Source organism: Cebus imitator, unplaced genomic scaffold (assembly GCF_001604975.1).
Source record: "Cebus imitator isolate Cc_AM_T3 unplaced genomic scaffold, Cebus_imitator-1.0 Scaffold14, whole genome shotgun sequence".
In the NCBI taxonomy this organism is placed as follows: Eukaryota; Metazoa; Chordata; class Mammalia; order Primates; family Cebidae; genus Cebus; species Cebus imitator.
This window is the reverse complement of record NW_016107329.1, coordinates 3,075,818-3,147,906: the sequence shown is the minus strand read 5'-3', so window position 1 is coordinate 3,147,906 and position 72,089 is coordinate 3,075,818.

Here is a 72,089-nt window from a genome sequence, read left to right as displayed (position 1 = left end):
AAACCATATCTCTACTAAAAATACAAAAATTAGCCAGGTGTAGTGCTGTGCACCTGCAGTCTCAGCTACTTAGGAGGCTGAGGCAGGAGACTCCCTGGAACCTAGAGGCAGAGGTTGCAATGAACCAAGATGGCACTACTACACTCCAGCATAAGCAACAGAGGGAAATTTGTCTCACAAAATTAAAAAAAAAAGAATATGTTGCTATAGAAATTATTTCATGTATGTATAAGAAGAAATGCTTCAAATATATTAAATATTAAAAGTTTGTCATAGAGTGCACAGTCTTACTTTTTTCTTTTCTGTTACAAAGTTTGAACTAATTTTCTTCCATATTATTTTATTTTGTCTGAATGGTTGAATTAGAGGTAATTATAGTTTTCATTTCCCAAATATAAATATTTTATGTGTAAGTAAAAATAAAGAAAACCTAAAAATTTTAAAAATTATAACTAGCTATATACATATGAAGAAAATGCCAGTTTACAGCCCCCATCCCCACCCAAACACAAACATAAAACAAGAAAAAGAAATAAATCCACAAATCTATCCCCTCAGTGGGACTTGAGGACAGGCGAGCAATCTCTCCTGCCCTGGTTCAATGTGCAAGCTAGCATAGGCCTATAAAAATGGCGGCAAAGAAAGAAGAGGCCAGCAATGGATGTAAGACAGATATAAAAGCATAAACCTATACCACTATGAAAATCCTAGAAGAGTGTCCTGAGAAATCACAGAACAGTTTAGAAGTAGTGGACTTAAGACCATGCCGTTTAAAATGGTAACCTTCATAATCTATATCTTAGGGGAGAAAAGCCAAAAAAAGAAGCATGAGTCACCCTTTCACAAAAGATTAAAGATAAAAGAAGAAAAAAGTAGAACTATGCAGCCCTGAGAGACAATAGAGAACCAAAAATTAGAAATTTTATACCCTTATCTACCCATCCTCCCCCCAAAACACTAAGAATCAGAATTTTGCTACACTGACAAGAGTGTTATTGAATGAGAAGTTTTATGGACCACACCAATAATGCAGAAATGAACAGAAAAATACATTAGTGAATCTATACAGGTTTATATAAAGAATCAGAAATTTATATCAGCAAAACAAGCACTTATGAAGCAGAAGAAAACTGTAAGGCCACAATCCAAACTATATTAAATGTAGTCAACCAAGCATTCAGGAATATAAAAAAAAACCTTGAATTGGACATTCAATATTAAAAGAAAGTAGGACTGACAAAAAAAATGAAGAAAAAAGTTTATTGAACTCAGAGAAGAAATGGACAAAAAGAAAAAAAAATCTCAGAACGAATTAAATTGCAAGGTGCTCAGGAGATAACATATTCAAAAGACAATTTATAAATGATCATTGACAAATGTGGGGAAACTACCTACAGGATAAGAATACTATAAAGAAAAAGCAATTAAAAGGTTTATGGAGAAAACAATCAAAATAGAAGACATCCAAAGAATCCCATTCTTTTAATCAGTATCCCTGAGAAATAAGAACAAAACTATGAAACAGAACTAATATTCAAAATCATAATCTAAGAAAACTTATAGAAATTAAAAAATGAAGACAAACTACCAATATATTGAAAGGGCCAACAAGACGCATTGCGAGTTTCACTCTACTCCAGCAACCTCAGTACAAGTCCTCATAAACCACTAGAATAATCTGCAAATAAAGAAAAAAATCCTCAAGGATATTTAAGATAAAGATTTTAGGTTAAAATTGCATGGCAAATAAAAAAGGCTTGAGAGAAGAATAATAGCCACAAACACGAACTCATTTTTCTTCCACTTGTAAAGCCATGTTCCCTCTCTAGACCTTTAATGCCTGCTCAGTTTGTCAAACTTCAGTGCAGAGAGAACAATGACATCTTCAAAATGCTATTCAACCAACATTTCTATGCTAATCAACTTTAAATGTTCTGTTCAATTCTTACACATTGCTTCTTGTTTCATGGAAGAAACAACTACAACTGATTTAATGATTGTATTAATGAATATCGAAAGGGTAAAAATAATAATTCTATGGCTGGATGCCATAATGAGCTCACTCACACCTGTAATCCCAGCACTTTGGGAGACCGAGGCAGGTGGATCATGAGGTCAGGAGTTCAAGAACAGCCTGGTCAATGTAGTGATACCCCATTTCTACTAAAGAAAAATACAAAAAATTAGCCAGGTGTGGTGGCAGGCGCCTATAATCCCAGCTACTCAGGAGGCTAAGGCAGAAGGATCTCTTGAACCCAGGAGGAGGAGTCTGCAGTGTAGGGAGATTGTGCCACTACACCCCAGCCTGGGCAATAGTGCAAAATTCCATCTCGAAAATAATAATAATAATAATAATAATTCTACATACACATCTAGTTACCATTTTCAATTCCTCTATCTCAATTTGTAGCATTGTGTGAAGCACAAAATTCACAGGCGTTTAAGATCTAAAGTATTAAAGAAGAACCTCTAGATAGAATTTGTGACATTAATGCTACCTATTTTTTAAGTAAGATAATATTCCTGCTTATCACTGCCTACAAAGGTATGGGGAGGGAGCAGTTATATAAGAAATTATAATGAGACTAGGAGACTAAAAAAGTTAGGAGACCCCTAGGATAGTTTTCCAATATACCTTTTTTCTTAGAGTATACATTCATCATTTTCTCAAAAAGCAAACCATCTTCCAATATTGTTTATAAATCTAATATTGAAAATAAAATCACTTGTATTAAGCTATTTGTTTTTAATATTAATTATAATTAATAATGTGGAGAAAATATTTTAGAATACATAATAACAGCCAATCTTTCATGTATCAACTAGATTACAATTAGCCTTCACAAAGCAAGAACCAGAGAAAGTGTAAATTAAACAACGCTAATTTAGACTTTAAACATTTGGAATCTCATTGCAGTTTCTGTACAATATTTAATTTTCTCATTACATTATAAGGTACATAATTTGAATTAACTTAGAAAAACAAGTCAGTGTTTCTTAAGAATTGTTTAAATGTACTGTATGTGATATTATTTTAAAGTCACAAGATAGGTAGTTTACATTATCACAGTGGTCCCCAACCTTTCTGGCAGCAGTGACCAGTTTCACGGAAGACAATTTTTCCACTACAAAGTGGGAGCGGGGGATGGTCTCAGGATGAAACTGTTCCACCTCAGATCATCAGGCATTAGATTCTGACAAGGAGCACGCACCCTAGATCCCTCCCATGTGCAGTTCACAGTAGGGCTCACCCTTCCAGGAGAATCTAATGCACCCTGATCTGACAGAAGGTAGAGCTCAGGGGGTAATGCTTGCTCGCCTGTTGCTCACCTTCTCTGTGGCCCAGTTCCTAACAGGCCACAGACTGCTACCAGTCTATAGCCCGGGGACTGGGGACCCCTAAATTATCCCACATTTTTCTGGCCAATATTTCTACAAAATCCGTATTACTTTTCTGCCTGCCTACTTACCTGTCTACCATGCTATATATGTATATACCATGATATGCACACACAGATATATTTAATTCCAAAATATTGGCATTGTCTGGGATGTTACTTTGCATTGTAATGAAAAATTCACAGAGGGTGTATCACAGGAAAATGTGATTCCCCATAAACAACTTTGTAATTAACTCAGCTGACCTGGTCCTTAGACTAATGTGGTTTCATACTAACTGCTTTTTAATTGTTAGGTGCACCAATTATTTTAATATATTAAATAAAAACACAGTAAAAATTTTAAGCAATATTTTCTTTTTTTTTTTTTTGAGACACGCTCTTGCTCTATCACCCAGGCTGGTGTCCGTGCAGTGGCGTGATAATGGCTTGCTGCAGCCTCTACCTCTTGAGTCCAAGCAATCTTCCTGCCTCAGTCTCCCAAGTTGCTGAGACCACAGGCATGTGCCATCATGCTCTACTATTTATTTTTTATTTTAATTTTTGTAGAGACAAGGTCTCCCTATGTTGCCCAAGCTGGTCTCAAATTCCTGGACTCAAAAGATCCTCCCAACTTGGTCTCCAAAAGTGCTGGGATTACAGGCATGAGCCACTGTGCTGGGGCGTAAATCATATTTTCAGCCTGGTTTTAAGTTAAGACCAAAACACCAAAAGCATTGACAACAAAAGCCAAAAGAGACAAATGGGACCTAATCAAGCTCCACAGCTTCTGCACAGCAAAAGAAACAGTCATTAGAGCGAATCGGCAACCAACAGAATGGGAAAAAATTTTTGCAGTTTACCCATCTGACAAAGGGCTGATATCCAGAATTTACAAAGAACTTCATCACTGGTCATCAGAGAAATGCAAATCAAAGCTACATTGAGATACCATCTCACGCCAGTTAGAATGGCGATCATTAAAAAATCTGGAGACAACAGATGCTGGAGAGGATGTGGAGAAATAGGAACACTTTTGCACTGTTGGTGGGAGTGTAAATTAGTTCAACCATTGTGGAAGACAGTGTGGCGATTCTCAAGGACCTAGAAATAGAAATTCCATTTGACCCAGCAATCCTATTACTGGGTATATATCCAAAGGATTACAAATCATTCTACTATAAGGACACGTGAACACGAATGTTCATTGCAGCACTATTTACAATAGCAAAGACCTGGAGCCAACCCAAATGCCCATCGATGATAGACTGGACAGGGAAAATGTGGCACATATACACCATGGAATATTATGCAGCCATCAAAAACGATGAGTTTGTGTCCTTTGCAGGGACATGCATGAACCTGGAAACCATCATTCTCAGCAAACTGACAGAAGAGCAGAAGATCAAACACCGCATGGTCTCACTCATTGGCGGGTGTTGAACAATGAGAACACATGGACACAGGGAGGGGAGCACTACACACTGGGGTCAGTTGGGGGGAAATAGGGGAGGGATGGTGGGGGGTGAGGAGCTGGGGAGAGATAGCAAGGGGATAGATGCCAGATGTAGGTGAAGGGGAGGAAGGCAGCAAATCACACTGCCACGTGTGTGCCTATGCAACAATCTTGCATGTTCTTCACAGGTACCCCAAAACCTTAAATGCAATAAAATAAATGGGGGAAAAAAAAAGACTCACGTGAAATTCTCTGAGTTCTTATCCAAAATCATATGCATAACTGGAGTTTATTAAGCTTCTCTAGTCAGCACATGAACATATTATCAAGGTTATGAAGTTCAGGCATTTTCCCTGTGACCTCAGATAGCACCAAGAGATGAGAAGCTAGAAATAAACATGGCGACTACAGCTTCCACTCTATTAAAATCCACCTGCTAAAATGTGCAAGCCCAATTCCAATCTACATCAAAAAATGATTTATAAACAATAAAATATTAATGAGATTCTACTTATGATGAACATTCTAAATTTAAAAAAGTAAATGTAAAGAAATAAATTAAAAAAAAAAAAAGAAGTATGACTACTGATTTGCCTATTGATCAAAGGGTCTAAAAAATACTTCCAAGCTGAATTAGCACACAGTTCTGTACCCTTACTTCTCTTGTAACAAAATTATTTATTATTGGTAAGTATCAACTTCTCAGATCTTAAAAACTGTAATATGATAGTTAATAATTCACTGTATTAAATTAACACAAGAGAAAGCGTTCTCTACCTGACTCTAAGCCCTGTAATGGCATTGACTATTTATGGTCTTCCCTAATTATTATGTCTGTGGCTCTTAATATGTTGCTTAAAATATAATAGAAGCACCATAAATATTAGTTGAATGAATGAACTGTTTCCTTCCTTTTTATCATAGGCATACATATTAACATTTGTTTTTAAAATGTAATAAAATTACCTAACCAGATAAGAACTGCAAAATGTTTAATCTTTACTTTGTTATCAAAATAAAATAGTACTATCTATACTAAAGCTATATACTTTTAATGTCATACTTAAAACCAAGCATATTTATTTGACCTTGGCCTTTAAAATACACTGAGCTATTAATAATATTCATTCATGGTCATTGTTGTTCTTTACTTTAAAACAATTTTATGGTAGCAATCACAGGTAATAGCATAACTAACTGATGGGAGATGCTTTTCTAAAAAATGCTGTCATGAAATTCATTTGATTGGAGTAATTATCCTCATTTTCCTCGACCACTTTCATGTTAATTCTCACTTGACTGTAATGGTGATTACTGGTGAGAGAGGAACAGTTTAGCAGTGGAATCTTGTGCCAGACTCAGCCAGCAGACTGCTAGAGATTTCAGCAGATGGTTCAGTTTGCTTCACCAATGAAATCTGTATGAGCAACCACTCCCTTGCTTTTAATAATATGGTACACAAAAATCAGGAGAAGGTTTCCACATGATACCTAGGGAAAAGTGCTAACAGATTTCAGTTCCCCTGCTTAACTTTGTGCAGAACTGATGAAGAAGAGCAGCCAGCAGGACAATGCAAAGAATCAATGACTTCAGCTAAATGTGTAACTATCTGGCATTCCTCACGTCTCATCCTTAACATTTGCTTCTTGACCTCACCTCGGCACAGTCCAAAGCTGAGGTTCTGGGCAGTTCAGTAGTTCAGTGGGTCAGCTCTCTTCAAGGGTCCCACGGGATCCCGCTGGGAGAGGCGTTCACTCAAGGGTTCTGAGCACAAGAGCCTTTTCATAACCTCAGTTACTGCAGGGTCAAAATGCAACTGTGCATTTTCTGGTGGTACTTGGATGGCCTGGCAAGCAGCCGTGGCCCGAGAGCCGCTCTTAAACCAAGTTAAACTGTCATCAGTGTCTGTCTCTTAATGACAGCAGCAACAGAGGATATTTTCTGATAATTGGCTTTTTGAGCAACCAGACCCAGGGTTTGCCACTTGAACAAATAAAGCCTTGTCAGAATTAAACCCCCATTAGTAATTCATAAGAAATTTCTGTCAAGTTTGCATGTGTGGTTTTGATACAACAAAAGAAATTTAATTTCCTGGCTAAAAGACCTCATCTGCTTTAACTTTATTCACATATCTTACTTTTAAAAAAGGGTATATATTTTCAATAAATAAATGTATGGTGCCACGAGATGTATGCCTAGAAATCAGAAATTAACATGAAGCTGATGCCATTCTGTCAATTGACTGAGAATGTCTCAATGTCTTCAGTGCTTATGTATTCAGTGAGATTTTGCTGTAGATCAAAATATGGTATACAAAGAGCATTACTATGAAATGAATCAAGTGGTCTGGTTAGATTTAAAACAACATTCAGTTTGGCAAAACCCAAGTTAAAGTGTTTCGAATCAAAAGTAAAAACTACAACAAATGGTTTAACCTAAAGGCTGCTATACAGCATATTAAGGAACTAAATGTATTGTAGTTACAACCATTTGAACGTCTGACATATTACAAACATACGTATTTTATGCATTGTGATAACTCTCTTTGATCTCTCCTAAGAACCACAAGACTATACTAACAGTTGCTTTAGTTTGACAGTTTTTTGTTTGTTTGTTTTTGTTTTTTTTTTTGGAGAAAGTCCATGAAGACACACACAGATTCACATGCAATCATTTTGAGATAATTTATTCTGATAAAAAAAGAGTTTTGCCTAAGATAGTTAAAGAATTTAGAGACTATTTCTAATGCTAGTGTGGCTAATAATTATGGGTCTCAAATTATTAAAAATATTTAGCAATACCTAATTGCTAAATATTTAAGCTTTATAAGTACACAAATAAAATGATTTATTCTAGATTTTAGTATGTTGACTTTTACACACTGTAATCTTTAAGTACTTCTTCATTTATAAAAATTCTTAGGTTTTTTCATCTTTGTTTGCAATCGCCTTTGTAAATTGTACCTTGTTCTCTCAATTATTTCTTGAAATTGAAGAATTTTATGTAGACTAGGTTTATACCCATATGCTGTATCGCTAGCCCCACCTTATGCCAGGCCATGACCCTAGGGACTAGAATAGTGCCTGGCGCATACAAACATTCAAACAACATTTGTTAAGTGATTGAAGAGCTAACCTTTGGGATACAAAAATTTAAAAATAAAATAATGACAATACTGCTGGTTAATATAGATGGCAACTAAAATCCTGAGGTGTTACTGGGAATATTTGGAAAATGTATAATCATAAAATTACCTTAATAATCCCATTGGATTCACAGTACAGGAGTCAATGATTTTTCCAGGCTTATGTTGATCTAATCACATTTATGAAAAATATTTCTGAGAATAGGAATATTTGTGTATGCACAGATCATTTCATAATTTTAGTCAAATGTTCAGGCTTTTCAGATGTATAAATGTAATTTGGAAAAACATATCTGTGAATGAGTTTGAATACTAGTTCATTTCATATCAATGAACTTTGGTCTTAATGGTAGATTATAGTAGAATATTTATCTGGATCCAACACAAATCCCAGAACAGGACCTTGCTGTGAAAGAACCTCAATGGCTATCTTTTAATTCATTGATCCCACCAGTAAGCATATATCATGTAGATATTTAAGGGAAAAAATTGTTTAATTTTCTGTGTCCTAGTTACGTCATGTGAATTACTTAGCTTAATCTCCTCAACTATAGGTGATGGATGAAATGAGAAGAAATTTACTTGTATTGATCACATTATAAGGGCTAATCACAGGGCTCTAGAAATTAGATGGATGCAGAGAGAGAGGGTGATAGAAAGATGATAAAGATATAGATTATTAGTAGATAAAGATGGGAGATAAGAGATGATGAATGATGGATGATTGATCAACAGATGATAGACATCTGATAGATGATACATAGATGATAGATGGAGGATAAATAATAGATGGATGATAAAGAACAAAGGGATAATAGATGATAAATAGATAAATGCATATTAAAATAGAATATAAATGAAAGATAAATAGAATATAGATGAATAATAGATATATGGATGACAGATGTGTAACTATTGGGGACAGATGAGTGATCCATGGGTGACTGATGATAGTATATAGAAACAGAAATGAAATACAGATGGAGTGAGCAATCTAGTAGAGAAGAGGGATACAGAACTTGAAGCATGTTTCCTCACTGACTTCATGTCTGTTTGAGGATTAGAATCAAAGGAACAGAAAGTGACCTCGACCTCTTTTGGGAAGTGATGTAAGATATGACGGTGAGGATAAAGTGATTAATTCAGGTGATATATCACAGCAGTTATGGGTACAGCAGCTCAGAACGTCAAAGAGTTGCTTCTGTTAGCCAATGGTGGTGTAAAAGGTAGAACAGGGACTGTCTCATCCTGAGCAAGTAGAGCTCTGGGGGTCCCTCATTAACTGACTTGCAATAATTTTGTAAGATAGTTCGCATAGTCTTTGTTTTGTAGATAAGAGAACTAAAGCTGCATGAGATTAAAACCATGGCTAGTCCATGACTCAACTTAAAAACAAACCCTAAATAAATCTGATGATAAAGTCTGAGGCCTTGAGGAGCATGAGCTAATGGAGGCTCATATCACTTGTAATATATGTGTGTGTGTGTGTGTGTGTGTGTGTGTGTGTGTGTGTGTGTGTGTAGATCATTTCTGTAACCAGTATACGATTTCAAGGAGCAACTTAAATGAGTAGGTATTATGATGCTTTTGTTGGATTTCTACTGCTGAGTAACAACAAATCACCACATGCTGAGTGACTTAATACAGCACACCTTTATTATCTCACATAGTTCTAGGTCAGAGTTTATTGTGGTTCAGCTAGGTTCCATGTTGAGGATCTCACTAGGCTGCAATCATGGCTAAAGCTGGAGCTATGATCTCGAGTGAGCCTCCCTGTCCTCTTTGCAGGCTCACTAGTGATTCATAGAATTTAGTATCCTGCCATCGTAGGACTGAGGCCCTCAGTCCCTAGAGCAAGCTTATCCAACTCACAGCCCACAAGCCACATGTGGCCCAACACGAATTTATAAACTTTCTTATAACATTACGAGATTTATACATGAATCTTTTTTGTTTGTTTTCATTCATCACTATTGTTAGTATTCGTATACTTTATGTGTGGCCCAAGACAATTCTAATTCTTCCAATGTCGCCCAGGGAAGCCAAAAGAGGACATCCCTTCCCTAGAGACTATCCACACACCATGGCAGTCTGCATCTTCACAAGCAGCAGAAGAATTTCTCTCACTTCTTTGGTCTCTGACTCCTTACCTCTCTTTTGAAGGACTTGCCAGATTAAGTCAAACCCAACAGGATAATATCCCTTTTAATTAACATAAAGTCAACTTATTAGGGTCCTTAGTTATAGCCACAAAAAGTTTTCACCTTTGCCATGGAAGGTAATATAATCAGGAGAGTGACATCCCTTTCTATTTTTGCCATGTTCTCTGGATTGGAAGTGACCTAAAACTCCTGCCCACACTCTAAGAGGATTATAGATGGGCATGACACATTGGGAGTTTGCTTAGAATTCTATGTAGGGGCCAGGTGCATTGGCTCATGCTTGTAATCCCAGCACTTTTTGGCGGGGGGCGGTGCTGAGGTGTGTGGATCATCTGAGGTCAGGAGTTCAAGAATAGCCTGGCCAATATGGCGAAATCCTGTCTCTACTAAAAATACAAAAATTAGCCAGGCATGGTGACAAGTGCCTGTAATCCCAGCTACTTGGGATGTTGAGGCAGGAGAATTGCTTGAATCCAGGAGGCAGAGGTTGCAGTGAGCCAAGAACCCACCACTGTAGACCAGCCTAGGCAACAGAGTGAGACTCCATCTCAAAAATAATAATAATAATAATAATTCTATGTAGGACAAGGAATGAAATAACAAATAGTTTAGAACCTTCCACCTTTTATCAGACTGCCAAACTTCCATAGCATCTGCCTGGTTCTCAAACATTTGAGTTTATAGAATACTCATAAACTCAAATGTAGTATAGTTACTACTACTAAAGTAGTAGATATAATTACTACTTAAATATGATAAAGGAGAGGATGTGGAGAAATAAGAACACTTTCACACTGTTGGTGGGAGTGTAAATTAGTTCAACCATTGTGGAAGACAGTGTGGCAATTCCTCAAGGACCTAGAAACAAAAATTCCATTTGACCCAGCAATCCTATTACTGGGTATATATCCAAATGATTATAAACTGTTCTATTACAAAGACACATGCACACATATGTTTATTGCAGCACTGCTTACAATAGCAAAGATCAAACCAACCCAAATGCCCATTGATGATAGACCAGACTAAGAAAATGTGGCACATATACACCATGGAATACTATGCAGTCATAAAAAACGATGAGTTCCTGTTCTTTGTAGGGACACGGATGAATCTGGAAACCATCATTCTCAGCAAACTGACACAAGAACAGAAAATCAAAAACCACATGTTCTCACTCATAAGCGGGTGTTGAACAATGAGAACACATGGACACAGGGAGGGGAGCATCTCACATCGGGGTCTGTTGGAGGAGACTAGGGGAGGGACAACGGGGAGTAGGGAGGTTGGGGAGGGATAACATAGGGAGAAATGCCAGATATAGGTGACTGCAATGGAGGCAGCAAACCACATTGCCATGTAAGCACCTATGCAACAATCCTGCATGTTCTGCACATGTACCCCAGAACCTAAAGTACAATAAAATATATATTAAAGAAAATATATATGATAAAGGTATAACTAGATACCTGAATTTCTAAAATCAATGGGTATTAAAGAAATGTTGATGATTTTTAGATATATCTATAGGAGGCTATTTATTCTTATCACTGGCCAGATCATGGGTGATCTATTGGAAGTTTATTTGAAATGCAGGATCTCAGGCTCCCCATCTGTCTTACTGATTCAAAACTTTCTGTAACAAGACCCAGGGGATTGGTATGCACATTAATTGTTGAGAAGTACTATCTGGAAAATATCACATTAAGTTTACACATTCTCTGATAAACCTGTGTTATTGAACAGGCTTTCCTTTATTGTCTCATATGAAATGAAATATATGGCAAAGCTTTTCATGTTCCTTTTAAATATTTACTGATACCTACATACGCATGCTTGACTAAGTTTGGAATCATAGAGGTAGGGAAATCAGAACAAAGAGATGAACATGTATTTTGCTTCTCTCTTTTTCTGACTCTTCCTATTTTGACCAAGGTGCCCAGGGAAGCCATAGACAACTCTTCTTCCCTCTTACTCCAAGCACAGATAGATAAAACTTGGAGGTAGCAACAAAGTCAAACTGGAAATGCTATACTAACCAGAGGACAGCAAGATGAATTAAGAAATGTTTTCAGCTTGCCAACCTGGTCTTTCTAACTTCATTAGTAATTAGGAGAAAAAGAAGAAATGTAAGACAGCATAATAGCACACATCTTCCTTAGTATGGCAAGGAATTCTACATCTCATAGAGATCAACAAAAGCTGTGAGTCACCTCTGATGTTGCACACTGCAATTATTTGAGATTAGAATTCAAAAGACTGTTTTGCATTAATAAATTCCCATGAAATTACAGAAAAATTATGTTATATAATAAATACATCACAGATTCAGAGCCTATGGCCCTATAAACCACAAGTTTAATCTTAAGAATTGAATAATAAAAGAAGATAGAGGGCTATAACTTTGTTTAAGATTGTTCTTCCCACATTTCATATTTCTCAAAAAAATAGTTTTGCTTTAATATCTTGTCAATGAATTATGGTAAAAACGTATTCAACATAATGATGGTATGTTCATTTTTATATTCTGAAAGGTGAATATACTCAAAATCAACTATTCTCTACACAATGCTACTTGGTATTATCAGTTATCTTCAATTGTTTGCTTTACTTTAAGGTAATAGGGATTATGAAGTCCAGAATACCTTGAATGACAGCTCTGCCACTGATTGACTCTGTCCCTGGGCAAATTACTCAAACTACTTCAGCCTCAATTTCATGAGGGCACAATATTAGTAAACCCTTATATAGTTATGATAATAAAATAGATAATCCATGTAATTAGTGCAATGCCTGACAAATAGTAATTGCTCAACAAAAATAGCTGTTGTTCTTATCATTATAGACTGTGATTATACGCCTTAAAATCCTATCTTTAATTACATTTACAGTATTTCAAGACAAGAGCAGTTAGAGCTCTTTGTCCATCATTATCAGCTGTGCCTATAATGCAATTTAGGTCTATGATGCATATTAACAAATGTCCTGATGTTCATCCATCAAATGGAACTCAATTCCTACTTCTACATTCTTGTGTTAACTAAAATTGAAATTGCAATCTAGGTAATTATCTTACTCTTGCATACTATCATTAATTTATTTTAATTTATTAATGAAATTTCAAAATAAAAGCAAAAAATAAAAATTGGTATTACTGAGTTGTAGTAATTTTATCAATAGTGAGGAATGATTGTTATGAGTAACGCAGAAAGATTAAATATAATTTCACAATGATCTTCATACCATTATTCCTATATGAAATGTAAAAACAAACCAAGTTTTTCTCAATTTGTTTGGTCTAGTTTTGAAGAGCTCAACAAGTATTTATTATATCTAAACAATCTTAGTGCTATAGTAGGTTTTAAGGACATAAGGTGGAAGTGTAGGCATGCCCTCAAATATGTAAAACCTACAGAAGATCAATCACATCACACAACAGGGAATACACAAGAGGATCAATTTAAGAAACTCCTTTTTATTAACCACATCATTATGTGCTAAGTTTTACGGAGTGGACAGAAACATTTATGAAACTGCAGAACAGAAAATCAGTGAAAAGGGGACTGATCCTGGAAGATGTTATTCATTCACTCATTTTCTCACTTATTAAAGTACACATATATGCCAAGTTAACCATTCAGAAGACCCTAGCCAACTTGTAGAAGTAAAGGAGAAGCCAAAATATGACTTGCTTGTTAAGATTTCGTATCAGGAGCAAATACAATGAAGAAGGATTGAACACGTTTTGTTTCTGATTACAAGGGAGACATCCTTGAATAGACAGTGTGTCCTGGAAAATTATATTGGATGCTCTATTTAGACTATACTGGATACTCATTTGTAGAGGTTCTATTAGCAACCATTCCCTAGAAATTACCCTCAGCAATTCACTTGCCATTTCCCAACTCTGCTACTTCACTAAGAGACTAGTACAAAGGTATCAAGTCCAAATCTGGTTAAGCTCTCTGAAGATGCAGAACATGTAGCTTGATGTGGAAAATCATTGGCTCTATAGAATAAAAATTACTTGAAGTTGGTGGCCATCCATTGCATTGTCAAGCAGAAGGATTTCTAAAGAAGAGGGTATTTTACAACTGAATCATAAGAAGAGGTTTGTTCTACAGCTGTGTACCAGCTCCATCTTACTGATCATGGTTGTTTAGATCTTCTCTTCATCACAAGGGATATTTCAATAGGAAACAGTTGTTTCTCTTGCACTTTACTTGAATTTTCTTAAGACGTTTCATAGTTTTTATAACCAAGGAATCTTGACTAGCACCAATATGCAGGGTGACACCAAGTTATGAAAGCCAAGCAGATAAACTATGTTTAGTTATGATAGGAAAAGACACCATTAAAGCTTTTGAATCGAAACCTGAAATGATCAAAGTGGTTTCAAGAAAAAGGAATCTAACAGCTGTACTCAGGATCAATTAGATGATCCTAGAATCATGTAAGCCAGCCCAGAACTTTACTGAGTATGTGGAGAATCAGATTTGAAAATGTTACGTATATCTAACTAAAATTAATACTTATTATTACAGAAAAGATGTAATAAGATATATTGAAATTTCACTGAGTGCCAGGCACTGTACTTACTAAGCAATTTCAATTTAATAGTGCATTCTATTTTTAAAATATTTCAAGACAGGCGGTATTACCCTTTTGTCTTAGAGCAATTAAGTTTTGCAAAGGCAAACATCGGATTTAACTTTTCAGCTGGGATTTACACCTAAATCTATATGACATCAAGCATGGTGCTTCCTTATTTTCCAGCAGTTTAAGAGAAGGAGCATTCTTTGAACATCTATCTTATGTCACATCTTATTGAGTTAAATACTATGCATATAACAGTGAATGATCCTGGTAGTCTGATAAGTTCATACCAAGTGCAACATTTTTGTAAATGTTATTTTTGTAAAATCATTAGCAAAAAGATATTGTATAGTGCTTTTTATTCCTTTAAGGTAAAACAATAGAGTGGCTCATAATAGTTGTCTCAAAGAATTTCATGTGTAATTTTCACATGTAATTATCAGATTTCTAAAGTAGAACAGCAATTACCCATAGAAACACTTAAGTATTCTTATTTTAGAAGTGCTTTTTGAAATATCAGAAGACCACAAAGTGAGGCCAGCATTGTAGGAAAGCTGGCCTCACTTTGTGAACTAAGACTGAAAAGCTGAGGATTCTAGTTCTAGAGAAGATAGCAAACCAAAAATGGCTGTTTGAATTATCTCTGGAAAGGTCACATAAAAGAGAAGGTGTCTGGGTGGATCTCAGAATCTCTCATGACTTCCTATGAAAAAGCTATTAGAAACCTAAGTGAAAGGGGTCCAAAGTGTGTGATGGGAATGTGTTGGGAGGAGCAGGCAGGAGAGTGAATACTTAGGAGGAGCAGGTATGAGCAATTGAGTGCAACAGGGTTCACAGACACAGTTTTGTGTTCTTTCTCCACATTCACTGGAGAAGTCACCTTTATGAGGTAGGAATATAATAGCCCAGAGATAGTGGCACAAGTGGCAGCAAGAGAAATCAATTTGGAAACCCCATTTGGATAGGAAATGAATAGAAAGAAAGACAATATCCACCATCCTCCTTATTAAATAGCAGGAGACTTTGCTTTAGAAATCCCAGGATGGAGATTAGAGAGCAGGATCCTAAGAAACACAGGAAGCCCATATATATCTTTGTGGGGAGAGAGGATGCAAAATAGCCAAGCCCTTAAATGTCATGCCAGAAGCTTTCTTTCACAATGGACATTTCTACACTTCCATTCTGGCCAGTCTGTAACTGAATCGTGTATTTTGATCACCCCTGTGTGTACCCAACAGCATAAGCAGCCATAGTTACTTCAAAAGAACATGAGCTTAAAAGAAAAACATATGAGGCATCTATGGCATACATGCAACATAAAAGAGAAACCTAAAATAGGCAACCTATAGGAGAGGAAGCATAACTAACGGGCATGATACATTACAAATTAAATAGTAAAACCAAATAATATATTTGAATAAACAGAAATTGATATTGACAATGTGAAACAGTATTCATGAAGAACCAACAAAAGGGTATGATATGTATGTAACTTCAAATAACAAACTCAATAGATGGGATAAATAACAAAATAGCCCAAGAGTTTGAATTAATAAGGCAAGAAAAGGGAAGGTAGAGTAAAGAGCCTACCAGAAGATACATGGACAATGAGTTTAAAATCTAAAGAAGACACTTTGACATCTGCAAAATAGAAATCTTAAGAACATAAAAGCCTTAGGACACATCTTTAAAAAATCGAGTGAAGCTTTTTCAGTATGTAAGTAACCAATTAAAAAGTCACATTCAATGGGCCCATAGCGCTTTAAATAAAACACTAAGCAAAAACACACCTCACATATTTAAAGAAATTTTTTAAATATCAGAAGCAAAGAAATGAATCTTCTACTGTGAAATAGCAGATTGTGTACCAAGTACTAGCAATCAAATTGACATTGGTCCTATTAACAGCAACACCATATGCAAGATGAAGATAGTCTCAAATACTGAAGAGAAAGAACGTGGAGCTCAACATTTTATAACCAGCTAAATTTACATTTAAACGAAAAGGTAAAATAAAGATACATTTCAGCATAAAAGAATCTGACTTTTAAACATAAAGACTACATATGGAATACATATTGAGGAACTACTACTCCAACAAGAAAGGAAATAAATCCAAGAATAAGCCCCAAGAAGTAGGATGCATCCACCTGATAGTCACACAATACTCTGAAAACCAAACTCATCATCCCCTCTTAAACTGTGCCCCAGCTGATCCTCCTTGCACTAATTTGTATCACTATGTATCACGGTGAACAAATGAAAGCATGGGCCCCATCTTAGTCTACTGCCTTCTCTGTTTCCCTCATATTCAGTCACCAGATCCTGCTGTTACTGGTAGAGGGTCTTGACTATGAGTCATCCAGGTTCTTGGTGTTTTGAATAAAGAATTAGATAAAACACACAAACAAAGCAATGAAAGAATGAAGGCCTGCAACCAGTATCATTGGTTGCCAGAGAAGACCAATCAGAAGCTAAAATGAACTTACAAAGTTACACATGAAGACTTGGCCCATGACAAGTCTGACTGGTTGCAAGAGGGGACCAATCAGAGGTACTGTCCATTTTTCATCTGCTAGGCAGTGCAAAAGGAGTACCCTCTGATCTTTTTGTTACTTTGATGTGGAGAGCTGGGTTTTTCCTTTGATTCAGTTCTAGAAAGTCGGCATGAATCAGCCTCAGGTTCCCTGCCTACAAACCCTATTCTCCTGCCTCATTACCACTTGTTAAATTTTAATAACCAGTAACTCTTACCTGAATTTGGTGTTGCTTTATTCCACCATTTTTTAAACTGCTTGATTTATTTTTACCTACATGGCATTTGGTACTTAAAAGGATTACCCCAAATGAACAAATAGAATCTCTTAAAAGTGATCACTGTGCACTAGCCATGCAGCGACCTCCCTGTGTGCCTTTGCTGGCTGGCTGTCTTCTTATGCTGAATCTCTGAGCAGATAGCAGCTTCTTCTTCAGCTTGGCTTTTGTTAACTGTCCCCTGCTAGCTGGTGTGAAGTTAGTCTCAATACCCTGTGATGTAATTTCATCACCCTGTGATGGAATTACTGTTCCACAATATACTGAAAATGGCTTATTTTTCTATCTTTTCAATGATATCCCCAAGCAACCTGAAAGCAGCAATTGTCTTTGTTACCAAAACACCAGCATTTGATCTAGGTCCCACTGCTCACTACACAGAATCACTAAGACAATGAGTATTACCAGAGAAGATTTAATTGGGTGCTGCAGCTAAAGAGATGGGGGATCAGCCTCACATCCCTCTCCCTGACTGACTAAAATTAGGGGTTTATAAAGCAGGAAGAAATGTAAACATGTGTGGGAAAAGCAATTAGGGAGGGATAAGGAAGAGAACTTGGTCAACAGAAAGTAGGAGGTCCACTAGGAAATCATGATCAGTGAGGGGTCTGGTGTCTGACTGCCCAGATACAGTGATCTGGTAACTTTCAGCTCTCAGTCTGATACACCCAGCTTTGAGTGACACTGAAGTATCAAGGTTTTACATTCTAGATAGAGCTTTTTATTTGGTTATTTTTTGTCAATAACTGATCTGTATCTCCTAGAATAATAGTTTGCATCTAGGAAACTGGTAGGGACAATGGCTGGTTTCCTGACAAAGGAACTCAGATAAGACAAATGTAACTTTTTCAAGTTTCAAGACTGGGAGAGTAAACTTCTATGTTTATTCTAAAGAAATTATAAACATTAGAGAAATTTATGGAACAATTGGGCTGATTTCACCTTTTTGTTAACTATTTATAAGTATTTGTTGATTTACTGAAAAAAATGAATGAATAAATAAATGGGGGAAAATTGAGAATTCTATGAGATCTAATTTAAATGCCTACTCCATTGTAAACATGATTAATTTATATAGTTATTTGTCACTTCATGTTTTTCTCATTTAAAAAACAGGAAGGGTAAATTCTATAGTCGAATTTTGTTGTGCATTTAGTGAAATTATAGTGTAAAAGCACTTAGCACAATGCTTGACATATAATAGTTACACAACATAGTTTCCTTCTTCAAGAAACAAATACCATTTAAGAGTTCCTAGGTGCAAACTATTATCCTAGGAGATACAGATCAGTTATTGACAAAAAAATAACCAGATAAAAAATTTACAGTTTAGTAAAGTCTTAATACCTTACACTTACTATTCTAGATTGAAAAACACTCATATTTCCTACACTAAGAAGCTCTACCTAGAATGCAAAACTTGGATACTTCAGTATCACTCAAAGCGCTGAAAGCAATACTGATTCCTGAGTTTCACCTGTACTCACAATCATGTGTAAGTGTCTATGGTAGGTACTGGAGAAATACAGATTAAGGATTTCTCAGCAATGGCACTGTTGACAATTGGGGCTGAATACTTTGTTGTGAAGGACTGTCCTGTGCCCCGGAGGATACTTAGCAGTGTCTGTGGGCTCTGTAGACTAGATGCCAGTACTGCTTCCCTGTCTCCCACCCAGGGTTGTGACAGCCAAACATGTCTTCAGGTATTGCCAAATGTTTCCTGGGACAAATCTACCCGTGGGTAAGAGCCACTGGATTAAAAGTGATTGTCTCTCTACTGGACATTTTTCATGATCATCACATAAAAGATCACATTATCACAGCTCATTATTTCCTACTTTATGGCTCTCCCCCTCCCCCCAATGTAGAAGCCATAAACTTGATTTTCTGTCGTCTCTTCAAACACGGCCATGTGCATGTGAGCTGGGCTGCAATAGTTAGAGGACCTAGCACAGGACTGGGTTTCTGAGCAGGAGAACTCTGGAAAGCAGTATTTTTGTGGAATCTACTGTCCATCAAGGTTTATGAGGGAGGGTTCCCACTTGGGGAACAGTGACAGTCCCCGGTACTTGGGGCTTGGCAACTGTGATAGAAACTGCAGTGTCTGTAGCAGCAAAGTAGTTATGGTGGAGGCATGTTGCCTACTGTTTAGGCTGTTTCTCCTGGCTCTGGACACTTTAAGCACTATCTTAACGGAGCTCCTCAACTGAACCACACAGTGCAAAAATGTTATGCATGATTATTTTCTCAATTATCCTACAGATAATACATAATACTACCATTCTACATGCATAGGAAAGAAGTTCACTCAATATATACAATGGGTGCTTTATAGGATTAGGCCATAATTGTCACACTGAAAATGGGTTGAGAAAAAGAGATCTCTTTTCTGCTAAAACTATCTATTGTGATTGCTTTTTGCAACTACAAGTGTTTACTATTGAAGGAACAGAACAACTTTGAAATCAATGTGATTTTCTTTAACATGAAGACATATGGCTCAAGGATGAATAATTTGCCTGCTCCTTATGTTTAGGTATTTCACTAAATGCTTTTATGAGGATAATATAAGAAAAGATTTTTCTAGGGTTTTATCCTCCTACATTTTGTTATTTTCTTCAATCTTTAAGAAAAACTTATCCAGTACTAGCTACATAATTTGTAGGGACCAATACAAAGTAAAATGCAAGGCATTTTGTCGAAAAACTAAGAATTTCAGAACACAACAACAGAACCTTGTAATAAACATAGGATCCTTCTTAGGCACAAGTCTGTAGAACTTCTCAGATTACACACCCAGGAAGCCAGTCCTGTTCTCATGAGTTAGACAAGTCATAGGTAACAGACTCCTGTTTACATAGAGAAACAAACAAGACTCCAAAACTTCACAGGTGGTCTTATGGCCTTTTATGAAAGAAACCCTGATGGTTTATTTCTCAGCATATCAATGCTGAGCAATGCTGAGTAAAACTTGGCCCCAGAAATGTCAGTGGTCTGGCATCTTTGCATCGAAAAGAAGACAAATAGATTGTGGTGGTTTTTGAGTGTTGGAGTGGCACATTGAAAACATTATCATATATGTACAAATGCATGAGAAATGGAAGAGGTAAAAAATAAAAAAAGCCTAAATTTGAATTATACAGGTGAAAAGATACTGACCGCATAATATAATTTGCTGACATCACTACAACTAACAATCAATATAATATTATTATAAAAATCATAAAGCTACCTTGTATACCGAATAGGTTCCATGAACTGAATAAACTCTATGAAGCAGTAGTTTATTCTGCATCATGTTTTGAATACTGTTCCTGGCTAAAGACCCTTCAAGTACAGTTCCCCTTTCTTAAATGAATTCTCCAACTGAAACACACAGTGTTTTTCACAATACTTATCATTCAGATTCCATTCTCTATATTCTAGTTCTCATGTAGGAAAAAAATCATTATTAAGATAATTCTAATGAGCCCAGCCCTGCAGCTTATCATGTGCTAATGTAATATTAATACCATGTGTAGCTATTAAAATATGTAAGGGAACTTTCCCAAGGAATTAGTAGATATTTTTAACATTAAAGAGCATAAAGTGGGCCCGGCATGGTGGCTCACGCCTGTAATTCCAACCCTTTGGGAGGCCGAGGCAGGCAGATCACCTGAAGACAGGAATTCAAGAACAGCCTGGCCAAAATGGTGAAATCCCATCTTCACTAAAAATACAAAAAATTAGCTGCATGTGGTGACAGGCACCTGTAATCTGAGCTACTCAGTAGGCTGAGGCAGCAGAATTGCTTGAACCCAGGGGTGGAGGTTGCAGTGAGCCAAGATCTTGCCATTGCAACCACCGCACTCCAGCCTGGGCTACAAGAGCAAGACTATGTCTCAATAAAAAAAAGAAAAAAGCATAGAGCAATTTGTAACTTTTGGATGATATAATAATTATACCATAATTTTATCAGTTATTTTTTAATTATAAAAGGAAATTGACTTAAGTTGCAAATAAAAACATATTTTAGATGTTTCTTTGAATACAGGACTCTAAGAAGCAATGATTTATGTTGTTTTCCAATGACACATTCACTTTACAAATCATCCAGCATTGGTGAATACCTTGCAAAATAATGTAGTTTTAAATATATTCATATATTAATGTATTATCTGTTCTGTAACACAGTACTTGTGTTTTGCTTGCATTTTATTTTTGACTCAAAATACTAAAATTCATTTTTAATAATATGCATAAACATTGTGTGACCATCACACTTCAGATAGTAAAATATCTTACAGTATTTATAGAACAACATGTAATGATGGGATCATATCAATTTATCCTACTATTATTGTGGTAAGTGATTATTCCACCATTGCAATTCACATCATTCAACACTTAGTACATTTTTTTTTTTTTTTTGGTAATTGTAATTTCCAGGCACTTGTATGGTTTTTCTGTGGGCGTAGGGAAGAATCCATTAGCTAATGGAATACACACACACACACTTAAAACTTGTACAATTTTTTGGTATATATATATTACATATATATATACACACACACAAACACACACACACACAATATGAATCAGAAATGAGTGTGAAAGGGTGAATAAAGCCAAAAACCTGGACCTTCTCAGTTAATTTGTCTCCAGTTTATCATAAAAAATATTTCTTTGGGTGCTTCCTTAAGGTGCTACTTCTAGCTATCCTGACTCAGTAGTTTGGATGGGTATAAAGACATTTTCATTTTTATTAAGACCTCAGAGAGGCTCTAATGCTGAGAGTCTGCTCCTTATGCTAAGAAAATGAATTTATTCTGGAATGAATGAAGAGACATAGAAAAAACAAACAAACAACGGCAGTGGGGGAGCACATCTGCCCTGAGAATCCTGCTTGTCCATATGTACATCATGAACCCTGTAACCACACTTGGTCTGTGATGGCCTACATATTCAACAGTGGCCCTATATACTGCTCTATTGTTACTTTTCTATGTTTAAATATACTTAGATACACAAATATGTTTTAATGTTTATGTTTTCTAAGTTTATGCTTAAATATAAACCTTTTCTGTTTAAATATACTTAGATACACAAATACTGTTGTGTTACAATTGCCTACAGCATTCAGTACAGTAACCTGCTGTACAGTTCCTCAGCCTAGGAGCAACAGGCCATACCAAATATCCTGGATGTGTAGTAGGATATGCAATCAAGGTTTCTCTAAGTCCATGCTATGTTGTTCACACAGTGAAAAACTCACCCAATGAGGTTATATCTCACAATGTGTTCCCATCATTAAGTGGCACATAACTATGTGTGAGTGTATGCCTTGATCATTTTTAAATCAGATAATCCTTTTGACATCCTAAGCAAGTTTCTGTTATATTTCATTATAATTTCTTTAAACTGAGGAAAACTTCATAAAATATTTGAGGATTTTTTTCCTAAGCACAAGTACTGATGAGAGCACAATATAAAGGTATTATGAATCAATTGACCCTCGTTTTACACTGAAATACACACACACACACACACACACACGTGCGCACACACACACACATATATACACACACACACATATATATATACACTTGTGTTATACTTGTGGGTGTGTGTATATATATATATATGTGTGTGTGTGTGTTTGTGTGCATATATATACACAAACAGGAAGAGACAAAAAAAAGTAAAAAGGCATCTACATTTATTTTGTCACAAGAAAACTGTATAGACTCAGTGAAGCAGTAGTTTATCCAATCAGCCTGCAACATGTTTTGAATAGTGCTCCTGGCTAAAGACCCTTCAAATACAATTCCCCTTTCTTAAATGAATTGTGCAACTGAAACACACAATATATATCACAATACTTATTCAGACTCCATTCTCTATATTCCAATCCTAATGTAGGAGGAAATCATTATTAAGATAATTCTAATGAGTCCAGCCCTTCAGCATACCATAGACTAATGTAATATTAATTAGTGAATATGTATTTGGAAAGCCTTGTATTGGATGGCACATGGAATAGAAAATAAGATAAGAGAATGAGCTAGACTACTTGCATAGCAAGAGTTCTTTTGTTGTTGTTGATAATATTACTCTCTGTATTAATAAGAGTAAGGCAGGAAGACTACTCATGCTCCTACTACAGAAAATTTCCCAGCACATTTCCTTTCGTTAGTAGAGACTTAGATTGCAATGATCAATGGTGTTTGTGAGTGATGGTGAAGCAGGAGAGAGAGCAAAGGCACAGGAGGCAATGTCTTCAGATCCAAAAACAGAAAGCAAATGAGGCTGAGATTAACTCGCCACGACAGTAGATGTGAAAAACCAGGTGATCAAGCATTGGAGTGAGAGTGATGTGGGGGTGCAGAATAAAGCTGTCGAGGTAGCTAGGATCAGGAGATCAGGTGCAGATTAGGGGTGGAAACCCTATTCTCACTCTAGGTCTCATCCTAGCCCGAATCAACATTCCAGTCTAAAACACAATTAATTCATGATACTTTTAGTTTGTTGTGTCACTATCACATATGCCTGGGGAAAAAAAAATCTCAAATATTTTATAAGGTTTGCCTTAGTTTAGAAAATTGATAAAGAAATATAAAGCTTCTTATCATCTCAGGAGGATTATCTATACAGAAAGAACAAGGTATAAGAACTCATTACACCAGTGTATGTTTTTCTTTTCTTAGCTACTTGTTTGCAAAATAAATTTATGTAGCTTTGATTTTAGCATGAAAGTGCACAATACAACAGTTTTGAGCAAAGGATAAGAACCCTGCAAGGAATAATGATTCCAAAGAATAATTGGGTTTGGGGTTTTTGCTTTTTCTGTTAGCTGGTAATTTTTTTACTCTTTGGTTGACAATTTTCAAGATAGATACAGAAAAGACAATACACTTGAGTTGGAAAGTTGTGATAGTTGACTCTTCAAATTCTGCTAAATATAAATAACTCAGCCTTTACTCCACATTTCTGACATCAGCAGATCCTCCTCCTGAGTGAATTATTACTTGAAAGTTTACTCAGTCATTTTTCATTGTATCTATTAGATTTACTTTGCCACTTTATCATTACGATTTTGATATTTTTAAACAGCAATATTGGAAAATCACAGCATCCAGAGAGCTTCTTTATAGTTGAGTAAAATTTGGGATGTATATTAAAGCAATTCTAAACAAAGTACTACAGAAAATGCTGAAATAAATTACCTCATTCTTTTTGTTCTGTTTAAAGCTATTTGACTCCACTATTAAATTGCTCAAGAAAATACATTTGGTACACAAGTGTTGCCCCAGAAGGCAAGCTATGCAGATACTGATTATTTCTCCAGCACCTTAACTACAAATTTGATAAACCTTAGCATAGCTCACCTCACTGCTGAGTATACTGAAATACAAATGGAACTCCAGGGTATTGCCAAGAATATTGAAGGACACCTGATGCCATTCACTCATCATTTATCTTTTTTAGTGTCTAAAATCTGTGATTTTTGGAGAATCATTTTTTTGAAAAGTTCAGTAGTTGTGTTAAGGTCATAAGATTTCCACTTTATATTGCTTGTCAGCAGAAGCAAATTTTCAAGTTCAGGTATAGCTATTTTTCTCTATTTCAGTTCTTTATGTTGATTACTTGTCCCCCTTTTCTTTTTAGAGTTAGCCATATCTGGAATCTCCAAAAAAAGAAATCATCATCTCTGTCTCAGGCAAGAATGGCTCAGGAGGCAAATAAGCTGCAGGTGGTTAGAATGCCTAAGTGTTTGAGATCTTAATAAAAAAATAGGTCGCAAACACAACCCTGTCATATATTCCATCCCAACCCCTGATGAGGCAGAAACAGTCACATCAACATCAATCAATAACATTGTGTGAACCATGGAAAGAAACACTCTCCTGTCTGTATCTGCTTATCCATGACTACTGTCTATTTTGATAATTTGGTATTTTCCAAATGCCAATGAAAATGTAGTCAATAACACACAGCTCAATTTGTGAATTGTGTAACACAAAATGTCTTCAGGAACTTTTTACATACAATTATAAATGATTGCTGATGTGGTTAAGAGGTGATAATTAGACCTCACCGGAAAGGAGGTTGCTCAGAATTTAATTAATTAATTAATTAGCTAAATCCCCAGAACACAAAGGATCCATGCACCACCATCATGACATTCTTATTCTTGCTCAAAGATTCTCACATGTGCGCACATACACACACAGACACACAGGAGTGCACGCACACACACGAACTGCCAAATGTCTCCTAAAAATAGAGCTATAAATAAAAGTCAGGAGCATAAGACACTCCAAAACTAAGCTCCATGGAAGTAAGTTTTCATGATGTTTCTAATTACCCCAGACGACACTTTTTCAGATACTGTGTATTCTGAATTCACTGTGCTTTTGAAGCAGAATGCTAAGGCTTTGCTCATAATTACAGCACTCTGTGGTTGTCTACTGACTGTTAAGATGACTCTTGATAATCTTGAAATTTGCACTGTGTTTGCTTAATTTGCTAGACATTTAATTGCAGTTTTTCCTAAGGGAGCTATTTCTTACTCCATTTGAGAATACCACTTTTGTAGAAATTGGAGAAGTTGGGGAAACGAACAGCCAAGGGAAGGACTTGGTTTGTCAACAGTGAGAATTTAAAAAGATGTGATCGTCTTTGCTTAGGATCTCCGTGTCTCTTCCTTCCCCACCTCCCTCTACTCCCTTCCCCATCCACTCTCCTCTTCCATTTCTCTCTTTTTCTTTTCGTCTCCTCCTTCTCATTCTCATGTCTTGATTTTCTTTCTCCTTTTCCTTCTTCGTGCTCAACAAAACGTCTAACCACGAGTTTCAAGGTTGGATGCAACCTTCAGATAAAAATATGTTCACATTTAAACACTCCCCCCACAATTTTTAGTTCAGTATTTTTTAAAGACCAAAGTTTTAAACTATTATTGACATTTTTGAGTTTGAATAATGAATATGTTTTTCCTCAATAATAGTAACAAAACTCTTGGTTAAAAATATTTAATTAATATTAAAATCTACTTTTTCAAGACAAAAATACGTCTTAGAAAATCATTTATAAAATACCTTAAAATGGAATGATTATTGTCCTAATGGGCACTTAATAAAGGTTTGCTCGCCATGAGTAATTCTTTTTAAATGTAACTCATCCTATTACTCTTGCTGCGTACATAAAATGCTGTGATAATCCCAGGGGGTAATTTGGCAGTGCGGACCAAAAGAACTTATAGTAGGTAATGTTCAGCCCTTCTTGGGTAGGAAGTAGCTCAGAATTTTTTGACTGCCAAATCATCTGAATTTTCTTAGTTGGCTAAAATCTATAAAGTGAAACATGAATATCTTTTTGTTGTTGTTGTTTGTTTTCTTGAGGTAGAGTCTCACTGTGTCACCTAGGCTGTGCAGTGACACAATCTCAGCTCACCACAACCTCTGCTTCCGGTTACAGCTATTCGCTGCCGCAGCCTCACAAGTAGTTGGGATTACAGGCGTGTGCCACCGTGCCCCACCAATTTTTGTTTTCTCTTTTTAGTAGAGATGGGGTTTCCCCCTGTTGGTCAGGCTGGTCTCGAACTCCTGACCTCTCGAACACCTCGGCCTCCCAAAGTGCTGGGATTATAGGTGTGAGCCACCGCACCCAGGGAACTTACCTTTTGATGAAACAATTTTACTTGTAGGACTGAGTCATGGCAAAATATGTAGAAGCATTCAAACACAGATATATACATGTATATCCATATATGTGAATGTTTAATGAAGTATTCTTTGTAATTAATTGTTGAGGAAAAAGTACATTTTCAAACCATAAATTATCTGTGGAATTAAAATGGGAGAGTTCCCTGATCCCCTTCTCAAGGCATGTGACAGGGGTGTGGCTCACCTGTTCAGTCACCCTGCTGCTCAGCATTAGGGTTTGACCACATGCCAGTGTCTAGGGGTGGGCGCCTGTAACCCCAATGTTACAAAGGTCTTTCCGCTTTGCCATCCACAGACGGCTTGAGGGTTAAGCAGCTCTGTCGACCCTCTGCCTTTTTGCAAGAGCAGAGGGACAATGTGACAATCTTCTGTATCCTGAACTCTTGCCCAGCATCACAGAAAAATTGGGTCACATATGGACTTGAGGGTGAATCTGAGGTTTTGTTGAGTGGAGGAGGTGGCTTCCAGCATGGTGGATGGGGAGCTGGAAGGTGGGGAAGGAGTAGGAAGGTGATCTTCTTCTGGAGTCTGGTTTGCCCAGACAAAGTCCTCTTGGCATTCAGATGCTCCTCCTCTTCTCTCTTTCTCTGCCATGTCATTCCACCTTCCTTCTGCTGGTCTGCTGGCTTGCAGGTCGGCTTCTGGAGCCTGGGGTTAGGGGATTATATGGGTGGAGGATGGGGGCGTGGTGGCCAAAAGGCAACTTTTGCAGCACAAAAACAGGAATGCCTGTTCCCATTTAGGGCTGTGTGAGTATTCAGGCATGAGGGCGGGGCCTTTGCCAGGGAACCACCCTCGTATTTCTCTGTCTCCTGTCCATATCGGAATCACCTATACGATACAGTCTATGCAGCTGATAAATGTTACATTTCAAAAATTTGCATTTTTTTAAGAAAACAATGTTTATAATTATAACATTAAGGGCAGGCTAAAGAATATAAAATATGCATATGTGTATAAAATATCCTTGTAGGATATAAATCTCAATGACAGTGGTAACTGCATCCAAAGAGTGAAATTACTGGTGATTTTAATATTCTCTTGGCACTTTCCTATTCTCCAGACTTATTTGCATGCACTATTAATATTTTTGTAATGAGAAAATACATAAAAATATCTGAAAACTGGATTTGTAATGCAATAGATATGCTGTTATATATTCCTTTGTTTGTTACAATGGTCATAGTAAATGATATAAAACTACTAAATCTTTTTCACCAAAAATTCTAACTTTAATTTTCACTTCTCATCATTGTAACAAAAGTCCCTACATTGATTTTCACTTCCTTTAACTTTTAAGTACAAATATAAAAAATTAGACAAATTTTCCAATGTGTTCCAATCTGACACCTAAGATCAATACAGATGGTTCTGAGTTGTTATATCTGTTTCCCTGAAGGGGGTCATCAAACTTAGGATAGTTTCTTTCAGGAGCTAACAATAATTATGTAATATTTTTAAAGAATGTATTCACAAGAAAGAGAATCACATGTAAAACTGTGGTCCCTTAAAGATAGACTAAAGATGTTTTGGGTGGTACAAGGAGAATGACTCATTTGAAAAATTTAAGCAATGGAAATCTTTCTCAAGAAAACTAAATCATAATAACTCATAATGGGTAGAGCTGTCAAAACATACTACATTCTCTAAACAGAATGTTGGACAGCTCAAATTTAATTATTTTAACCTAGGTTTTAACATCCTGTGGTAGAAGCCAAGGTTGCAGCAAGCCAAAGATGGTCATGGTTCAGGAATAAAAAGTTTTGATGTCTAATGTCAAAAACATTTAGAAACTGGGGGATGGTCCAGCAAAGCGGTATGCTGTGTGAGCAGATAATTAAAAAGGCTTGATGACAAATAGTTTTTCTTCAATGAATAAGATAAGGGTAGGAATTGCTCAGGTCCTAGTTATGCAAAGGCTGAAAAGTTAAGAAATGGTGTCTTGATTCAATTTACCTCCTAGCACTTTATCTTCTCTACCACTGCCCCTGAAAAGGACTATACTAAATGGGGCAGTCAGGGTAGTAATTCATTGTATGTTTTTTTATTTTGTTCTTTCCTCCTTCCTTCCCTTCGTGTCTCTCTCCACCTCACTCCCTCTCTGCCCTTCCGCCTCAACCTCTCAATCCTTTCTTCATTTAGTTTATTTTTCAGTCAGAAATTTGTCAACTGAAAGGCATAGTGATTTATTTTGAAGTTTTTGCAATAAAACACCTCTTAGAAATCTAATTTGGATTCACTGAAAATTGCTGTCTTTATGCAGTCAACAAACATATGAAAAAAAGCTCATCATCATTGGTCATTAGAGAAATGCAAATGAAAACCACAATGAGATATCATCTCATGCCAGTTAGAATGACACCATTAAAAAGTCAGGAAACAACAGATGTTGGAGAGGATGTGGAGAAACACTTTCACACTGTTGGTGGAACTGTAAATTAGTTCAACCATTGTAGAAGACAGTGTGGTGATTCCTCAAGGATCTAGAAGAACTAGAAATACCATTTGACCCAGCAATCCCATTACTGAGTATATACCCAAAGGATTATAAAAGTCATTCTACTATAAAGACACATGCACACGTATGTTTATTGTGGCACTATTCACAATAGCAAAGATTTGGAATCAACCCAAATGCCCATCAATGATAGACTAGATAAAGAAAACGTGGCACATATATACCACGGAATACTATGTAGCCATTAAAAGGATGAGTTCATGTCCTTTGCAGGGACATGGATAAAGCTGGAAACCATCATTTTCAGGAAACTAACACAGGAACAGAAAACCAAACACTGCATGTTCTCACTCATAAGTGGGAGTTGAACAACAAGAACACATGGGCACAGGGAGGGGAACATCACATACTGGGGCCTGTCAGCAGTCGGGCGCTAGGGGAGGATACCGTTAGGAGAAATACCTAATGTAGATAACAGGTTAATGGGTGCAGGAAACCACCATGGCACATGTATACTTATGTAACAAACCTGCACGTTCTACACATGTATCCCAGAACTTAAAATATAATTGGAACAAAAAAATAGAAAAATGAGAAGTGAGGAAGGAAATCCTTACAGTTTGAGACTGATGAAGGTACACGAATTATATCAAAGACTGAGGTACTTGACTGATGTAATTTTAACAACTTTTGCTGTTGTATTTATTCTATTTACTGACAACCACATGTACCTCATGTTATTTGTTGGCCACAGTGGAAGACCTTCTTAGTTAATCCACCTGTGGTTGTTATTCCATTATAATGTAGGAGGAGGAGTGGAGTATAAGAAAAATTACCCTGTTTCTACCCTGGTAAATTATAACAGCAGGATGTGGGAGCAGGAGCAATTCCCGCTACCTTCCTTCCTTAAAGAATATTGTTACAGTAAAATCATGACTCTTTAACAAGTACAGGATGAAGATTTATCAAAGATACTATTTAACTGATTATGAGGGAACTATTAAACTGTTTGAACAGGTTTAAAAGAGAATTTAAAAACACATAGATATTTAGGGTACTAGGAAGGCTAAGATAAATTTATAAACTGATTAATAGCCCCAAGACAATGACCAACTGAATCTCCACCTGACAGAATTTGCATTTTTATGAATGAGGATTATTTAGAATGCTATCAGTCTTCTATCACTACAGAGTTTCAAGAAACTCAAAGACAATGCAAGTTGGATGTAAGTTTGGAAGTGTGTCCTAGACAGGAATCCAGTGATCTCTTCTGCCCATCACTCTTAACATTTTCGGACACCCTCTATATCCGACAGGAGTGAATCGCGTGTAAGACACATCAGACTAAAGTTTTTACAAGTGTTACTTCTACTCATTAATCAGGATACAATAAAAATGAGCACGCAGTCACAGAACTATGGAACTTAGCTCCATAGGAAATCCCGGAAATAAATGGACCTGGTAAACTTCTCCTACATAGAGAAGAGAACATGGCTGTCATCACTCAGATAGAAAGAATGGGGCTCAGTAATTTTGTGTGATGGACCAAATTGGGCGGACAAGAATTCTTGATTCAGCTGGGCTGTCTATACATTTGCAGGGCTACTTCTCCACAGTTGTATCTTACAGCAGGAGTCTTTGCAGTCTAGAGAGATGTGGATATAAACACTTAAGACTAAAATGCTTCCCAAATTCTCCCAGAGCAGTCGTGATGCTGATTCTGTGAGCCAACCTTTACTTTACTGTAGTAGCTACCACCTATATTTTCTACATATCCAGAGATGAAGGGGGAAATGAGACATTGAAAATGAATGGGAAGAAAATATTAAAAAAAGAGATACTGAGAATCCCTCACCACCACTTCCCATCCCTCCTCCAAATCTTGCATGATATTACTTCTAACAATTTATCCTAGTGCCCTTTTCTCTAATCCGATTCATAATCTACTCTCCATAGTCTCAAATTGGGACTTGCACTTGAATCACATATTTAAATCACGTTATTCCTTTGAATGTGTTTTCTTTCCCTTGTCTGCCTGTCACTTAAGCATGCCTCAAGAGTCAGTGAAAATTCCATCTGCTACATGATAACATGTTTTGAGCTCTGGTAACTTCCACTACTATGCAACTGTAAGTCCTTTGCAGTAAGGACTTATTCTAATTCACCTTACTCTACAAAGCACTTGAAGCACAAAAGGCCATTAACCATTAAGAGTAATAAAATCATCAGTAGTATATTAATGAATAATGGAATGTATGTACAGATAGCTGTGTAAATCAAGGAACGAACAGAAATAATCAAAATGTATACAATATTCCTTTTTTCCCTTGGATATGTAAGTCCTGGGGGTTTGTTAGCAGATAACCTTCAGAGTACAGATAATGAGGAAAGCTTTTAGTTCATCTATATCCCCAATTCTAGCTTTATGAATATGGGTATATTTAGTCTTTTAAAATAGCTTAGAGATGAAATTAGTCATGCTTATCAAAAAGTAGAATTCCTGAAAAGTTCAGTCCTTAAAAAAGAATAACCACCAGAAACTCCCATATACTCAAAAATACAGCCAAGAATGAAAAAGCACTCCTCTAGAAGATTAATATCTTACTGTCTACAACTGTTACTACTTCATTAAGTATGAAAGAAGAGACACATTTTTTTATGTCTGTTATCACTCTATCGTCAAAGCAAATTCTGGCAGGTACGTGGCCTAAGAAGTTTTGTATTTGTCTGCTATAGGAAGGGCATATGTTTTATAAAGCACTCTTGAAATATAGATTAATTCTTGTAATTAGAGGTGAAAAGTCTCTGGTTTCATGAGGTAAGTCCAAAGCCCCACAACTCTACCAGTGTATTCTAAATTGATCTGAGGTGAGTATGTAGGCATGACAGTGGGAATTATGTGGGCAGATGCCTCCAAGCTCTTTTCTGAAATGAGGGTTCACATCGTGAAAACACTGATAAGTTAATTCCAAATATTCAATTGCTTATTCAAAAGTTTCCCAACCACCTTCTCAACTTGCTGATGCATGCTCAAGATCTCAGCAGCATGTTTTAAATAATATGTCTTTTGTTCCTCTTCTGTTCCCAACCATTCTCTTCAAGCGATAGTATTAACGGCTCCTGGGAACTGTCACATGTTTCTTATTTTGGGTCTTAGTATTTTGTATAACAGATTACAAATTTAGAAACCGTGAGCACAATTCCAAATTTGCATTAAGATATATGTAACTTTTACATATTTGAACATCTCTCTGTGGAGATTTTAATGTAAATTACATATTATAATATTAACTTGGATATAGAAGTGCCATGAAAATAAATCAAGAAAGAACACTGTTTGAAAATATGCTATATAACAAAAGCAAATAGTTTGAATAGTGCATCTAAGAGGTTTTTCTTTTTTATAGATAAAACTGTGCAAACTAAGCATTCTGTAAAATAGTCTTAAATGTAAAAAATAGAGGTAAGAATTGAGTGGGAGGGTCATTTATAGAAGTGAGAGCCCAGACATGGCTGAAGGCTAAATGTATTAGAAATTATGCAAAATGTTGTGAAAGGTGATTGATTTGAACTAAGTTGAAATATGGAAGTGTCCAGACACTTATAAAAAGGGATTGAATTTTGATTTACTGTGGTTCAAACATCACATAGTTTACATAAAGTGGCAATCAGGGAAGTCTGACTTAGGCTCACTAAGCATATAGAATACGTTTTAAACTCATAAAAAAGTTCTAACAATAAAGAAGTCCTTACTGGATAAAAGTTTTGTTGGAAGCTAAGACTTTAGAGGTAGAACAAGGCTAGGCATTTAAAACCCAAACTAACATCAACTTTGTTTTCCTCCTAATTTAACAAGTATACTCTACACATTTCTTAAAGTCACTATTTTGAAATTGTCTTTTGGTATAAAAATTTATACATATATGTATTTTTTAACTGGACTATATAATATGATTCTTGTTGCCCTTTTCTCCTCTAGCACATAAAGTTAATTCCTTTGGGAAAGAAATATCCTGGGATTCAATGCCATTCAAGATTGAAAAGGTGAAGGTTTTAATTGACTGCCCTAAAGCTTATCATTGAGAGACGGGGTGTTTAGCTCAAGTGGTGTGAAGAGCCCTTAAATCATTCTGGCAATTGGGTTTGCATCTTTTTTGTTCCATATTGTAAAATCCTTTAATGGCTAAACACACCCACGAACTTGGACTTTAAACTCTATGAACAGCAGGGGAGAGATCTGCAACTGATGTAATGTTCACTACCATGTGGATGGAATCATTAGACTTTGTGGGATTCATGCATATGCTAAAAGGGTGAGTGTGAATTAATCAGAATGGCTACACTCAGCGAGGCCAAACTCTTTCAGTTCTCAAAAAGAAGGAGGGCCCGGGGCAGGATTAAGAAAATTGAAAGCTAAAATATAAGAGAATTAGGCACTCCTTTAAGTTTCTTTCACAGCAAATGAGGCCAAATGCCAATACTCTGATTTACAAGCATCCGCATCAGGTTACTTTACAGAGAAATGTGTTTGAGGGTTGCAGCAGCAGATGGACAGTCAGCTGACCTCAGGGCCATTCATCATTGAGATTCGGGAGTTGGTTCACTTCTCTACACTTCAGTTAACAGCCCCTAAAATGGTAAAAGTCAAGACTTGAGATTGAATAGTGAGGTTACTCCAGTTGTCGGGTCCAATTCTGAAATACCTGCCAACTTACCCACTGGCAATGTGCTTGTCACTTAAACTCTCTGTAAATTTACAGGTATTATTTATTCATTTTTTCAGTAAGCAATAAGAATTCTTGAAATAATACCTTGTCAGAATACTTTTCTTTTATGGTACCTAGGGGACAGATGTCACAGAAATAACATTCATCCTAAATTGAGATTTGCATATTTCTCAGAAATGTAATTCACAGGATTTTTCTAAGCCTTTGCTACTCAAAGTATCTTTCAAAGACCAGTAGAATATTAATAGAAATGCAGAATCTCAGGCCCTGTCCCAGACCTACTGACTCATAATTGTACTTTATGTTAAAATGCATAACACCCTATAATTTAAATGCATATTAAAGTTTAAGAAGGGCTATTGTAGTACTTATTATATATACACCATGTTTAAAATGCTTCAGTAATCATCAAAACTTCATTAGATATTTTTCAATTTAAATATTCTGCTTTTGAGCCCCATAAAAACATGTTTTAGTTATCTCCAATTCTATCTACAATTTTTGAGTAGCTATTACTCAGCAAAAACTCAAAAGATGTTTGTGAAATTGACTAGGATATAACTATACCCTAGAATCTCTTCCTGGGCTCAACAAGACCATAGGTCAAGCTGTTAGAAGAACAGGCTTAGCCAAGAACAGAAATCACCCCGACTCCATCCATCTTTTTGTCCTTCTTCTTTACCGTCCCTTTACTTTTACCTTACTCTTACCATGACGGAACTTGTTTTTAGAAACGGGAAAAAGAGAAGAGCTTGTCCATGGCTTGTTCCCACATGTAGTTGGCTACTGTTACAACACTAGTCTACGTTAGGAAAAAGAAGAGTCTGGAAGGGAGAACGAAAGAGACTCTTTAAAATGAACTTGGTTAATCTTGAACAACGGAATAAAACTTTTCTAATATAATAAAGTGATTGAAAACTTAAGGATTTGGTCAATAAGAGGTTAAAGTCACTGCAATATATCATGAAGAGTGATCCTATATAGCATAGTGCAGAAATGGTCATTAGAAAATAAAATGTTTTCACACATCCATCTCAACAAGTTAATATCTATTAGAAAATCTGCTTATTCTACAACACATTCTCCTTGCTTACATATGGGATAAATATTTTTTGTACATCCCAATATCATTAGAACTACATAGCAGATTCTTCAGGGGGAAATTGTTTTACTCCTTATAAAAAATTATAGAGCCAGAAATACATAATTTTGCATTTCTAGGCTGCCCCAAGTGGACTGAGGACTAGAAAAAAAATTAATTTACCTGAGCCCCAGTTATTCCTCTGTAAATATTGAGATACAGACTTTTTGATAAGAGTCGTAAGAGTTAGATCTTTAACATTTATGAAGAATTCACAGCAGATCATAATAGTCAGTAAAGATTCTGAAAAAAATATATAAAATCTATAAACACTACAAAATAAAAACAATGGAGTATTTAAGGTATCTGTGTGTGTGTGTGTGTGTGTGTGTGTGTGTGTGTGCGTGTGTAAAAGAGATCAAAAAAATTTCTCTCTACCATCTAACTCCTAAAAGAAGTCAAAATTAATGAGCTTCCTTTTAATTTTTTAAGACAGCGAATTGCATGGTTTCTATCTAAAAATGCCCAAACACATATATATTCCTGTGTTTACATGGGAATGCTCATTGTCAACTGTAAGATGATTTTCATTTGCTTTTGCGGAGGTACTTAATTCACAGTCTGTTTAAAATAGCACCATCTCTGATAGCTGTAATTAGTTTCCTAACAACTCTTCCTGCTGCCACTCTGCAAATCAGGCTGTGAATCCAACTTTTAACACAGACATGCCACTAATTAGCACTGCCCAAGCCAGGTCCAATAGGTCCATAATGAATGCAAGACAATTGGAGAAGTGAGTTCATTTCTCCATTTGAATCTTGGAAGCAATCCATCGTAATCTGTATGCAAAGTTCGACTTTTGAAGGAATAATTGTACTTTGCTTTTGTCCATCTGGATTAGGCTATAAATATGCCTTCCAGGTTTTATAACATTAAGTTACAGAGACAGCACTCAATGTTGGAGTAATGTTCAAGAAGTCCTATATGGGTGATTAACTTGAGAACATTCATCAAATCGGTGCCCAGATCTTAGGGGGAAAAATGCATTTTTAAGCTAGAAGCAATTTCTAGGCTCTTGATTTTAGTGAATGAGATGAATTCATTAAAATAAGTTCCAAGTGCTTTTTGTTCTCCCTTCTAATTAAGACTAATAAAATAAGCACATTTTTCTTCTCTTTAAACACATGCATATTTTTCTATGCCAGAAATTACATTGAATTATTACAGAATAACAATAACAAAATATCCAATAGTGGTCTCTGTGGCTTAAGGTCTATATACCAACTTTCCATGATTATTTTGTCTATTATACTCTTGCATATGTTTTTGAAGGATTTTACAACATGCTTCAAAAGCATTTGAGGTTTGGGATTTCCTCTTGTTACTATTTATGGTTTCAGTGTTCACATACCATTGATTTTTTTCCTCTCCTGCTCCAAACCTAAACGTCAATTGTGATCTAAATTAATTTGCACTTGGAGTTGGCAAGCTAGTAACTTCAGTTCATGTAGTGAAACCACAAAGCAAAGCTGGGGATGCTGACTCTAGTTCTTGATCCATCTTCCTGATATTTCTGGCTTCTCTCTTCAGTTTCCCTAAAGCCAATTAGGCACTTGTAATTACCATTTGGGAAATGGACGTGGGAGAGTCAGTCCATATGTTGACTTTGTATTTAAAAATGTCTAGATTTCTCATTGAAAGAAAATTATGATGAATCCCTCATTGGTAAACATGCATAAAGATCGATTTTGGTAAGTGAAAACATATCTTTACCACAAATGAAACATGCATCAAAAGTGACAGGGAGTGATGGTTACCCGAATCACATACTTTAGTCATCTTCTATCTCAAATACATGGCAAAGTGCCTGGAACACTGAAGATACTTCCTAGGTAGTTGTAGATCTTGTAGAGAAAAAAATAATAAATGGAAATCATGGATATCTCTTCAAATCCAGATGTGCAGGACACAAACAGTACTATAAAATGATATTACACAATTTCTACGGTAACCAAAAGGAAAACGAGGTTAGAAAAGGGAGTTTTAGGTTTGGCATCCTTTATCATCAGCCAATAGGGGAAAGATTTGTAATATATCCCAGGGCTTACAAAGGCAAATACTCTCTAAGTAAAACATAGCTAGGATAGTAAGTTCAGGAGATAGAAGTCTGAGGTATGTAAATTAGGGTATTAGAAATTCCTTAGGCAAATAAAATTGGGGTGTTGAAGTAGGGAAATAATTATCACAGTGTGTGGTGTACTTGAGCTTTGCCACTTTGAGAGAGGATGAAACGTTTACTCTGGTTTCTAATTTTTCCCCAATACCTCCCAAATATAGTAAAACCGGGAAATCTAAAAGATTCCAGAAGGAGCCGGGACCTTAATGACTTCCTTTGGTAAGGTGGTCTTGTATTAAGGAATGGAAACAGCAAGGGCAAAAAGGAAAAAGGAGGAGGAAAAGAGAAGGCAGAACGAGGGAAGAGTGGAAGGGAAGCAGACCTGAGAAGACCTGGGGACAAGATTCTGGGACCTTTGAACAGTGCAGGGAACAGAAGTCCTTCCAATAGGCGCTCCATGCCCCACTCACTCACCCACCTATACTCAGGTTGCTTTTAGCTGTCAGAAAAACCTCCATACTTGCATTGCTTTTAGGAGAGTAACATGTTATTTTTACAGCCAAGTCCTAAAGGGTGAAAAGCATCTACGTGCTTTCTGAAAATGAAGTCTATTTATTTAGAATTACAGATACAGAAAGATGTCAGTGAAGCAGTGAATGCAATTTTTCATCACAGTTTCTTAAGTATTGCTTAGTAGTTAAGTGTCACATTTTAGGAAGGCTAACAATCATTTCAAGTCCAGATGTCTCAAGGGAACCTCGAGAAGAAAAAGAATATTGTATAACATGGTTAAGAATATCACAAGGTGGGTGGGATTCTTTTTTTCTGATTGTGGATGAAAGTTTGTGTTTTATGTGTCTTCAGAAAGTCTCCAGCTTTATTCACATCTAATGAGAACTGAAGGACTGGAGGAGCACACGTTCAATTGCTCGTTAGCTAACATACTTCTAGCTTCTCAGGATGCTTCAGCTACAGTAGCTAAAGAAAGCTAGAGTTCTAGGCTTTGCTTGCCCTCTGGAAGGCTAGAATTAAAGGATATAAAATTTGTAATTTTCTATCTCCACAGGATGGACAAGTGAAGATTTGAGTAAAATCCCATTAACACTTCCCTGAATCTCTTTGTGTCTGTATACCATTTGAGGAAAGGCCAATAGACAATAACAAAAAGGAAGTGTGAAACCTGACATTCCACAATCACTAATAGCTGCTTTTCTTATGATAAATCAATTTCTTTGAGGAGAATTTTACTGGCCTAGCAGAAATATGGTCTAACAGGTCCATACTATTTGATTTCTGTTCTTTTTAAGTAAGGCTACATGTCTGAATATATTTTCCTCAGACTAATGTATATGGAATAAAGGGAGTGAAAATAATTTGTAAATGAAAGAACACTGTAAAATAAAACAGATTTTAATGGTTTTTAATGAGAGAATAATTTCCTTAAGAACCTCCAGGTACCATATTGAATTGCTCACACAACAGTGTGGGGCATAGTACCATCAGTCTAGAGTAGTATTGTCTCTTATTTAATTTGATTTCTCACATTTTTTATATATTTCCAGCCCTGTTGTGTTTGCTCCCATAAAAATGCACTCTAATATGTGTAAAATATGTTCCTCCAGTCCAGGTTTCATGTTTATTTTAAAAGTTTGTATACTTTTCAAAATATTTCTTGGCCATAATATTTTTTGTATCTGAGGCATGATTCATAAATCTAATCTTACTTATTTAAATCAGATTTCATTCTATTCATGTGGTTACATATGAATTCACTCCATAGAATCAAAATCTGCTATAAATTGTTTCCTTATCTCTTTCAGTTTTGGTATTGTTGTCTTCATTTCTACATCATTTATCTGATTTTATGTTTTTCCCAATCTGATAAATACAAAGGTGTCTAATTTTATGTGTCTGTTTTATATTTGTATTTCTCACTATTTTATTGTGCTGAATAAATTTCATGGTTACTTGGTCAGCATGGGTTCCTGAGATCAGTAATCTTTCCATGTCTTCCTAGCATTCCTGATGTTTTACTGTGGAATGGAATCCAGTCATCTGTGCTCACTCATTACCTCATCTAGGAGAGGAAAGGTAGTTGACTTAAAACCAAGAGTCATTAGGAATTATGATAACCTCATCCTTGCTAAAGGCTATCCTTCAAATATGCTATGTTTTTACTTTTCTCTCCTAGAAAATAGAAACATCATAATATCTGTTAACTAAGGGAATCACAGTACCCCACCCCTCAATCTCATGTATTGACAAGGACAAATAACTTACATTGGATGTGTGCTTAGATATTACACCCTTAGGATGTTTCCTCTTAAAATATATATGTGCATACTTAAAATAGTTATATACTCAGTAAAATGCATGTGCATTGATGCAAAGGCCTTCGAGTGTGAGTTGCCATCACAATAGCTTTTTGCTGTATTTTAAATGCAGGATGCAATGACACAGTGTCATTGCCTTTACTTGTAGAAACTAAGCTAAAGTGGTCCCACCTAGAGAGAAACAGGAAATAAAGTTGGTCATGGAATGCCACTAAAAGGGCTTCCTGAAACAGCAGGTCTGGGCACAAGCATGAGGAAATGAAGCAGCCATTTATTATAAACAGTGTCCTAATGGCAGTTCCCAAGATGCAGATACCTATTCTGTTCTTTTCTGCATGAAATTCTATGCATTTCATAGTTCCCCTCTCATAGGCTGCCTGCTCTATGACTTTGAGACTAATTGCTTTATGACTTTAACTCCATGTCTGATTTCATTGCCAGCTCAGTCCTAACTCTAAGGGACGTCTGATTTAGAATTACCAGGAGATTCTGACTTAAGAACCTCCAGGTACCATATTGAGTTATTCACCCTGCAGTTTAGGGCATAGTACCATCAGTCTAGATTAGTATTATCTCTTATTTGATGTTATTTCTCACATTTACTGTACATTTCTAATCCTATTGTGTTTGTTCCCATAAAAACGCATTCTAAAATATGTAAAAGATGTTCCCCCCGTCCAGGTTTCATGTTTCTTTTAAAAATTTATATATTTTTCAAAATAGTCCTTGGTTATAACAATTTTTGTATCTCTAGCATGATTCATTAATCTAATCTTACTTAAATTAATATTTCATGCTATTCAAAGTAGCATATGAACATGTCAAATTCATGAGCTTAGAGTCCAAGTCCTTTAAATTAGACAAAAACTCATTATCCATAGAGTCTTACAATCTAAAAATTTGAATTTATTTTTACCTCTTTGATTCATCAATCTAATAAAAGGTATCATTAGAATTTGTCAATGTTTAACTTAAAATGTGTCTTATATGATATTTTCTTCACTTTGACAACCATGCAAACAAACCGATATCTGATTAAATCTAATATAGTCCTACATGGAATGCATGATTCTTCTCATCTTATTTTTAGTTGCTGCCCAAGAGGAAGCTGGGCAATATAGTGCTCAGGAATGTGGGCTCTTGGAAAAGACTAATGGATTTCAATTGAATTTCTCTCTTATAAACCTGTGGACATTTGAGCAAGTCAGTTAAAATTTCAGCAGGTCAATTTCTTCATTTATACAAAAGGAGTGAAGATGTTGCCTCTTGATTATTTGAGAGCTCATCCACATGGTCTGCTTATAGAAAAGCATAAGGCCCACTTTGCTCTAGAAACAACAGTGATGATATTTGTTTGACTCTGAAAAACTAAACAGAAGAAAGTGTTGCCCTATTTTCATCTCAATCTGACAAACGTCCCTCCATTGGCTTCTTTTTTTTTTTTTTTTTTAAATCTTGTATAAATTGGCTCCATCTTACATTCAGGTGTCAAAAATCTGTGTTCTTTCGTTTCTGATTTAATTAAGTAAACTTTTCATAATCTAAAACAATTGCCAATGTTCTCATAGTGTGCAGCATTATTTTCTGCATACTTTATCTCACTGGATTCTCACTGCAGCATGAGCTCATGTACAGAATGGAAAAGGAGCTAGGCCATTTATAGCTAGCAAAGAATATCTAGGTCTTGAATCTAGAAACTTTAGATGTTCAATTTATGTTCTCCATGCAAGGAGAATTTTTAGCAAAATAATTTTTTAAAAACACTTATAAATTTTTTTTAATGAACTAGTAAGAACTTTTCTAGAACCCCTAGCAGCGTTTTGGAAAATAAATGAGGGTCAAAGTTTGAGCTTATTAATTTTATGGCAAATCCCTTTTTGCCTATCCTGAATCACCCTATAATTCTTATGGACATCAGGTAATACATCTATAAAGACTATACATAGATGCTTTATTAGAACTTCCAACCAAGGAGAGATATCGAAGATATAAAAGATAAAAATAAATGAAAAAGAGAGACTAATTCCATGTTCCAGGATGGAAGGATAGAAAACACACAGAGAAATAGCATAATGTTAAAATAATGTATTTATTAGTTAACAGTGTGACACACATTTTTTTTCTATTTTTGACTGCACATTCTTTTATTGCTTCACATATGCCACTTATTTGTAATTGCTTTTTTACAGGAAGAATGAAATGAAATTCAGTCTTCTAAGACATTTTCATTCCATTTATTTTTCAGGTTGAGCTGAAAAAGTTCAATGAAATTTTAATGTAAAATTGATAAACTCAGTCTACAAGTCTCCCAAAAAACAATGATTTTAAAATTTAGTAATTTTAAAAATAAATAGGAAATGAATAAGCCTGATAGAAAATATATGATTCCTTCATAATATAAACTATAATACAGTCTTCTGAGAAGATAGGTCACCAGAATAGAAGACAGGTCAAAATTAGACCTTGCTATTTATAAATAAATATAATCATAGAAACATCACTTGCAATGGGAAATGAAAAGTAAAACAAAAATTTTTTTTCAAGTAAAGCTCTATGGATAAAAAAACCCTCAAGTTACATGATAAACCAAAAGACACTGCATCTACATTTAGGACTTAATTATTTTTAAAATGCTGCTTTCGAACATGTTGACTATTACTATTTGTCTTGAAACAATAAAGAAAATAAAAGAATAAATAACAAAAAGAAAAAGAAATCATGTCCAAATATATTTTATAAAATCATAAGCAAAACAGAAAAGAACAGATTGGGTAGGATATATAGAGGCAATCATGGTAAAGAGTTACTAATTTTATTACAAAAATTAAGAATTTTGAGAAAGCATGGTAGATTGAACACATGTTCTAGTTATGCTTCGTCCCTAAACCCCACTAAAATGCTAAAAATGTCTATAAGGAAATAAAAAAGGCATAAAACCATAAGGACAAAGGAGAGAAAATGGGATATAACAAAATACAAAAGAAGTAACAAAATCTGGCAGTATTGAAAGTGGAGAGGTGACTTAGAAGAAGCCAACAGTTGACTTAGAAAGGGATAGTTGGTAGAGACAATGAGGGTTGGCAGAGAACGCGCAAGTCTACCTCCTAACAGAGCCCACACTGATCAGTAATCGAATGATTCCTAGACCCAGCATCATTCCTTTCATGGTATGATTCCTTCATTTGGGATAGCTTCCAATATCCAAGTATTCACAGGGTACTGGCCTCTAAATCAAGGTTGAATGAGGTTTCATAATATTAGCATTCAAACTGAGATTGATGCATACTGTAAACGCTGCTACATAATTCAAAAGAAGCTCCTATTCAACTGTCTGGATGATTTTATATGCTAGAAAAATACAACCTTTCATTATTTATTTGATGTTTCAATTGTACCACAGGCTAAAGTTAAGATAAATCCACAGTTTTTTTTTTTTTTTTTTCTGTTTAAGTAAACACCTTCTAGGAGCCTGATACTCTGCGCTGAATTATGCTGACTTTTAAAAGCAAAAATAGAATGCATGATCTTTGCTTTTATGAACATATGCTGATCAAAAACAACTTACATCCTGAGGGAGTTAGATATTGAAAGGCAGAGTCTAATTCTCTGCTGCTTTATGTATAGACACTTTATTTTTTTTTTTATCTCAAAGGAACTTCATATATTTCCAACTGGAACTAAAAATAATTTATTCCAATTAATTTCTAACTACGTTTTAATTTTTATGATGTGTCAATTCATATTTCCCAAGCTCCCTGAAACATCTCAGAGTGGTACACATTTCAGGAAAAAGTAAAATAAGCCTGGATCACTTACTAAGACAATACCCTGCCTTAAGATGTACAAAAGTTGGGAGATAATAATTGACCTTAGGAAAATAACATCAAATGCTTTCAGTTAAACATTATGTGTAATATCCACCATGGAAAACACATTTAGCAATTCAAACCGTCAAAGGATGGCAAAGAAAGATCCTTGATGAACAAGCCTGCCACAGAAATTAGCTCTGTGAAAAACACAAAGCAAAAGAAAAGAACTTCATTTTCACCCCTGCCAAACCCAGCACCCACCCATGAGCACTCTGCACATCAACAATGACAAAAAGGGTGAGAAGCAAATGAAACCCTCGTTCTTGAGCTCCGATTGTAGTCAGACTCATCAGTATGCTCCACAGTGCAGAGCCCACACAGCCTTAGACAATAGCCTGTTTTCTTGGTTTATCTGCTGGGATAAGGGGTGTCCCTGAACAGCAGGGAGTGATACCTCAATTCCTGATCCTCCATTAGGCCCAGGAATCTGGACACCTCAGAGCATCATTTACTCTCTCATCAGGATCAGATATTGCTTTCTAACTTGCCCTGTGCCTATCCGTTCTTTTTTTTTTTTTTTTTTTTTTCTTACAGAGTTTGGCTAACTTCACAAGCTGTCATAATTTTATTTCTGATTTTTGTCTTGAGGGGAGAAATGTCCTCATCACATCCAAACTTGTTCCTTAGTGTCAGATGAATAGTAGCAATAACTGAGAAAGTTTACCCCAAGGCTCCTGCTGGGAACTTCAACAAAGTCATTTCTAAGAAACATGTTACACAAAGACATGTTCAAACATAGTTGGAAATAAAAGGCCGAGTCTGTCATCTTTCAGTCTCCCACATGGTAAAGGCATGCAACTTCCCCAGGATGCCAACAGTTAGTACTGAAACTTGAAAACCATATTTGGTGGAAAAAGTACTTTAAAGGGCTTAACTTTAGTGAAGTACTATTGCCTGCCACTCCTGAGAGCAAAGATACCTTGAGAAAACTTGGTTGCAATTTCACCACACATAATGATACATGATGTTGCAGAAAATGATTTTTATAGCTTGGTTTGCTCTTAAAAGTAGTTGTATTTACAATTTCAATTCTTTTTTTTTGGACTTAGAACACATAGAATACAATTTCAATTCTTAATGTATTTTTGTGGCCTGAAAGACTTCAGTGACCTCTTCTCTTCCATAAGAAGGTTTCTATGTTTTCTCAGAAAATATTCATTATATCAATAATATATCACTATAAATTATATGTATTTGCTGCAAGCAAATGGAACAAAGTTTATTGCAACTCACATTATAATTTTACTTTGCTTGCTCACAATGTTTTGTACATATAATCTTCCATCCTAACCTTATATTTTATGGAAGTTTATACTTTAAAAAACAAACTGACAGTTTAAAGCACATTTGGTTTTTCTAACCTAATTTGATTGGAGTATGTTTTTACTTTCTTTTAGAAATGTATTTCCAAAATTGATCCCAGGTTCAACTGTGGGTTTTTTCATTCTACTGTAAATTCAAACTTGAAAACATCTGCTTGTTTAGTTGGACTTTTGAGGGCAAGATCATACTATCACACTTGAAGGAAGTTATCATGTATCATAAACAACTTAGATCTTAAGAGTGAGCTCCAAGGAGAACTAGTGAATCGACTTTGCTTCCTACTTGAAAGCTCCTTTCTAAGACTCTGGAGATTTATGTGGGACAGGTTATTACACTTCTCTTACTAATCAGAACTCTCGCTCTCCTGGCAACCCACATGCTTGGTTTCCCCCATGCCAGCATTCCTAAATCTCTCCTGCAACCCTCCTCCCCATTCAAAGATTTATTTCACTATTGTGACAGCCTATGGGCACATTACATACTTTAAAACAACACATTAATCTATAACTTTCCATCCCAGACAGCAGACACTGCCATCCTTCTTGATAACTACCTCTGGAGATCGCAAAGAAAGCATTCCTGATGTAGGTTACAGTTAAGAAACTGCAGGGGATGACGTGGCTTCCACCAGTCTCCATACTTATATTTAGGCAAACTGCCAGGTGAGAGCAAAAGTCACAGCTGCACATTTTCACTGAAAATGCCCTGCACAAGTCTCCTGTGCTTGATTTTCACTACTAAAGGGTGGGCTTTCTGAGAATACATAGTAAGTAAAAGGACAAATATGCAGAGTGGACCCTTCTTATTAGACAGAGATGAGTGTATTTAATGCGACTGCCTCATTTTCTCCCTTTGCCCTATCAGTTTATCAGATCTCTTCCTGCACTCTGCTTAGCCCCAAATTTCTCTTATAATCACAGTAGAACCTTACAACAAAGTACTTAGACTCTATTTTTCAATTTCCATAGATTAATTTGGACAAATTAAAACCTTCAATTCTTTACCAGGACAAGGGTAAATATTGTTCATCAGCCTTTAAAGAATCAGCTTCAACTGAAGCTCAGATTTTCTTCTATGTTAAAATTATTTTTCTGATATGTTTTCTTCAGAATTATCTCATCACCTAGAATATCAAATATATATCAAGGTGGCACACAGTCCTCACAGAGGTTGATATTTGCTTACAAGACTGTGGCATTTAAAGAAAAATAAGTTATTTTTATTTATAAGGTTTATTCTTAACCATGACACACAATGAGTAAAAGTAGCAAATGTGTGTCCTAATAAATGGATTTTGTCTTAGTGTTACACATTTCTATATTTGTTTCAGGATTCTGTAATGTGGCATATTGATCTTTTTTCCCCTCTTTATGTCTTTTTTTGTAAGTGAAGTGTTGTAATAAACAGCTAAAACGCCAAACTCCATTCCTTTCCACCTTCTTTCTTCTGCTGAGAGATAATCAGAGTCCTGAAGTTGTTCTGAACCTGTTCCTTGTGTGTTTAGAAATTTTTATTTTATGTCCCTGTGTGTGAATGTGTGGTGTGTCTCTGTATCTATAACCATATTAAATTTTAAATGTTTTATTTGATATATATTATGCTGCTCTCTGAGGTTCTTCATGCAACACTATATTTTTGAAATTAAGTATCTGAATCTAAATTTGTTCATAATAATCACCACATAAGCATTCCCAAGGTCTGCTTTGCCATCCTTATAAATAAAGGTATTAAATTATCTAAAACTAAAACCTTAAAATGTTAGGTTTGACCTACTTTGCAAGGCTGAGTGGCTAATCAAGAACCTAGAAGCACACTTTCGCGTTCTAACCATGGGAATCTCTAATGTTATCCAATTAATTTAAGTGCTCATGTAACCTAGATTGATAACACTTACCATGAGGTCTCAGTGACTGCTGATAAATGCTTAAGAAAAATGAGACCATTTAAAATGTATAGTACTAGACCAGAAGGAATTTTCTTTCTAACCATTATAGAGCCTAATTTTTCACCAAGTATGAAGTGTGGGAACTTTCCTAGTAGTTGAGGATTGGACCACCAATAGCTCAGAGGTTTTAGTGTTTAAGTCACTGTACAACATCTATATTTTGACTCTTATTACAATATTTTTGTCTAACAAACTTTGCTTTATTCTCAATGGGCTTGTGTTAGCACCTGGAATTTTACCCTACTATGATCTTTCTAGGAAGTTTAGATGACCAAAGCTGTTTTAAAGCGGCTAAATTCTGCAATAAAAATGTAATAACAGAATAAATATCTTACATTTAGTGAAAAAACTTCTCTTTGATATATAGACTTTATACAGTTACTGGGTTTTCTCACATTTTTCAGGTTGAATATGTTCAAAATTCCACAGAGAAACCGTTCTCATGACCAAACATGCAAACACATGAAGATGCAGACACTGCCCCTTAACAGCATGACATCAGAAACACCAGGTTAGTAACAGGCTAGCTGGGGTAGCAATCTGTGTGTGTGGGCATACCTATGTGTTTCAGTGTATTGCAGCTTCTATTCATTGAAAAACATGCAAAAGCGTCTTCTATGTAAACAATGAAATATATTCATAATTTGATTTTTTTTCTGGACATGCAGGCATTTCTGATATTTTACATGTATTCTAACTAGCCAGACTGGTGAAGTATCAAAACCTTTGAAACCTTCCAAAGTCAGTCTGATTTACTGTTCACTATCTGAATGGTGTCCAGCAAATCATCTGCCAAATTGCTGATTATCCAATCCATTAGGTGGTTTCATCATCTACATGTTGCCCAGACCAAAAAGAAAGCCATCATTGACTCTGTAATCCACATGAGTACTGCTAACGTTTCCACCAAATTACATTCCATACTCATTCACTTCTCTTCATCTTCACTGCTAAAACCCTGGCCAAAGCCATAGTGATCTTCTGCCTGGACTACTAAAAACTTCCTAACACGTATCTTTTCTTCCATTTTTCCACTCCTTTCACCTTCCCTGAAATTTCTCCACCTCAGAGTCAGCTTTTAAAATATGAAAAGCTTCCAACAGTTTCCCATTGCATTTAGAATTAAAAAATCAAACTTCCTTACATGGCCTAAGTGATCAGGTTCTTACCTGTGGCACGATCTCGGCTCACCGCAACCTCCGCCTCCTGGGTTCAGGCAATTCTCCTGCCTCGGCCTCCTGAGTAGCTGGGATTACAGGCACGTGCCACCATGCCCAGCTAATTTTTTGTAGTTTTTAGTAGAGACGGGGTTTCACCATGTTGACCAGGATGGTCTCGATCTCTTGACCTCGTGATCCACCCGCCTCGGCCTCCCAAAGTGCTGGGATTACAAGCTTGAGCCACCGCACCCGGCCTCCATTCCTCCTTTCTTATGAAGTGCTACCAGTACTACTTCTGCTGATCCTTTATGCTCAATAATTTGTCCTCCCTCAAGGTCATTTCATTTTGTTTACTCTTTCTGCTATAATTATCTGGATGCCAAAATTCACAATGTTTATTCTTTTCATGCAAGTCTTAGCTCAAGTTAGAAAAGAGTTCCATGACCATCCATTCTGGAGAGAGTGTCCCTGTTCTGACACTATCATGTCACTCTTGCTTACTCTTTATAACACTATGGCTCTGAAATATTACCATTTATGTATGTATACAATTATTTATATCTTCATGAATATATGTATATATGTCTTCCTCCACTTATATGTCAAACATAGAGTATTCATATATGTCTTGCTCTATTTAGCTTAACTAACACAGTTGTCTTGTGTGTTTTACATAACACAGTTCTCCCAGGGTCAGAATATAGTAAGTATTTAAATATTCGTTAAATTGCAGTTCTGGTGATATCCTCTTTTGTAAAATGTGATTATAATGCCTCTACATTACAAAATGATTTATAAAGATTAGCTTTGATTTGGAAGCACCTGCCTCAGAGAGATGCTACAGCAAATGTAACTATTATTTCTTATTTTCCTACATCCTGCTCACATCTTTCAAATGTATTTTCACTCCTAATCTGCCAGTGTCTTTACGTTGAAGTGCAATAGATCTTTCGCAGATCTAATAAAGTTTTGCTAACTTTAATTTTGATATAAATGATTTAAAAGAATTTGCAAAAGGAAAGAACTACAGAGGAATATCTATGTTTAATCATAAATATTTTTAAAAAATTAACCTAATATTCTTAACAATTTTCCCAAAAAAGCACATTATATTAATAATGGTACAACAATTGCCAATTTTCAAAGTGGTTTTCTATATATTTCCATGTAAGCCACAAAAGCACAGTGAACAAGTAAAGCCAAATGACATCAACTCCACATGATTCCTAGAGCATAATGCTTAACCATAAAAAATGGCTTTCCCACTATTCACAATAGCAAAGACATGGAATCAACTTAGATGTTCATCAGTGGTGGATTAGATGAAGAAAATGTGGCACACATACACCATGGAATACTATGCAGCCATAAAAAATAATGAAATCATTTCCTTCACAGCAGCACGCATGCAGCTGAAGGCCATTATCCAAAGCAAATGAATGCAGGAGCAGACACCCATGTTCTCACTTGTAAGTAGGAGCTAAACACTGGGTACTCAGGATCATAAAGATGGCAATCATAGACACTGGGGACTACTAGATGTGTGGGGGAGTCAAGGTTTGAAAAACTTCCTATTGGGTACTACACTTATTACCCAGGTGATGGGATCATTTGTACCACAAGCCTCAGCATCACACAATGTATCTATGTAACAAACCTGCACTTGCATCCCCTGAATCTAAAATAAAAGTGGAAACTATAAAAAAACAGAGGCTTTCTGTGTGTCACCAGAACACTTCTCTGGGAACCCATGACTGGAACCTGTATTGCTGAATTCTCCTCTAGTACTCTTCCTGCTGCCTCCAGATCACTGTTTTCATTTCCTAAATTTGTTTCCTCATGCTCAGTTAATCCCTCCTAATTCAGTATTTCGTTGGATTAGCTGCCCATCTTTCTCACTATTGCCACTATTTGATTATGGGCTCAATGTCTTCTTCTAGCAGGTTTCATCTTAAATAAATAAGACATTGCATGTGTCTCCCAAAGAGTCACCTTGTCTCCAAAACCTCATAGCCTTCCAATTTCAACTTTCATCACTGACTAGCTAGTGAACTCTCTTTTGCTTACCACAAATTGTCAGTTGAGTGACTCTAGCCTACCCTTGGGATAGCTGTTGATTTCTGGTCTACAATGCATAGAGAAGTGGGAATATAGAGCACTTCGTTCTCACTACTCTGGGTATGTGAGCAGGGCTCCCTGGGGTTGGCAAGTACTCACTCTACAACCAGTTTTTGCTTTTGTGTTTGGTATGTGTTGGACACACTCTTAGGCACTAAAGATCTAGCAGCAAATATAACCAATACCTCCTTACAGTTATGAAAATTTCACTCCAGGAGAAAAAGACAGAAAAACAAATGAACAGATTGTCAGAGAGTCTAAAGCCTGGAGGTGGTGCTAGTGAAAGTAGTGAACAAACTGGATCAAATATCTTCAAATATTAGACTCAAGTCTAGGAGGTCAGATATGCATGAGGGTTAGAATCCTAAAGTCTCCATGCAAGTGTTAAATCCAAACAGGTCAGTACTGTGGAAGTTACAAGGGAGGAAGAGCTAAATCCAGCTTCAGTGGTCAAAGAGGAAAGTTCCAGATAAGCTGATCACAGGTGAATAGAAATTCTTTTCAAACCGTTTCTCAAATCAGAAGTCTCTTTGCTTAGGCAATAAGCCATGTCTTACATAGACTTCCAAGGAACTTTGTAGAGGGTTGTGGATTTGAGCAACAAGTTTATGTTCAAAATTACGCAAGGCATATTTGATGGGCAAAATGGGTTCATTGCCACAGTAAAAGCAGATGAGACTGGTGGGGTAAGCAGCAGTGTTTAGAAAACACTTTCACATACATCAGCCAGTGCACTTACATAATAATCCCCTGACACAGAAGATATCTGATTTGAACTGAGGATGAGATTATGTACTTAATCTGCTCATCAATGAAGAACAATGGAAGGATTCTGAAGAAATAGCACCTTTACATTAATGTGAAGTAATACATCTGTGTCTCAACCTCTATTCTTGACCCCATCTCTTATCCCCAACATCACTTGTCTTTGGCTCCAGAGTCTTCAACATATATATATATATTTTTTACCACACGTCAAAGCACTCTCCTACCACTCCTCGGCTGAACTTACCCCCAGGTTCAGGTTCCCACATTTTCTCATCTCTGAGCTGTCTCCTGCAGTTTCTTTAAAGAACTTCTCTTTATTTTTTAATCTGGCTTTTTCTTTTTGTCCTATTTCAGTTCCCTGCTTACACACAGAAAAGTTCTCTGATCATAAGAACCCTTGAAGAGCATTAATAAGCATATAAGATTGATGTAACACAATTCAGTTTATATCCCGTGTTTTCTTTATTTTCCATTTCTTTAGCAGATTTTATTGTTATCTCCATACTTAGCTTCAGTGAGCCCTGTGGGTAAATGCCATAATTAATTCTACTTAACACTTATTTTTACAAGTGAGTAGAAAGTAGATACTCTAAAATAAACATTTGCTTAATGTATGAGAAAAACAACAGTTACAAGACCAAATTTGATTTATGACATTTTTACATCAAGAAATCCTTAAAAAGCCAGCTTCATTAGCGCATGTAAAATGTGCTTATGAAATAGAGCAATGCAATGATTCCATAAGGCAAAACATACTTACACTAAGGGTTCTGTCATAGCTACTGTGACGCCCTCAGGAAACCAAACTGAAGGGAAGATCATGGGACCTCCCAATCACTCAGAAAGATGAGGGTAATAATTATGCCAATTTCCTAGGGTTTGGGAGGAATAAATCAAATACTTTTTGTACAGTGCTTGGTGTAGTGCTGGCACACAGCAAGAAGTCAGAAATCCAGCAAGATATTTAATTAGAATGAAAACCACCACAGACTTAAATATTATAGGTGTGTACTTGCATAGTATTTTATACTAGAATAATATACTATATTTTACTATAGTTATATATATAAATATAGTTACATACTATCTATATATACTATATTTTACTATAGTAAAATATTTTACGATATTGATAAAATGTGATTTTTTAATATCTTCCTGTACCCATTGTTCTCTTTTAATCTTTTCAGATAGTAAAGAAACTTTCTGGCCAGGTGCAGTGGCTCATGCCATAATCCCAGCACTTTGGGAGGCTGAGGCGGGTGGATCAACTGAGGTCTGGAGTTTGAAACCAGCCTGGCCAACATGGCGAAACTCCCTCTCTACCAAAAGTACAAAAATTACCTGGACATGTTGGTGGGGTGCCTGTAATCCTAACTACTCAGGAGGCTGAGGAATGAGAATCCCCTGAACCTGGGAGGCGGAGGTTGCAATGAGCTAAGATCATGCCACTGCACTCCAGCCTGGGCAACAGAGTGAAATTTTGTCTCAAAAAAGAAAAAAATAAAGTTTTCTATATATATTTCTCTAGAAGAAAAAAAAAAAAAAAACAATAGTTGAGGACAAATATCCATATTTTACTTTGTTGTTCTTTGTTTTATTTGTGCATGGGAACAAGTGTTCCAAGCAGACACAAAACTCGTAACGAATAAAAACTTTCTTCATGTTGCAGCTAATACGCACGTTAGAGGTTCGTCAGTTTGTCACTATACCTAGTCTCCTTTTCTCCCAGGCACAGAGATAGACTATGTTTTCTACTCTCCCTTGTCATTAAGGATGGCCATCTGACTGACATAAACTACTTTAAAGCCTGGCCCATAGTCCCTTGCACTCCTCCACTTTGTCCATAGCCCATAATATCCAGCAGGCTGGACACTGAAGCCTGGGGCAAAGGTGCAAGCCATGTGTTCAAGAAAGCAGAGCTACCTCTGTTGACAGCCTTGACTATCCCATGATGTAGAAACTCACTGTCCCCATCCTGATTGGTCATGACAGGAAAAAGAAATAATTTTCTATTTGTCCGAAGAAGTCACCAGGGTTTCTGGGTTTGCCTGTCATTGGCGTTAATACTGTCTTTAAGGTGTTTTTCTGTTTTCCCTTTTTTTTTTTTTTTTTTTTGAGATAGATCTGGGCTCTGTTGCCCAGGCTGGAGTGCAGTGGCATGATCTCCACTAATTACAACCTCCACCTCCTGGGTTCAAGCATTTCTCCCGCCTTGGTCTCCCCAGTATCTAGGATTACAGGCGCGCACCACTATGCCTGGCTAATTTTTTGTATTTTTAGTAGAAACAGGGTTTCACCGTGTTGGCCAGGCTGGTCTTGAACTCCTGACCTCAGCTGATCAGTCTGCCTCAGCCTCCCAAAATGCTGTGATTACAGGTGTGAACCACCGCACCTGGCCCTAACATATAGGCTTTTCTAAGCATTCTGGAGTACCAATAGCAAAGCTTAAGGTGCTCAGAGAAAGATGATGTTAGTAGGATGGAAACCTACAGGACTAGAATTCAAATACTGGCTGGTCACTGAGACATGGCTTACTATCTTACCCACAAAGTCAAGCTCAGAAAGAGAGTGAGAAGGAAATTGCAGAAAACTGGGTGTTTCTAGAGCATAGAAGAACCTTTATAAATTCCTAGGATGAATGCTAAACACCTCACAAGTTACTTCCAGATGCCTTACGTCCAGCAGGGCTTCAGAGATGTAGAGGCTGAATGGTGAGGGAGGAGCTTTAGGTAGATGGGCCCTGCCTGAGGCAGGTTCTGTGGCCCAGTGCCCTGTCACTTGCAGGCAGAGTGTTGTTAAAAGTGCCCTGTGTCCTGAACAAGGCTTGAAGGGCAGAGTTTAGCCAGAGTCGTACCTGCAGGACAGGTGGAGACAATAAAGGATTACCTGTGTGCGGGATGAGGGTGTTGAACATTCTATGCTGCGGAAGGATGAGGAGTATTTAGAATGTGAAGAAAGAGAGATACAGCCTTCCAGACAATGGGAAGAGAAGATTCCTGCTGAGGCAGGAAAGTCTTTAAACTAATTTCTTCATGTGGAACCTTTGGATGTAATTTGCTTGAATATGCCAAATGATTATGGTAACCCTATTATAATGCCCTTTTTCATTTTAATATTTAACTGAAGCAATAGCAGAGCACTTTGTATTTTATTTTAAAAATTATAAAAGATTACAGCTGCCCTTCGCAAAGTATTTGTTAATGATTTCACAATTTAGAGTGTACCTTTTACCTGTTTATCTGAATGTGTTTCATCATAGAAATATAAAGGTGGCGTATTTATTCACCTACAAAGGCAAAACCACAGGAACACTGACATGAAAAATAGAAATTCACTAAATTAAGCCAGTACCTATGGAACAAAAATCTTGAGCCAAGTCCTAAACTTGCTAAATGTGAGCTCTTGCCGATTGCCAGAAGCAAGAGTTGACATAATGCTGGGCCCTTAGTCAAGGATACTTTTATCTTTACTTAGGAATCTTTGGAAAGTCTGAGTCAACAGTTGTTGGTAATATTTCCAATGTAAGGCAGAGGTTTGTGTATAAAAATTAACTATAAGCTGAAGAGTCTATAAGTAATATTATCTTAATCTACCATATCTTTAAAAAAATCAGGTTTCTAATTAATTTAGAGTTAAATGTGTATCATTTTAGAAAAATAAATAAATACTTTTTATTTGTTAAATGGTGAGTGCAATTGGAAATATCATAGTTTAGTAAGAGCCAAATTACATTTAGGCCTCTTTGTTGATGAAATAACTCCAAAAGTAAGATCCAGAAAAGCAGAGATAAGCATGGCCAGAGACACATTCACACACAGGAGTAAGTTTGAGGGGTGAGTCAGTTGACCAGAGAAACAAGACACACACTTGAAGATGCCTTTCAGAATTAAATGATGGCAGAAAAAGACAAAGAATATGTATTCCTACAGTTTGAAAATGAAGAAATATCTCATGAAAGAGAGGAATAAAACACAAAAAGATGAGTAATTAACAAATGAAAAAGACTATATAGTCATTTTGTTTCTAAGGTCCAAAACCCAAATGTCAATCATGTGGGTACCTCTGGAGGGGCAGCCAGAAGGAGAATGGTCCCTGCTTCATACTGAGGCAGGTATTCAGCATGTTCTTAATGGGAGAGTATTTGTGTTGGTTTTTAAAGTTTAATTTATTTAACAGCTCTCGGTTGATTCTTCACTGACTTCCTAGTGACAGTGGGTTATCATTGTGAGAATAAAAGTAATGAACAAAATATATAATTTGAGTAGCATTAGGCCTTGCATAGAGACAGTGATAAGTAAATGACAGTTTTCTCCACTCTCAGATTGCACTAGATCACGTGTTTATAATATCAAATAAATATAACTATAGTGCTTTTACAACAGACCAAATTGAAATTGAAATTTTAGTTATTTCATATAGTCAAAAAATGATATAAGGACTTCTCTAAACAAGACATGGCTTTAGCCATCTATGTTTACTGAACTGTATCCAAATGAAAGTATTCTGTATCTAAACTTGATAAAATGAAAGAGAACAATTCACCCATAGGTTGAGTCACCCTTTTTTTTATTACAGTAGCTACTAAGTAGGAGTCACTTAGGCATTTTTGGAAATTATACCCACCGCCTACTCAAAGATTTAATAATAACATGTACTAATTTTTTACTAATATGCATCAAATAGGTGAAATTTTAGTGGAATTTTTCCCAAAAGATTTTAAGGATCTATTTAACATGCTATTAAGGGAGGGAAGGAGAACTCTAAATTAGTTAGGATATATTTTAAGTGATTGACTCCCCACTGTTACATAAGAGCAACTAACTCTAACCAACCCAACACAAAAAAACTTGATTTGACCAAACCCTGAAAAGATCCCCATAGATCCCCAATCATCTCCTCTACCAGTAAAAGTTCCTATAAATATTAAATAGTTACTGCCTGCAGAAACAATACATCTAGGAGTTACTCATTTGATCTTGGTTTTGTTTTGTTGTATTTTAAGATGAATTCATATCTTCAAGTATCAGCTTAGAACTTAATGTGGTCAAATCAGAAGCAGATTAATGAAGCTAGACTCTTGAAACTTACTCAGTTAATCACTTCCTCTAGATTTGACTATATCCAGAGTAACCTGTGTAGGTATCTCTCAGAGACTTTTAAAAAGTAAGTAACAAAAGATAAGGAGATGGGAGAGAAGGCTTGAAATGTTCATTTTTCCACAATCATTTGCTACACACTGACTTAGAAGATTACATTATAAAAATTCAATGTATACCATGTTAGGAATAACCAAAAAAAAATGTTGAATTGTTGGTTTAAATGTTCTTTAGTTTTCCTTTGCCTTTTAAGATAAATATTTTTCAAATTCTGATTGCATTTCCCCCACTGCTCATTTCCTTATTTGCAGTCTTAGTTGATCTGTTCTGGATATTTTTAGATCATCAAAAAGTAGAGAAAGAAAAAAAATTAAAAGTGCTCGGCAGGCAGAGAGCTCACACAGGGACATCTCACTTCAACCAGTTCTTTACGTAATTGTTAAGTTAGTTTCCTGCTGCTTCCATAAGTGTTTTGACTTTAGAACCCCTGCCAACACAGATACACAATTGACAAGAAAATACAACAAGATTATGTCTTTTTAATTTACTTCATAATAACTGAATTCAGGGTAAAGGCTGGAAAAAAATAAAACATGGACAGAAACAGTGTCCAGGAGGGAAGTGAGGAAATCTCTTTTTTTCTTAATACTTTCTAAACTTTCTTTCATTATCTATGCCAAAGATGTGAGGTATACCCTAGCTACATTTGGCAGATATGGACCTGTTGATTCTATCAGGAAGATACTAGGATAAAGTTTGGCTTCATACGTTCTTGGGAAATTCCCTAACTTGTTTTCATTACTGTAATAATGAGATTATTTATTTACTTGAAATGGGTGGAGCAGATATTATTAGATTTTCTTTAGAAGGCACCATATAGTTATTACTCTAACAATTTCTTCATTGATTCCCAAAGTTAAACAAAAATCATGACAGAATAATTTTTTAATCATCTGGCTTACATGTCTCTACTTTCTACTATTCAATTCAAAGTAGAAATGTCCACAAATTAAAACAGGGGTGTCACTTACTTACACACACACACACACACACACACACACACACGAACACTGAAGGGAATTTCCAATTTGCTAGCAATTTGTGTTTCACAGCTCCATTGTTTAGACCTTAGAATATGCTATTTTAAGCATATAGTGGTGATTTATTATAAGAATTTAGCTTTTTCTTCGTAAAGTATCAAAAACGAACTTAATAAAACCGGCTCATGGTTGCACAGGCTATACAGGAAGCATAGTGGCTTCTGCTTCCGGGGAGGCTTCTGGAAGCTTCCAATCATGGTGGAAAGCAAAGACGAAGTGAGCCATTTCCCATCGTAGGAGCAGGAGCAAGAGAGAGAGCAGGGAGGTATCACACTTAAACTACCAGATCACATGAGAACTCACTCACAAGGACAGTCCCAAGAGGGGTGGTGTTAAACCATTCATGAGAAATTGCACCCATGATCCAATCTCTCCCCACCTGGCCCCACCTTCAACACTGGGAATTACAATTGAGCATGAGATTTGAGTGGGAACACAGATCCAGACCATATGAAAACACACTTATTTATCATCTGGCAGTTCTGTGGGTCAGAAATCTTGGAGGGTCCCGCCATTCTCCACTGGGAGCCTTGTAAGGCTGAAATCAAGGGGTCAGCTGTGCTCTCCATGAGTTCCAAAAGTTCTGCCAAGTTCATTCTTGTTACCAGCAGAACCCAGTTCCTTGAAACTCTAAGACTGAGGTCCCTGTTTCCTTTCTACTGCCAACAAGGATCTGCCCTCAATTCCCAGAGACTACATTCATTCTCCCTCCCATGGGCCTCTCACGCCATGACAGCAGGTGGGTCCCTCAGATCAACTCTCTCCCACACTTTGAATCACTCTGACGTCTTCACCCAGCTTGAGCAAACTGTGCATTCTACAGACTCACCTGATTGAGCTATGCTCACTCGGGTATTCTCCATATGTTGTATTTAACTCATTGGGGACCTTAATTACATCTGCAAAATCCCATCACAGCAGCACCTAGATTAGTGTTTAATTGAATAACCACAGGACTAAAATCTTGGAAACCTCTTAGAATTTTGCCTATAACATAAAGTTAAAGCTTCCTATAGGCAATAGTTACCTTACCTATTTATCTTATAATTGTCTCTCCCTGAAATTTTGCTTTAACTTCCTGTGTAAATAAAACATCATATTCTCTCTCCTCTAATCCTGAAAAAGTATGCATAATTTTGATGATATCTTCTAAAACTCTTTTTTGTTTTTGAAAAAGAGATATAAACAGCATCTGGAAAAAAATGAATTAAAAAGTCTTATAACAAAGCATATCCTATTAGTATATGAATAAAAATTTAAATAAACCAATTTGGATTCTAGATTTTATTGCTCCAGTTCGATTTTCTCTAGACTCACCTTCCAAATTCCCAGAGCTCTCATCTTTCTCTGAGCATCATCTAAATCCTGGTTGAGATAACAAGGGCTTACAGAACATGCTCTCTCATCAACTTTCGCATTTTCTATTGCACCTCCACAAGAATATCTGTGAGTCAATAAGCTAGTGGCTATATTGCATCCCAAAGCATGTCAAAATCTCAATGCTCACTGTTTTTCTAATATTTCCTCATGTTCTTTTCAGATTTTTCCTGAGGGAGCATTTGGAGATGGTACTGCCTCACTCACTGAAGCAAGATGGCAGCCAGACACCTTTCACAGCCTCTACTTTTCCATTTTTACTTTCCTTTACAGGCCCTCTCTTCTCATCCCGATCCTGAGAAGCAGAATCAGAAGACAAGGCCCAGTTCATGATGCTCCAACATTATCACACAGACAGAAACCTACTGTGTTCGGAGGGAAGACTGGGCTGATTTTATTAGTTTTTTTGGCCCCTGGTCTTGTCCACTCCCACTTTTCAGGATGCTTTTCAACAGTTGTTTGTTTGTTTGTGTGTGTGTCCGTTTGAGACAGGATCTAGCTCTGTTGCCCAGGCTGGAGTGCAGTGACCCCACCATAGTTCACCTGCCTCAAGTCATCCTCCTGTCTCAGTGTCCCAAAGCCCCGAGATTACAGGTGTGAGCCATCAGGCTCAGCTGACAGCTGCTTATTAATCATGGTTCTTGCATTGAACATCCTTTGTAGTTCATGGGTGAGGCACAGAAGGTAGGCTTCAGGACTCATAAATTGCACCACCTACACCCACACCGAAAGTAACACAATCTCTCCTAATCCGCTTGACACCCTGCACACACCCAGCTTGGCTTCAGGGAAGGAAAATGAGTTCCTGCCATAGTCTCCATGCAACAACTCCAGCCCAATGCAACACAGACCACAATGTCATTTATAATTTGAACTGTACCAGTTTAGACATTTAAAATATCTCATGTATTTATTGTTAAATTCACCTTCGTTTTTTTCCATTTCTGTTTTTTTCAATCCTTTCTTGTTGGTTTAAGTAAAAAGAAATAAAAAAACAAACAAAAGCTCTTCAAAAACTTGGATTCTGGTATTTGTGCATGGTTTGAGTAGGGAAGCTTTTTCCAAACTACTTGGTCTAGAACAGAACAAAAGATATGAGCTTGAGGACAAAAGACCATTAACAGGGGTGTGTGTGACAGGCAGGTGCTGCTGGGAGGGTCCCTAAACAGCAGAAAAGCTCCGAAGCCCTACAGGGCACTGACCTGGACGGACTCAGTTTTCACAGTTGTGTGGGAAGGTTGAGGGATTACTAGGTTAGCTTTGTAATGTAACTGTTATTTCCCCTCTTTCCTTTTTTGACAATAGTATTCCCTTTTTTGCTTTTTTTTTTTATAACACCTTTAAAATGACATAAAACAAACACACACACACACACACAGGCACACAGCCCATACTCACATGCCCAAACACAAACTTCTGTGAGTTCCACAGAAGCTGACCCCTTTGCTTCGGTGATGATTGTGGGACTGGAATTTCACTCTCTGATGGACTTGCTCTGAAAAACAATTAAGTAAAGAGCTCCCACTGGTGGTGGAGGGAATTTTACTGTCCACATGAAATGCCTTTCCCTACCAGTCACTGCTTGGAAACTGGATCTCCGAGTCACAGATGAAAAGTGGGCCAATGTTGCTCTTTCACTCTGTGATGTGGCAAATAAAATGCCATTGTTCGCCTAGGTGGCTGTGGGTATTAGTCACAGCTGATGCTAAGCAGGCAGCGTGCAGTGTGCTGCCAGGACTATGTTATTAGTTACAAGTCTGGATGAGCTCCTGATACACCATTTTCAAGTAGCTGCAATGCTTTTAAACTTTTAGGAATTCCAAAACTACTGCTGAAAAGCCTCAAGTTCTCTCACCTTAGAAAAAGGTTTGCTGCCTTTATTACCAATCTTATGTTTAACTAGAGAAAGTACAACTTTTCCAAGTTTAAGTTTCTCTAAACTGCATTTGAGGAAGACCAGAGATTCTCTGGTGTCGGAGATAATTGTCAAATACCAAATTTGAACGCAGGTTCTGAGTCACCTGAAGAACCAGCCCATGTCACTAAGACAAGCATAAATAGCTCTTCTGCTGTGGGACTCTTTTATCTACAGTGGATGTTTCCATAAATATTTCAGCAGATACCATTTTCATAACAATTACCAAGAATGTGTGTGCCTGTGTGTGTTTTTTTTTAAATTTACAGTTTATGTGAAAAATGTAATAGAAGAGAATAATACTGGATTTATATGGGAGAAAAATATAATTCTTCTCCTACTAGGTGTTTTATATTAAGGTACTTTGATACATCTGTCCAAACAGACATTATTGTGAACAAGAAAAGATGAGACTGGTAGAAACTCATAGTAACAAGAACAGTTTCCAAGAAAAAAGCAAGGCTATTAAATATTACGTTGTGGCAAAAGTAATTATGGTTTTTGCCATTTGAAAATAATGGCCAAAAATGTAATTACTTTTGCAACAACCTAATAATTAGACCCAAGATGAAAATTCATATATATATTCAACTTACTTTTAAATCCAGAGCTTGTGTGTTTTTCTAATCAGACCTCAACATAGAGTTTCAGTTAGATTTTCTTATGATCTGGGTTATGTAAACCTCCTGGGATTTATAAAACAACTGGAGGACTTGAATCTTTCTCTTTAGGTCAGATCGTGTCAGCTTGTGATGCCACCTATAGTGAGAATTTATTAAGTATACAACCTAATTTTGCTATGTTATTTCTAGAGTCTATGAGTTATAAGACTACACAGCGTAAGTAATGACTTAATTAAATTAAGGTATGGTGTTAAGATTAACTGTGCCAACTCACAGTGGTGTGTAATAATTTGAGATCCCATGTTACACCTCTTTTAAATTACTTAGACTCAAAAAGGAAAATCAGGAAGACAGCAAGGGCATTGAATGCCATGGTCAGGAGAGATATGCTGGGAATTAACAAATTAGAAAAGATGTTTATTTTAGTTTTCAGAACATACACTAAAGTACTGTGTGCAGTGTTTCTAAAGCACCAGTCGAACTTGATGCCTTTCCCTCTTTTAAAGTTGGCTCATTTGTTCATTAATTAACGCGAACGTCATGTGATGAGTGCACTGCAAGGTTGCAGGGTCTGCACATGCGTACTTCCTGCACCCACATGCAGTTGACACGGCTGCTCTTGAAAAGCTGCCACAAGATTGCATACATGCACCTACAAGGAATCACAGGGACACAGGTGACAGTTGCTTAGTATTTGAAGTTTTGCATATTCCCAGTAACATCAAGAAGAAAGCACAAGGCAACCCTGCTAAGGTTCCAGCACCTTCTCCCTGGGACGCTGCTGCCAGTGGGTCAGCTGCAGCATAGCTGTCCACAAGGTTTCCCTGCTGCCTGGTGAAACACAGGGCCCAAGCTGCAAATATGGGTGAGAGTGTCCTAGCGCAGGCTGGCTTTGCTGGAGTCAGTGCTCTTTCACCTACGTGGTGGTGGGGCCATGGGGCTTGACAGCGAATTCAATAAAAACTGCTCATCATAAGGTATTATGACAGCCAGAGTTATATGGGCCTGTTTATAGACTGGCATATTTCCTAAAGAGTGAATATGAATTGGGGTATACACAGAGAGGCACGCGCTCACACAGATTTGTGCATATATAATTTTAATAGTCCTTCCCACAGGATAGTTAGGAAGAAGCTACATTTGTTTAAGAAAATGAATTTCCAGTCACTTAGAATTTGAAAAGGGTGATTTTAAACCTAAGGGCTTAAGGGAGTTGACAGAGATGGCTGTTCTAAACAGGACTGAGGGGATGCCAGAGAGAAAGGGAAAAAGGAAAAAGGGAGGAAGCAATCTGGCAGGAGACTAGAACTTACAGTCAAGTGGTCAGAAATAATGTCCCTGTGGAGGACCAGCTGATGAGCTTTTGAGAACTTGCATAGGATACTGTATGCAAACAATTGATAATAGACAAGGTATTCCCTTTTTAAATAAATTTTAAAAGATTTACCTGTTCTTCTGTCTTTGAGCTATATAGGAAAAGAGGGTACACTGAGTTCTGTGCTAGGGAAGGCACAACAGAAGAAACAGCTGAAGGTAAACTTCCAGACAGACATGACCTTGCATGTATAGACATTTGGGAAGTTGTGCAATATTTGAGCTGGGCAATGGACTTTTTTCTAAGATTTGAGGTAGTTGGTAGTTTAATTCAAACATATCTAAGTCCCATGGGACTTGGAAGTCATTGCTGATAACTGGATAATTAAAGATCTGGTAATTCTGACACTGTAGATATTTCAAATTAAAACAATCAATTCATTACTATATTGATTATAAAATGTCATCCCTACCTATCCCAACACACACACACACACACACACACACACACACACACACACACACCTATATATATTGAATTGAAGGGGAATGGTTTGCTTTTCTTTCAGATGGGGAAAGGTTCTGTAAAATCTATTTCTGTTTTACAAGGGAGAGCAAACTGGTTATTTTCCCTGCAAGTACTTTTTATACATAATCAGACACATCAATAAAAATGAAAAGGTATTTAAGAAATTATGTGTCCCAACCTCCTCATTTCAAAGACAAGAAATCAAAAGCCCAGGGACCTCTACATATCACGTCTGTGCAGGTTTGAGAGTTTAACAGGCTTGTATAGTTAGACACGTGGCCTACTTCAAATTGATCTTGATGTGTCGTTTTGATGCTTTTAGTTTTTGTGGGAAATGCAATAGCGTTATCCAATATAAACTTACTTTTAACTGCAAATAAAATTTAACTAGTTTCTCACCAATGTTCACCTTAAAAGTGGACTCTGTTTTTCATAGTAACATAGAGAATACTCAGATGTGCACACCTACTCATACAAGTACCCAACTATACGCCACCTCTTCTATACAACTGTAATGATCTCACTGAGGTAAGATAGGAAAAAAACATACAGGAGATCACAACATTTCATGCTCTAGATGAATTGTGCTGGATAAAATCTCAAGGACATACAATAAAATAACTGGGAAATGTAGGCAAAGCTTTGTGAAAGTATCTCTAGAGTTGTTGCAAGTAATGAAGTAAAAAGGTAGCTCTTCCTTATTCCCCACAGCAAAAGGCCCCTCCCCACTGGCTCTGCTTTTGTTCATGCTAGCAGAATTTTCACAAGAGCCAGCCTTTAAAATCTATGTCCATCACTTATAATCTTCCTATTCCAACTTCCTGTTTTCAATAATATGTCATGTTCTGTTTATTTTCTAAAACAAAACACCAAAACAAAAAAGATAAATGAAAACACTCTCCTCTTTTTTAGCAGTGCAACTTCAAATCAAGTTTTTTTATCTTTAAAACTGAAATATCTCACTAGACTTCTAACTCGCATCCTTATCTATGCCAGATATGGGTGATGGGGAGGAAGACAGCAAATCACATTGCCATGTGTGTACCTATGCAACAATCTTGCATGTTCTTCACATGTACCCCAAAACCTAAAATGCAATAAAAAAAGATTATTTCTTCTGTTGTCTTATTCACTATTAATTCATGTGTTTACTGCAATGTCTGAAATATAGTAGGGGACAAATAATTCTTTTCTTAACATATCATGTGATTCTGTACGCAGCTGCCTGGCTAATTTACCAAAATTTCCGCACTATCAGTGTGGTGCTTAGAAACCTTTCATTGTTGCCTATTGTAGATATAGTATATATTTTTAAAGTCTTTAATTGTTATTCTCTCTGCTCCTGTCTTGTCAATCTGGCCTCAGTGTTCCTTTCCCCTCCTTCTTACACATGCCCTCAGGCCTAGTTTCTGTAGATATCTTGGATGATGTCAGCTTTGTGCCTGAGGAGTGCACTTCCTACCCTTTATCTGTCTCAGCCTGGGTCTGGTCTTATCACCTTCATCAAAACAACGTCTTGCACTCCTGTCTCAGCTCAGCTCATTGCAGCTGAACTCATTCTCTCCAGGTCCTTCTCCATAACTGGCTTCAGCTCCTCTATCTCCTTCTTCTGTTATGGTACCACTCCCTCTCCATCAAAAGACAGGGAGTAGGCTCATTTCATTTCTACACATCTGTCTCAATCCAATCACTCACGAATGCAGCTATGCTGTTTTGACTTCCTTAACTTCCACTTGTTACAAATTTTACATGAATTCCCCTGTCACTTCAGGGACTCATCTGCTGCCTGGACGATCACTCTGGCCCATCAGCTTTGCCTGCTGAGGGCATTTTCCTCCACAGCTTGGCACTGTGTGGAGCCCTGGGAAGTGATGGTAAGAAAAAAAAATAATGGTTCTGTCCATCAAAACCATAAAAGCTTTCATCAAGGAAAACAACCAGATGTACTAGTGAATGTTATTCAAGGTCTATCCAACAACCATCATCTAAACTTTCTTCTGTCCTCACAGAGTCCAGATTTTTTTCAATCAATGCACTCTTAGTCAATCATGTCATTTTCTGCATCTAGGTGGAGCATGGAGATTCACCAATTTATATGTTGAATATTTATTTGAGTTCACAATAAATACATTTATAATGACAATTTTTGTGTAGACTATGATTACAATTTTAACACCTGGAGGCAAAAGTATTGTGATATAATGAAAAAGAGACAATTGGAAACGCCTCCTCTGCCTCAGGATAATTTTTACTGAGATTGCACACCCCAAAAGGCGTATAGCTCACAAAAAGCTAATCAGTGACTTATAAAACTGAGATAGATCTCATGAGTTTCTTACCCTGAAATATTATAGCAACAAATTGGTTTATTTCTTTCTTCTTTTTTTAAAAAAAATATTTGATAGAGAAAAGCTTTTTCACACTTTTAGAAAAAAAAATCTAAAAGCTTTTTTACACTTTTAGAAAAATTATTCATTTTTGCTTACTCCAACATCCCCTGGAAAGATATGTCTAGGAATTAGGCCATATTTCAAACACAAAAGAATAAGAGAATGAGAGATCTCAAATCAGAAGTTCAGATGCTGGACTTGGCAACCTTATATAAGCAATTTAAATATGAAGAGAGTGACAGTGTGCAGTCTATTCAAAAACTTGCCGACATAAATAAACGAAACATTTCTTCCTTAATCCCAAACAAGGTACAGAGTTTGTATTTGACAAATATGCTCTAAACTGATGGAGTTCATCAAATATTTATGTCCTACCTAAGCCATTAAAAGTCAAGCAACCAAAATATTTGTCAGTTGTTCAGAACAGAGAGGTATTTATATATAAAATGTAATATATTTCTTTATAGAACTTTTGTAATTTTTAATACTAAGTTTGATCAGGGCATCAAAAGACATAGGAATCCTCCTTTTGATTTACAAAGAAGGGACATTGTCGTAAGTGTCAACCCCTCAGCTGTGGACGAGTACCAATCTGTGGCCTGTTAGAAACTGGGGCGCAAGGCAGCAGGTAAGCAGAGGGCAAGTGAGCATGACTGCCTGAGCTCCACCTCCTGTCAGACCAGCAGGCATTAGCTCCTCATAGGAGCAGGAATGCCTCTGTGAACTGTGCATGAGAGGAATACAGGTTGTAGGCTCCTTATGAGATCTCACTAATGCCTGAGGATCTCAGGTGGGACAGTTTCATCCTGAAACCATTGCTTCCCACTCCTTCTTTTTCATGGAAAATTTGTCTTTCATGAAACTAGTCCCTGGTGCCACAAACGTTAGGGACCACTGCCCTAAACCACTGTTCTCAATAACTCTGTATAGATGTGTGACTGTGAGCCTGTTTGTGGGTACGTGTGTGAGCCTGTAAGTGTGAGCCTGTGTGTGTAAGCCTGTGAGTGTGAGCCTGTGTGTGACTGTGAGCCTGTGCGTGGTATGTGTGAGCCTGTGTGTGGTATGTGTGAGTCTGTGTGTGACTGTGAGGCTGTGGATGGTATCTGTGAAGTCTGTATGTGACTGTGAGCCTGTGTGTGGTATGTGTGAGTCTGTATGTGACTGTGAGCCTGTGTGTGGTATGTGTGAGTTTGTATGTGACTGTGAGCCTGTGTGTGGTATGTGTGTGAGGCTGTGCACGAGCCTGTGTATGTAAGCACATGTGAGTGTGAGCCTGTGTGACTGTGAGCCTATGTGTGAGTGTGAGCCTGTGTGAATCTATATGTGACTGTGAGCCTGTGTGTGGGTGTGTGTGTGAGCCTGTGCATGAACCTGTGTGTGTGAGCACATGAGTGTGAGTCTGTGTGTGAGTGTGAGCATGTGTGTGACTGTGTTAAGTGTAAGGCCATGTGCAAGCCTGCAAGTGTGAGTCTGTATGAGTGTGTGAGTCTGTAAGCATGTGTGTGTGTAGGTGTAAGCCCATGTGCAAGCTTGTGTGATGCCTGTGTGTGAGCATGCATTAACCTATGTGAGCCTGTGTGAGTGTCAGTCTGTGAACATGTGTGTGGGTATGCAAGTGTGAGTCTGTGTTTCTGTGATCATGTGAGTATGCAAGTGTCAGCTCATGTGCAAGCCTGTTTGAACCTGTGTGAGCATATGTGTGTGTGAACCTGTGTGTGTGTGAGCATGAATGTGAGTGAGCCTGTGTCTGTGAGGATGTGTATGTGAGCGTGAGCCCATGTATGTATATGTGAGCATATGTTTTTAAGCCTGTATGTGTGAACTTGTGTGTGAGAGCATTCGAGTGTGTGAGAGCATGTGAATGGGTATACATGAACTTGTGTGTGGTGTGTGTGTGTGAGCGTGTGTGTATTGTGAGCCTGTGTGTGAAGATGTGTGAATGTGTGTATTAGGCTGTGTCTGAGCCTGTGTATGAGTGTGAGCCTGTGTGTGACCGTGTATGTGAGCCTTTGTGTGTAAGCATGCCTGAGTATGTGTCTGTGAGCGTGTGTGTGAGTCCGTGTGTGGTGCGAGTTTTTAACAGCATACAGGTGAGTATTTAAGAATTTTTTTTCTGAGAGCAGAGCTTAGTAACAACAGATGGCTGGTAACTGTGGAGACAGGAGACTCTAACAGACATGACCAAAGCATAAATAAGCAGAGGATCGGACCAGCCCAGCTATGACTGTGAATACTCATCATTTTTACTGTACAGTGACCTCCCATTAGGAATGGTCAGAGAGTAGAATACATTCCAATCTTTGTCCCATTTCTGTCACCTTCGGTGGCTTTCATGAGGTTGGTATCGCTTACCCTGAGCTCTGGGTGGTGCCATGAGAGTTTTGGATGAGGTGACTCTTTTCAACGCTGTTGGAATCCACTACTGTGCTCCCTTTTTATATGTCACTGTTTAATTGGTTCTGTGTCAAATGCCAAGGAAGAGGTGGTACAGGGAAGATAACAGGCAATCCAGAGACCTGGGCTCCAACCTTAGTCTGGACGTGCATTAACTGTGGGGCTTTGTCTCTTTTATGGAATCATAGCATTTTTAACTGGTGGCATTTATGAGACGATTATTTTTCTCTAACTTCAACTCTTTTCAAATAAGTAATGGGTACACATTGCTTGCTGTTGGGTATTCAGAAAAAAAAGAAAAGAAATGAATACCCAAGGAGGCTGAGTGACAGGGCCCAGCTCGCCCATCTTGTGTACACTAGAGCCTGGCTCTGTCTCCCGAAGCAGGTGAGTTGGAGCAGGAGCAGAACACTCACCTGGCTCTGGGCTGCTGTCCCTGGGATCCATGCCTGTGAACAGCATAGTTGCATGTATCAATTTACAGCAATGTGTAATAGCAAAACGTAGCAGAGTTCATTTGAAGACCCTCATTCAAGCGAAGCAGTTAGAAAAAGCAAAGGATGGTTTGAGGAATCAAAATGATAGCACAAAAAGAAATTAAAACATCATAAAAATGTGAAGACTCAATATTAGAACACTGATTTACATTAGAAATAATAAGACATATCGGGCATCAGACATAGTTATTATCAGAGGAAATTAAGCAACAGGAGAACTTTTGGAAATTAAAAATATATGCAAGTAAAAGCATTACTGAAAAAATGCAATTAATTTTCTATTATAAAATACGCTATTCCTTCCCTGGCCCCCCACCGCCCAGGCCCCAGTGTGTGTTGAGGGTATATTGAACCCCTACTCCTCTTTCCTGTGTTTTTCCTTCCCTAATGGTAGAAGTTGGCTAAGTATAGATTAACTGCTTGAAGAAAGTGGTACACTTAAATCCAGTACTTATATTACCGAGAGATCTTGTATTAGTTAAGCATCTTTCATGAAGTACAAGAGGAAAGTAAGTAGATCAATATTCACAGTGATTTAGGATAGATTAGAAATTCCTCTTAATAGCTTATGGATAAATTCATGTGAAGAGCAAATCACTATATAATGAGGAGGTTTAGTCTGAGTGGCTTTATCACTGGTTGCAGCCATTGGTATTGCTGAGGCCTCCCAGGGAGGAGGGCAGAGGGACGTGCAGAGTCATTTCACATCCCATGAGAAACAGCCTTGGTTCTCCTAGCCTCCTCCTATTTTTCCCTCAAAAAAAAAACAAAAAAAACAAAAAAAACAAAAAAAAAACAAGCAATTTGTAACATTATATAAGCTGCATGTTTTCTTTGGGGATGCAAATGACTGCCAGTATTTATAAAATATTATCTAATATTGCTTGAGTCTTAATAATATCACCTCAAATTATTAAGTAGGTATCACAAGTCAAATACTAGCCTATGCATGTTTCATGAACCATCTCAATTGTTCTGCATAAAAAACCTGAGCACGAGGCAATATTATAATCTTACAAATGGAGAAATTGAGGTTTAGAGAGATCCCCTAGCTGTAGCCAACACAGAGCCAGGATTTTAACCTAAGTTGTCTATAAGTGAAGCCTAGTAAACTAACCATTAGATCCAATACTGAAGTTTATTTTTACTCTTTCATTTCATGGTAAGCTGGTATTAATGAGAAGCCCATATACAGGAGAATACTGTGATTTATAGTCTTCAATTGCAATTTCTCTTAAATTCACAATGAATTAAAATAATTTAAGGTTAATGTAAGAAAAAAAACTACAAAAGATGATCTTGTCTCAAGAAGATTCTATAATATGAGTAGTTTAAAAAACACTGATTTTAAGCAAGTATAACAGTATTCTTTCAGTAAATTGGCAATTCTAAAGTGGTTATGTCAGCTGATTTAAACAGTTTTATAATAAAATCAAGTCTCCAATACCTGGAATCTGATTACATCTACTCAAGTATAAGCTGTAAATTATACTAGGCTGTTGTGTATAAAGGTAGAGCTTGCATACAACACAAAGGCTTTTGCACTTCTAGGCCAATATCTACCCATTTCTATGGTTGCCAGGTCTTATGACCAAAGGTCTAAATTCACCCCAACAAGGCACCTTTGCACTTTTGCAGCAGTTCTGGGTTGGCTAGTAGTATCCTGAGGTCACAGAGAGGCAAAGCTGGCTGAGTTGCAAAGTGTAGAGATGGTTGGTGATGATATTCAATCAGGCTCTCTAATCAGCCAGGTAGTGGGCCAGTTTCATGAGTATTACCAGCACAAATTAATGATTAGGTTAGTAAAGTTAGAGAAAAAAAAAGTCAAACTGAAGCAAATGCATTTATAAAATTAGCTTAAGAAACTAATTTGAACAAAATATTTTCTCACATTCAGTCTTTACCAGGCATAAAGTTGCATTGTAGAAGTAACCTCAGGATCCAGTGCCCAAACAAAAGGGCTTTAATGATGTATTGCCCAAGGTTCCTCGTTAGTTTCATTTTCCAGTAACTTTTGTTCAAAAAATTCAGTTTTACAATATCAAATACTTTTAAACACTACTTGGAAGCACAGTGTTAGAAAGCAGGCACTACTTATTTTATATATATATATATATATATCTTTCTACTTATTATAACATTGAGATTGTACTCCTGCAGATGACATGATTCTATATCTACAAAATCCCATAGGCTCAACCCAAAAATTCTTTCAGGTGATAAACAACTTCAGCAAAGTTTCAGGATACAAAATCAATGTACAAAAATCATTAGCATTTCTATACACTAACAAAAGCCAAGCTGACAGCCAAATCAGAAAGGCAGTCCCATTCACAATTGTCACAAAAAGAATAAAATATCTAGGAGTGCTGGTAAGCGGGGAGGTAAAGGGTCTCAACAATGAGAGTTCGAAAATACTGCTCAAGGAAATCAGAAAAGACACAAACCAACGGAAAAACATCCCAAGTTCAAGAATAGGAAGAATGAATATCATTAAAATAGTCATACTGCTCAAAGCAATTTACAAATTCAATGCTATTCCTATCAAACTACCAATTACATTCTTCACAGAACTAGAAAAAAAAACTATTTTAAAATTCATGTGGAACCCAATAAGAGCCTGAATAGTCAAGGTAATCCTAAGCAAAAAGAACAAAGCTGGAGATGTCATGTCACCCGACTTCAAACTGCAGCCACAGAGCTACAGTAGCCAACACAACATGGTGCTAGTACATCAACAGGCACATAGGCCAACGGAACAGAACAGAGAGCCCAGAAATAAGGCCACATACATACCTATGACCACCTGATCTTTGACAAAGCTGACAAAAATAAGTAATGAGGAAAAGTCTCCCTAGTCAATAAATGATGCTGGAATAACTGGTTAGCCATAGGCAGAAGACTTAAGCTGGACCCCTTCTTTTGAACTTTTACAAAAATAAAAGCAAGAAGGATTAAAGTCTTAAATGTAAAACCCAAAACTATAAAAACTCCAGAAGTCAACATAGGCAATACTATCCTGGACGTAGGAACAGGCAAAGATTTCATGACAAAGAACCAAAAGCAATCTCAACAAAGGCGAAAAATGACAACTGGGATCTGACAAACTTAGGAGCTTCTACAGAGAAAAAGAAGCTGTCAAAAGAGTAAACAGACAACCTACAGAGTGGCAGAACATTTTTGCAAACTACACATCTGGCAAAGGTCTAATATCCAGCATCTATAAGGAATTTAACAAATTTACAAGAGAAAAACAACCTCATTAAAAAGAGGGCAAAGGACCTCAACAGACACTTTTCAAAACACAATATTCATGTCTAACAAGCATATGAAAAAAGGTCAATATCACCTGATCATTAGACAAATGCAAATCAAAACCAAAATGAGAATGGCTATTAAAAAGTCAAAAAATGACAGATGCTGGCAAGGCTGCAGAAAAAAGGGAACACTTCTATACTGTTAGTGAGAGTGTAAATAAGTTCAACCACTGTGGAAAGCAGTATGGAGGTTCCTCAAGAGTTAAAAGCAGAACTACAATTTGACTCAGCAATCCTATTACTAGGTATATATGCAGAGGAGTATAAATAATTGTACCATGAAAACACATGCACATGAATGTTCACTGCAGTACTGTACACAAAAGCAAAGACAGGGAATCAACCTAAATGTCCATTAACAACAAACTGCATAAAGAAACTA